Below are 72,089 nucleotides of genomic sequence, written 5' to 3'. Positions count from 1 at the left end.
GGAAGGCTGAGTCAACCTTGAGCCCCTGGTCAGGATCGAACTTGTAACCTTCTGGTTATAGGGCGGCAGTTTTACCACTGCGCCACATGCTCTCAGCATGTCCTTTAAATGTAAGCTGATGTTCATCTGAATTCATACCTCTACACGTGCTCCAAAATGTGGAATTTTTGCATATTTTCCTTGTTTTGTTTCTCTTATCTTGGGGTATATTTTGTTCTCATGTGATAAACATCCCTTACCTGTTTTCTAGACAAATGGGAGAGGACCTTCACAGATACAGTAGCACAACAATAAAGGCAACTATTGCATCAATACAATCCTTGGAGAGGATGAAGGCCTATAATATAGTCCACCTTTGCTTATTCCATAATCCGTTTCCATAATGAGTTGAATGTCAAGGAGGCTGTACTTGTGTTTAGTGACTAGAACACTTTCTTTTCTTTTTTTATACCTCACAAATATTTCAAATGGGACAGAAAAGAAAAATGTTTTGGTTATTCGGTGTGCTTTCAATCAAGCTTTCTTCTGCTGCTGCTACTCTCTTGGGGCTTGCAGGTTAGAGGAAAGCCGAGGACCTATCAAAAAGGCAGGGAGGTTTGTGGGGTCAGCCAGTCTGAGTCGTTCAATCTGTCCATAAGCAATAAGTTGTTCAAATTGAGAAGCCAAGTCAGCAACTTAACGTTGGTCTCAATTGGCCCCTTATGTCATATGACCCTTGCTGACCTGATAGCAGCAGTGGCATTCTCTGGCCATTTGCAGTGTTGGCCAGGCTAGAGTATGACATGCTGAGGCTCTAAGCTATTCCAAGCTTAAAAGGCCCAATAGCATTACACATAATATTACTACTCTAACAAGAAGAACAATGGAAATAAAAATATCTATTTTGCCAGTCACAGAAACATCTGCCATCACAGTAACAGTGTGTTTGCCTTGGCTGATGAATGTTGCTGTAACTGTAAGTGATATGCTGGGGGCAGGAATTCCGACTGCTTTTGGGGTGTAGATAATTATGGGATGTGTGTGTGTTATAACGTCGAGATAGAGCTATGGTGTTGTATTATTCAGTGCACTCAGTTTCCTTTTCCCTTTATTTTTGACCAAACATGCATAACTTGAAATTTAGCCCTTTTTGGAGGGGTATATATACAGAGGCTCCTCATAATGTGAGGCCCTAAGCTGTAGCTTACTTAATTGGCACCTAAATCCAGCACTGAGTGATGGTGATGACATACAGAAGTGATGGTGGCCGGTGAGGCCAGTGCAGAGGGGGTGGCAAGAGGTACCTTTAAAAGTCTTTACTGGTGATACCATCGGCACCTGGAAGCCACAGAGAACAGAGGCACCACAGATTTTGTTTGTTTGTTTGTTTATCAAATTTGTACACCACCTCAAACTTTCGTCAGAAACACCATGCTGACCACAGAAATTGCCGTCGTACATGCAGAGAGGGCAGGTGAGTGCTGTAGGCAGGGCAGACACCACGCGGGATTCTGGACAGGTATTTTAAAGGTATCTCTCACCGCCCCCCATCCTGCCACCCTCACTGGCCACCACTGTACAGAAGAGTTCAGGCCGCGATAGTTGCCCACTTCAGAGTCCTATTGCTTCACATATATAGAAATTAGGGATGTGTGGACCAGCTCAAGCTCGTCAGTTCGACATCAAACTTGGCTGGCAAGAGGACTCACCCCTGGCTTGCCCTCGAGCCAAAACCTCCCTGGCCGGTCCAGGGGTTGTAACTAACACACACACACACACACACACACACACACATACACACACACACCCCTCACCGCCTCCACCCCCCCGCCATCTCAATCTGGCCCTGTCCAGGCTGTTTGGGTCCATTTGGGAGGCCCCCGCGCATGCACACTGGCCATCTGCATGAATGATCATGGAGATGGCCAGTGCACATGTGCGGCACCCTCTAAATGGTCACTGCTAGTGTGAAGGGGCCAGAACGGGCCAAAATGGCCAAAAACTACCTTTAAACTGCCAGAACTGGGCCAGCTTGAGACTGTGAGGAGGCCAACAAGGGGAGGGGCAACCACTGGAGGGAAACCTGCCCCACCCCACATGGCCATGGCATCACCCTCTGGAGGCAGTGAGTTCTTCTAAAAAAATTTAGAACCCCCGGACCGGAGGATTCGAGCTGAACCGAGGGATATGTTCAGGAGGGCTCAAAACCAAACATGCCTGGTTCCGTTTGAGTCTGATTCTTACTGAAACTGATCTGGACTTACCAGTTTCATGTAGATCCCTGATAGAAACAGACATAAGAAGCTGTCTGGTGTATTGATTTTTTTGAAATTGTGTTTTGGAAGCAATGTTAGCACAGGTGTAATTGAATGAATGGGCATAAACCTGTTGGCATTCTTGGTACTGTTAAGTATTATGGGCATCTGCTTAAGGGAGCACTTATCAACTCCTAAAGATTTGTAAATGGGTTGAACTTCCAGCTGTGGTCTCTTGCTACATAAGTGATGGGGCGGGGAGTGAATAAAGACATGCATTCATTACAGGTACAGAAAACTGATAGAGGTGTCCCTTCATTTCAGATCAAATGCTAAAAGCCAGTGAGGATGACCTGTTTAATTCTGTTCCGCATTCATCTCAAGTTGAGTGCAATGGCCACAAACCAGACCCAAGGGAGGAATAATCCATCACCCAGATACATTCAAGCCAGTGTCCAAGAATCTGATAAAGCTCTCTGAGACAAAACAGCTCCAATCACACAATGATAGAGTTGAAAGTGGGAGAGATGTTTAAACAGAAACAACATGTGCTCTACCCATTCACTCATTCTTTCTCTGTGGCCATGGAGGGGAGGGATGCACAGCCTGTTTGGCATTTGCAGATTTTCAAGATTGGTCTTATGGGGGAAAGCACATCTTTTCATTTCCATTTAGGATCATTTTAATTCCTTCCAGCATTGTTTCTCTGAGTCTGAGCATTTCATTTTTAGTTGATTATCTCTCAACCAACCACACCATTCGATTTTCCTTCTGTCCTAATATAATTCTGAGATTATGAGACTGTGTTTGGTGATGGGGCCATAGCTCAGTGCCTGCTTTGCATTCCTAAGGTCCCAGGTTCAAGCTCTGGCATCGCCAGGTAGGGCTAGGAAAGATTCCTGCCTGAAATCTTAATGAGCTGCTGCCAGTCAGTGTAGACAGTACTGAGCTGGATGGACCAATGGTCAGACCTGGTACAAGGCAGCTTCCTGTATTCCCATGTAAGAGGTTTTGGGGGATGGACTGTAGCTCATTGGCAGAGTACCTGCTTTGCATGCAGAAGGTCTCAGGTTCAGTCCCTGGCTTCTCCAGGTAGGGCTGTGTAAGACTCCTACTGGAAACCTTGGAGAAACGGCTGCTAGTCAGTGTTCACAATAGTAAATCAGATGAACCAATGGTCTAACTCGTTATAAGGCAGCTTCCTATAAGACTGGATTTTTAGGTTGACTTGTCTTGGCTTTAGCTACAGAATTACATTACAAGTTGAGCTCATGCTCCATTATACACCATCCCATCCCGAATTGTTTCATTTTGCCAGTATGACGGGATGGATGGTTTGCTTTTATATGAAGCAGGTCATTTAGGAACATAGGAACATGGGAAGCTGCAATATACTGAGTCAGACCATTGGTCTATCTAGCTCAGTATTGTCTTCACAGACTGGCAGCGGCTTCTCCAAAGTTGCAGGCAGGAATCTCTCTCAGCCCTATCATGGAGAAGCCAGGGAGGGAACTTGAAACCTTCTGCTCTTCCCAGAGCAGCTCCATCCCCTGAGGGGAATATCTTACAGTGTTCACACTTCTAGTCTCCCATTCATATACAACCAGGGCAGACTCTGCTTAGCTAAGGGGACAAATCATGCTTGCTACCACAAAATCAGCTTTCCTCTCCTAATTTGAATTTGAAATCTGCATTCAATTTTTAATTTGAAATCAAACTTTCCACCAATCTGCCAACCCTTCCCATCCCCCCGCCCAGTGTATTGAGGACATGCATGCTTTCCTGTTTGTGCTTGCTTTGCAATTATTTCCTAAAAACAAAAACAAAAAACAATTCCCCCCCCGCAAAACAACCCTAGTATCGCAATATATTACAAGTTTCCCATATATCTGAGGGCTGCCTGAGTGTCCCTTGGACATTAGTGTTTTTGTATGTCCATTTACCTTTTTTTTTTTAGAAAGAAGATAGATTTCTAATGTCCTCTAGAATGGCACTCAGACCCAATGAAGACATGAGACAACAGAAATGTAGTAAAATGGGCCATGACTTTATTGACTGACATTATTTACTGACTTCATTCTGAATGAAGGAGGATTGGCACTCCACCCTCTACAGTGCAGAAACTAAAGGCTCACTGCTACAGTGTGAGTAAATTCTAAACATATATGAAGCACACCTTGGCTCCAGGCAGCATCAACCCTATGGCTGGTGCTTCCTATCTTAGTTAACCTAATGTTGAGGCACTTGCCTTGGGGATCACCACCCCCAAACCACAAAGCCTTTAAGGCTGGTGATTCTAGACAGAGGTGCACCTAGGTAATTTTGGAGCCTGGACCTAAAGGCCTTTGGAGGCCCCCACTCCCCTGCAAATTAAGCATCATCATGCTCTGCCAGGTGACCACACTTCCCGGGACAGGACAGACAAAAGAGTATTGGGGGGGGGCAGGGGCTGTTGAGGCCCTGGACTTCAGCCCCAAAGTCCAGGGGTAAGAGTGCCTGTGATTCCAGAGCAGATTGGGGTAAATTCTAAGTCCCGAGCCTCAAACCTCTAGGAACTGGCAAAGAGTTCTCCATAAGCCAAATGTGTGCCTAAAGATGCTCCCAATCCTACACTACCCCATATAAACCACACTGTACCTGTTGTTGTCACCAGGAAACCTGACTAACTAAGGCCCATAGTGTGAAGTAGGCAAAAAGGAAAAACCTCCCGGCCAAGGCCAATCTGCCAGGAGCCTAAAGAAATTCCGACCTGGGCCCTTGAAGGACAACCAGCTGAAGCCCACACTGGGATGGGTGGGAGGGGTCACTTCCCAAACACAGACTGAGGGGCTGAGTCATGGCCAAAGCAACAGTTGTGCAAGCCCCAACCCCGCAGGCCTGCCAGCCAACCAGAGGCCTGAATTTGCTGTGTGCCTCATTCAAAAGGCTTGTTCAAAATGCCAGACCCCAGATAAGCTGAGGGGTGCAGCCGCAATCTCTATGAAATTTAGCAGCAGGCGTTGTTCCTGTTAGGAATTCTCTCTGGGAGGAGAAACCCTTTTTCATTATAGCAGAGTGCACAGAGGCGCAACACAGAGGAATTTAGTTAAGGCATGCATGTATGCTGAGAGTAAAGTAACTTGGAGCCAGTTCATAGTTTCAAATCAATATATATGGCATTTATTAGAGAACTCCATTCTAGATAGGAAAGTGAGGAGTTAGGATCTCTAATCTAGCTAGCTAGCTGGATGCAGGTGGATTCTGTATCTCTGCACACATGGTGCAGGGGAGAGGAGCTTGCATGTTGCAAGGTAGAAGGAACAGGAAGAGAAGGAAAGGGAGGAAGGATGTTAGTCCCTAAGCGGAGCAATCTACATCCCAAGGGATAGTGTCAGAGCAGTACAGAAGGGATGGCCAGGGTCTTGACCCTCTAGCCCTTTGACTCACTAGTCTGCCCTCCTATGTCATTGACACAAGAGACAGCGCAAAGTCCTTCACTTCCAACAGTTCCTTGGAAGAGACCCCAAATGCCTGCAAATTTCACATGGAGTGGCTGGATAATGGTGAAGATAAAAGCAGGAGAGTTGGAGGTGAAACTGATAGGAACAACAATGAATAATAGCATTGTTTCAATCAGTGAAGGAAAACAGGTGGTTTTCATGACAACACAAATAACGTTCCCATGAGTGGACAGACACAAGCACAAACACAGACACAAACAAGATCTTAAGCAATTAAAACAAATATCAACAGGAAACTATTTTTTTATTGTATGTCTCTGACAGTTATTTTAATTAGCTCAATAGTTAAAATTTTAATTAGCCCTGATTAAAGGACTGAACAGTGTTCCAAAGATCTTTCATAAATACTTGAAGTCTGTCCTTGTGGACTTCAGAAAGAAGGAAAGGAGGCAAACCTTGCTCTGTCAGATGATATTTGCAAAGATTTTCTCCTTGTTATCCTACCTAATTAAGGCTCATTTTTCACAAATTGCCATGTGCTAGCAATTTTAATTTTGAATTCTCAGTCTATAATATTTTCTTCTTCTTTACCACTGTTCTCACCTATAATAGATGCAAATTACTTAACATTTTCACAGCCTCATAATTCTGTTTTGCAAAACAGAAAGTGCAATGCCTCCTGGATTCACCAGGGTTTTTTTTTAAGTACATGCTAGCATATGCCTTGATAGACCTACTTTAGAGAGAGTGAAAATCTTGTTATCATAAACTTTCTAAATGAGGCTTCCTTCTTTTTCTAGTGTTAGAAGGCTTTGCACATCCCTATGTGTTAATTATTTGGTGCTAGTGTGATTCCCCCTGATTCACTATTAAATTATTCACCACCTTTATATATCACTGTTTCTTAATGAATGTCTTGACGTCAGTTGAATTGCAGGTGACATTAGAATCAATGTAAAGCCATGTGAAGAACAACTTGAGAAAGAAAAACTTTACACTAAGGACTGGGGACACAAGTAGGCAGAAGAGGCTAGGTAGTATATATGCTTTGAATCGGAGCCCCATTCAGGTTAGGAACATAGGAATATAGGAACCTGCCATATACTGGGTCAGACCATTGGTCCATCTTTCTTAATATTGTCTACACCAGGGCTGCTCAACTTTGGCCTTCCTGCAGATGTTGGCCTACAATTCCCATAATCCCTGGTTATTGGCCACTGTGGCTAGGGATTATGGGAGTTGTAGTCCAAAACCAGCTGGGGGCCCTAGGTTGAGCAGGCCTGGTCTGCACAGACTGGCAGTGGTTTCTCCAAAGTTACAGGCAGGCAGGCATCTCTCTCAGCCCTATCTTTGAGATGCTGCCAAGGAGGGAACTTGGGAACTGTCGCTCTTGCCAGAGCAGCTCCATCCCCTAAATTTATTATCTTACAGTGCTCACATGTAGTCTCCCATTCAAATACAAACCAGGGTGGACCCTGCTTAGCAAGGGGGCAATTCATGCTTGCCCCCACAAGGCCAGCTCTCCTCTGGTTCTGGTTGCCATTGGTGCTGCTAGCTGCTAGTCCACCTTTACTAGTAGCACTGGACAAATGTGCCCAAACCACAATGGGCATTCATAACCTCTGAAATAAATCATTGTCTTGTAGTTTAAAGTCTGTACTGTGTTCTAGGGTGAGCAGTTAGCCTTGGAAATCCAGTAAGGAACATAGTGATGTCCAAAACCTTCCCAGTTATTTCAATGATATTGCCATCTTCCTATTTACACCATGTGAACTTCTTCAGGAGAACTTTGAATTTCAAATAAATTAATTGACCCTGCCATTTGGGCACGATCACATGGGCTGCTCTATTGCCTGTTTTATAAGGACATCTGTTCCTTTTTTATATTTCCAATTTTGAAAGATTATCCAGGCAGGTCTGATGATTTTCATACACTCCTCCTTCTTACTGACTCTAGTGCAGAAACTACCATCCAGTTCTGTGCTGTGGTATGTAGTCTTAGGAAGCAGCTGGTCAAGACTCATGAGTAATTGTATATACAGTAAGATATACAGACTGCTATTTTGTGGCACTGGGGTATTGCATTGCTTTTTGTAGTGCTGTATTGGTATTTTCTCTGTATCTGAAACCACTTTGGGATGTCTTATAAAGGCAGTATAGAAATTGAACAATACTATAAGTACATCTCTAATTTCTGTATCTTCTTTTGTTGGCTGGTTTTGGAGGGTAAAAACAAAGAATGATAAATAATTTTAACACATCTACCCTATGAATGTTTTTCCCAGCCATTTCGCTGGGGAAATAGTCACTGGCTACCGTCCCACCCATGGCCCCGCCCACAGTTATATAGACTAGAAGGGGAGTTACACTAAAACCCTCTCTAACTGCATTCATTGAATGTGGGTTGTGGGGGAGTGGAAGTGCACCAGTTAGCCACCACCCCATACTAGTGCAGTCTAGGGGTGTGCACAGAACCATTCAGTCTGGGGGGGAGTTCACAAGTTTGTTTGTTTAGGGTTTTTTAAACTCACCACCTCCAGGGGAATTATCCGAGGCACCGGGGGGGGGGGGTCCTGCAGAAGTTTCCCCTCCCCCTGCCAACCTATATGATTTGAGTCGCTCTTCGGCTGGTATTTTGACTTCCCCCTTGGCACGGTGGCCATTTTGGAGGCCACCATGATGTGCAATGTGCATGACCGCGGCTGAAGGGGAAAGGCTGAAAAACAGCCAATTTCTGAAATATGGGAGGCTGGCAAGGAGAGGGGGAACCTCTGCCCCCCCTCCACCTTGGACAGCTTCCCCAGAAAGGGTAAGTGTTCTTATATACACTTATATACAGAACCAGGATCAAACTGGTTCTGCCCCATTCAACTGGTTTGATTGCCTTGCTTGTAAAGGGGAATCAGGTGGCTTTTCAAGGTTTCAGGCAGGAGTCTCTGGCTGCATTCACATGTAATGCAGAACCGCTCTTCCTCTCCCCCCCCCAACTCTCCTGTACAAATTTTGATGTAACGGACACCCTCTCTGCAGTCAGTGAGACTTGCATAAGATGCTGCCATATAATGAATCAGACCAGTGGTCCATCTAGCTCAATATTGCCTATACAGACTGGCAGTGGTTTCTCTAAGGTTGCAGGCAGGAATCTCTCTCAGCCCTATCTTGGAGATGCCAAGGAGGGAACTTGGAACCTAGATCCTCTTCCCTGAGCAGCTCCATCCCCTAAGGGGAATATCTTACAGTGCCCACACATCATGTCTCCCATTCATATGCAACCAGGGTAGACCCTGCTTAGCTAAGGGGACAGGTCATGCTTGCTACCGTAAGACCAATTCTCTCTCCTTGAGAGAGCAGGGAGAACTGGCTGTGTGGGCTTCTTGACTGAATGATAGCCCTGGCAGCCAATCAACTCTGGTTGCCAAAGAGTGAGACTGCGGTGTCACATCTGGACGTAATGCTGGCACTGCAAAACCAGAGGTACAGGTGGCGAAACATACTTCAAACTGAAAGTTCAGATTGGAGTCTGGGGAGGAAAACCGTACATCCATTTTCTGTCTGAACTGTGGTTGCAAACATTTGAAAGAGCAAAAATTTCAACTGGAGGCCCCTTCAACTCCGGTTTCATGTGACGTGTTAATGTGGCCTCTCCCAATCCTACCTGGAGATGCCAGGGAGTGAACCTGGGACTTTCTGCATATAAGCAGATCCTCTGCTACTAAGTACAGCCCCATACCTTGGGGAAATCTTCCAGTTTACAGTGCTCACATGTAGTCACCCATCCAAATGCAAACCAAGGCAAACCCTGCTTATCAAAGGGGACAATTCATGCTCACTACTGCAAGATTGGTTCTCTACCACAATAAGATGGATAAGATGCACTGGATAACATGGCAAAAATTCCATGAGATCAAATACACACTTGCCAATCACCCAATTCCATTTTGCTAAGCTTTGAATGAAGTGTGGAAGTCTTTATAGTAGTCTTGGGTTTCCCTATTTTGAAGTAAACAAAGTCCAGATTTGCGACATGCAAGGGTTATCTACAAATAACAGAGGAGTCCACAATCCTTGATAATCTCAAAACTGACTCTGATGTGCTGCCTGGAGGGGGTGGACAAATAAACATCTCCCTTTCTTTTCTGTTCTTGCTTTTCCTCAAAAGAAAGAGCATGATCAAATCAATCATAAGGAAAAAAAGTTTTATCATGCTTCCAAGTGTGATAGTTCTTGAGTAATCTATTGTTCTTGAGATTAATTGTTAATTACATTGAGCAAACAAATGATTTGGATTACTTTCACATGCTTTGGTTTGGACTTTTAAGAAATTTGCCTGGAAAGCAGACACATTTGCTTCAACATCACACATGGAAGTGATTGCTGAATGTCTTGCCATTGATTTTAAATGTCACCAAACTCTCCATCCAAATTATAAAAACCTATCTCCATTTCACAGTATAGACCTGAAATAAATGTCATATATTTCTCATCACATCTCAATACTACCATTTTGGAAACTACTCTGTACATCATCGGATCCAGATGTTTTCAGATGCCATCGTTCATAATGTGAAATGATTACAAATGGGGAAAGATTTTGTGCACCATTCTACAAGGATTGCCAGTTTCCACTTGTTTTGAGTAGAGTGTTATTACTATTAGGGCAAGAATGACCCTAACGTCAGAGCAACACAATGTCACAATTAGGTTTGTTCTACGAGCGAAGTTTGATTTCAATATTTGTTCATTTTCTGAACTGGGAAATATTTCATGAGATACTCTCAAAGCAAGTTTGTCTTCAATAAATGGCAGTTTGTCTTATCTGTAGATCACTGAAGCTAAACATGCAGTTTAATTATTCCTTTATTCTTTTTATTGGAAATATTGCTTGCTCTATTCATGTTTCCCTGGGAAATTTATGTTATTGTATATTTTATTATATTTATTTTATAATATGTTACTATAGACCAGGGGTGTCAAACTATGGCTCTCCAGCTGTTGTTGGCCTACAACTTCCATCATCCCCAGTCACCATGGCCAGTAGCCAGGGATGATGGGAGTTGTAGGTCAGCAACATCTGGAGGGCCTCAGTTTGACAACCCTGCTATAGACCTTTGTTTTAGGGCTCCTAATATCTGTTCATAATATGCATAAACTGCAGTTTCAAGAGATGTACATAAACTGTGTTTGCTTCACTACACAGAGCCTGTGTTCAGACGTACAGGACAGTTATAGCTGTCCAAGGTTGTAACTGCAGTACACTTGAACGTGCAAAACCACGGTCAAGGTCAACTGAGGTTTTGCCACTGAAGCATTACACCCAAATGCTGACTGAGCTATAACTGCAGTTTTGTGCCTATTTCAAACTCCAGTCATAGAGGTGGTGGGGTTGTGCTTTGGTGGGCCACGGTTTGGTGAACGTCTGTGGTGTGATTTGGAGTTCAGAAATGAAACCTTGACCATGCTTAACTCCAGTTAACTTGTACATCTGAACTGGGCCAGATTTTCTTATTCCAAGTTCCTTAACACAGAATTACAGCATATTACAGTTTTCAGATAGCTTTGAATTAACTGTAACACTAAAAATAGGATGGAGCCTGCAGCAGATTTCTCAGAGAAAGCCCATGTGAAGTGAAGAAAAATGCTGAATCATCCCCTCTTTACTCTCCAAGTAAGGCTTTTCCTTACTCTCCTGTATTTCTGGTAGTTTCAAAAATGGCTGCCGCCACCACCCCTCTTTATCACAGAGTTTGACCCTCCCTGGGCTTGGGGTGGAAATCCCAGGGAAAACCCCCCCCCCCTTTTTTTTTTTTTTTTTGCTTTAAGCTCAATGCAAAAACCTTCCACATGCAAGCCTACATGTGGTGAGAAAACTGATAGCTGTGGACCAAGATTGAGGTGTGTTTGCACCAGAGTAAAACCATCTTTTAGTCCCCCTTTCTTCTGAGCCAAAAATCCACTCAGAGAGGCTTGTAAAATACAAAGAACAAAAAGAAAGAAAAAGTGTTATTCAAATGCTACAAACTGCTTCCGTCTGAGGCTCTCTCAGCTTTTAGTTACCAGTACAAATACTCAGTAGGTCACAATAATACTTCAAAAAGCACACCAGATGCTGTTGGGGTAGCATACTTTAAAAATCGTGGTTACCATAAGCAAGGAACAGGTATTTAGGAAAATACTAAAGCACCTTTAAAAGCTTACAGAGTCTTTTGCAATGCCCTGGCTGGATGGGTGAAGGCTAGTGTTTCTTAGTTTAGTTATATTACAGGTAAATAAGAATAGACCAGTATCAGGAATATACAAAGCACACACAAAAGAAATAGAAAGTCCAATACAAAATCTGACTAAACAAACTTTCCCTAGACTAAACTCCCCCAAATCAAAGTCCTGGCTTCATTTGTCTTGAACGTACCAAATCTTGGCTGAGAATTCAAGTTCCCTGCCCTACTGACTTTCAAGGAGCTGCTGAGACGTTCTCCTGCAGCCAGTACTCATGGCCACATGTGTCCCTCTGCACCTCCAGCCCAGCTTCTACTAACAAAGAACTCTTCTCTTCCTCCCAACGGCTCTCTAGGTCCCACCCACCTGGTGTGCTGATTGCCTGATCCCTGGAGTTCACTAGCCTTCAGTCAGGCGAGGGTTTACTTCTGGTTAACTAATTAGGGGAGGGGTGGCTGGTCACTACAGGGCTGTAGCTCTGCAGAACAGCACATGATTTGCATGCAGAAGGTCTCAGGTTCAATCCCTGGCATCTCTTTGTAGGGCAGGGAAAGACTCCTGCATGAAACTTTGGAAAGCCATTGCTGGTCAGAGTAGACAGTGTTGAGCTAGATGGATCGATGGTCTTATTTTTTATAAGGCAGCTTCCTATGTTCCTCAGAGGATCAAACTACATATTAGGCAAAGCAAATGCTTAAAACTGATGTGCTAGAGCCAGTGTGGTGTAGTTGTTAGACTGGAACAGAGGAGACCTGAGTTAAAATTCCCACTCAGCCATGCAACTCACTAGGTGACTCTGGGCCAGTCACTTATCTCTCATCCTAATTTACCTCACAGGATTGTTGTGAGAATAAGCATAACCATGTATACCACTCTGGGCTCCGAGAAAGAAGTGTGGGACATACATGTAGTAAATAAATAAAAAAACATTATTTGTGTTCAGACAGATGCAACTTTGAAGTCCAAGTAACCTGGATGCTGACCTGGACAAATCGCAGATCTAGAAATGGCAAGTAACTTTCCTAAAAATGTCTGTTTTTGTCTTTATATTTCAAAAGATCACTGTAAGAAGAACTTCTGGGATCTAAATAAGAACAGTCATACAATATGCTTGCGTAATTGCAGGCCTGCTCAACTTAACCCCCACCCAGCTGTTTTTGGGCTACAACTCCCATAATCCCCAGCCACAGTAGCCGATAGCCAGGGATTATGGGAGCTGTAGGCCAACATCTGCTGAATGAAATAGACTGGCCTGTGAGCTTTTATCCCTGAGGCCCCTAGGTCCCTGTCCATCAGAATAGGAGATGCAATTAAGATTAAAATATCATGAACATGAAAACAACCCAATAAACATTGTTCACTATGGGGAAGGTCAAAACTCCGGATCCCACCAGTCAATGAGGAACATAGGTATAATTCCTTCTACCCCGTAAACAAATGACTGACATCCAGTCCATATCAAAGAGAATATTCAACTAACGCAGAAAGAATTGGGAGGGAAGGCAAACAAGAAAAGCACTGGCCAGCATCTAGGCCAGGTTTCCAATTTATGACCTAGGAGTAAACTCTGGAGGCGGGGAGATTCACCCTTTGGCCCACTCTCAGGCTGAACATACCTGACCTAATCTAATTGGCCCATAGGGGACCCATCCTACTATAGTGCCACCAAGCAGCAGAACCCATTGCCTGTTAGGGGTATGCACAAAACCAATTTTGCCAGTTTGGCTCAAATCTGGACTGGATTCGAATTGACCTGGCCCATTTCAGTTTTGCCCCTGGTAGAACTGGACCTGGTTTGACTGGCTCTGAGCTCTACTGGTAAAGGGGAATCTGATGAGGATTCTACTGGTAAAGGGGGATTCAGTGAATACCTCACCGGATTCCCCTTTACCAGAGAGTTCCAAACCTGCTTGGTTCAAACCTGGCCTGGTTCAGTTCAGACTCAGACTGGCCAAGGCTGGTCTGGTTTGACTCTGAACCGGATGAGCCAAGGTGGCTTGACGTTGAGCTTGGCATGAACCGAGCTGGCTCACACACCCCTATTGCCTGCCCTTTGTCCTCCTGCTTACTGCCCCACCACCAGATCAAATGTGTCCATATCAAGGCAAGGCCCTGGACTTCTGGTTGCCGATGTTGAGATCTGCTCACCTTTACATTATCAAGCTTTGTATGTTTTTTTAAAAGGTGCATTTATTACGAGAGGTTATTGAATACGTTTTATATAGAACTGGCTCAGAAATGATGTATAATGCAATACAGATCCTATAGTGGGGAGGAAATCCTTTCTTTGGCACTGAGAACCTTCAACTAAGATTTCAGGACTTCGGAACAATGTGTTCCTTGAAGTGTCTGACACGTGCCCAATAGGAAGAATTGCAAGAGTCTTAAAGCTGTACAACAGTCATATGATCCAAATTGCAAAAATAAATGCCCCAATACTGTCTTGAGCAAAGTTTCAATATCTCCTCATTTAGTCATTTTTGGCACTACTTGTAGCTCAGAATTCTTGTAAGGGTTTTACTGGAGCTCAAAACCATACGGTAATGCACTCTTGGCTTCTTCAAAGAAATAAATGGATATAATAAATATACTTCCACTGCATACTTATGAGTTCTTTATGAGTGGGCATTGCTAATTTTTCCAAAACTCTTCAAAAAGACATTGAAAAAGAAGTGAGAAGGAAAATTAGCCAAAAATATCCCAGTAGAAGAGTGTTTTCGATACATACTTAAAGGTCTGCCAATACCTCATGGAAAAAAAATTGAAAATAATTCTAGTGCTCCAAGTGACATTTTTCCCCTCCTATGCTATATTTTAATATTCCAAGCCTCCTTTGTTTACTATCTGAAACATTTGAAAGCAGCTGCTGAAAAACTGAAAAATGAGTTGCTTGCACATGCACAAGAATAAAAGTCAGTTAAGATATTGAGTTGTTTTGAATCAAATATTCATGATGAGGTCAAGTATTTGTACAGGAAGCTGGCCATTCACCTTTCCTGCATTACTACCGCCTGGTTATATGCAGCAGACATTCATTTGGCAAATTTCTCTTTTTCAGAAGTTTTAAGTGGACTTACTTTGGCACAAAAAGGCTGTATTGCTTCATTTTGCATGGTTGAGTTATACAATTCCTGGCAGTAAGAACTGTGCATTTGGGGTTTTGCATTCACCCCACTTAAGACCCAGAAATCATACACTGGTATGTCTCTCTTGGCAAATTATAAACCATTTCAAGAGCCTGATTCTTCTTGCACCCACACACTGAAACGATGTGAAGTAGCTCCTTTGAAATAAATCCAATTACTATGATATAAAGCAGGCAAGCCAAGAAATAATAAAATAACATATTTATACATTAGGCTTAATTTCATCAGACGTGGCTAATAAACTGGTAATTTCATACACATTTAGCAACATTTAATGTACAAGTTAATGTGCTCATGGTTAGATGTGATGCTATGTTATTCACAGCTGTTTTATACAGCAAGCTTAAGTGTGTTCTTGGTGCTTATATCTAATTTGGAAAATTATCAGTACAAAGAAATAGGAAAGCTTTCATAGGATACCAAGCTTCATTTGGTCATTGGGGTGAAAATCCTGTTCCACTGTGAATTTTCTTCTCTCCTGGCTGATGTTTTTAATTAAGATGGCATTCTTCAGTGTAATGTGATTATATATTTTCTTGCTGGATACATAACACAGAAATTACAGCTGAGTTTCTTGCTTATATTATGGTTTGCAAAATCATTCTTAGTACCACAGGGTAAATACTTTAGTACTGAATTTATTAAGGGGGGGATCTGTAAATCTTGTCCAAATATTTTGGTTTATGCAGCATAGTAGCCTACATACTTTTACTTGTCTGCAGAATGTTAATAACGGTTTGAAGGGGGTGGGGAAGTGTATGGAATCATAGTAATGGGATGCTATAAGTGACATTATCCCCAATCCAGAGCTCTAGTTGCATACTGGTGATACAGGCATGGAACTCCTGAGTACAGAAGCCTCCCTTTCATTTAAGTGGAATGGGAAACTTCTTGTAGCTTCAGTTGGAAAGAAATCAATGGCAGCTTTGGAGAGGAAGGATGCTCTTGTGATACCAAGCATGAATTGTCCCCTTTGCTAAGCAGAGCCTGCTTTGGTATGAAACTGAATGTGAGCAGGGGAAGATGCAGGGGTTGGCAATAGGGATGAGCACGAACTGGTAGATGGCCGGTTTGGCCGGGGGGGGTAGCTTTAAGGAGCAGGGAGGGTGCTCTCATGTTTGCAGTGTGGCAGCAGACAGGGTAAGAGCACCCTCCATTCTCCTTAAAGGTAACCCCATCACCAAACCAGCCACCTACCAGTTTGTACACATTCCTATTGCCTACCCCTGCATCTTCCCCCGCTCCTTAGAGATAACCCCACTACCACCAAACCGTCCGGACTGCCAGAATGTCGGACCGGTTTGGAGGTCCGGAAAAGGACCTCCAAACAGATTCGTGCACATCCCTAGTAGGCAATCTTGACTCTCCAGCTGTTGTTGAACTAGAACTCCCATCACCCCCAGCCACACTTTATTTATTAGGAGATGGGACCATACCTCCTTGAAAGAACATCTGTATGCCTGAATGCAGAAGGACCCTTGTTCATTCCCTCCTATCTCCAGGTAGGGTTGAAAGAGACTCCTACCTAGAGGAGGAGAGCTGGCCTTGTGGTAGCAAGCATGGCTTGTACCCTTTGCTAAGCAGGGTCCACCCTGGTTGCATATTAATGTCAGACTGCATGCATGAGCACTGTAAAATATTCCCCTTAGGGGATGGAACCATTCCGGGAAGAGCACCTGCATGCATGCATGCCTGAAGGTTCCAAATTCCCTTTCTGGTATCTCCAAGATAGGACTGAAAGAGACTCCTGCCTGCATCCTTGCAGAAGCTGCTGCCAGTCTGTGTAGACAGTGCTGAGCTAGATGGACCAATGGTTTGACTCAGTATATGAGTCTATATACTTTCTATATAGCAGCTTTCTTTATTCCTGTGTTCCTATGACTCTTTGGAGAGCCACTGCCAGTCAGTGTGGAAAATACTGAGCTAGATAGAACCAGCTTCCTATGTTCTATGTTCCTAATTTGCTTCACATGGATTAAACTAGTATTTGAAATATTTCATCAAATAATTCATCAAATATTTAGATCATATGTTTTTACCTAAGTTTAGAGGAGCATTGGCCCTTGCTCATTTGAATGCCCTTCCCTCTGCGTTCCTAGATGAGAAATATAAACGAGTTCCATACGCATTGTGTCGTTGCCCTTGTGGCTCAGAGGATATAGAGTCAGTTTCTCATGTTATTCTGTATTGTCAATTTTATAGGGACGCTCATATTAAGTTTATTGCTCCTCTCTTAAAGAACCATCCTGGCCTTACAGATCAACTTTACTTGGATTTTTTGCAGTCAAATTTTAAATCTGTTACATCTATAAATACGGCCAAATTTTGCTGTGTTCCATCCAAACTTCATGGAGCTTGTGTTGGAAATTTGAATGTTTTGTAGATTATAATTGTATTATTTTAAATGTTAAGCTGGTCTAAGGACCATAATAAATTTACTTACTTACTTACTCAAATTTGCCTTTTCACAATAACCAAACATGAAGGTTCATCATGTCATACAAATTTTATAGCAGAGGGATTGTGCATGCCTTGTTTTTATCTCCTGTTGGCTACTTGATAGTCTCTTGAAACTGTGTTCAAGTGGACAGAGGATAAATATAGTAAAACATTAGTTATTCTTTCATTTATTTTTCCTAAACCCATCATAATTTTCAATTCAACCTGCATTAGGTTGCTGAGTCATAACAGATGAAGACACATGATGCTATTGCAAAACTCACATTTCTTTATTTTTAATTGTTCACTAATATGATATATGAAGAAAGGCAAAGTGAAGAGTCCAGTGCAAATGAAGATGAATGTGCAAGGTGGATAGATATGCCAATCTCAACACCTTTTTGCAAAGATTGCAGAAATATACAGAGAGAGATGTATTTATTTGTAGTGCAGCTTTCAGCTTGGCAACCAGCTCCCAGAGCAGGAAACAAGAAGATATGGATATACCAACAAAAGAAAAAGTCTGACATCCAGAGCAATGGAGCAAGAACACAATGAGAGCTGCATCCTCACAGTCAGAGGCTGCGTGCTCTCAGCCAGAGGCTTCCCCACAGCTGCTGCACCCATGAAGTGAGATTATTTGGGGCCACATTCCCTGCCTTTGGAAGTGGCTTGTACCTTCTGAAAGGATGCCGTGGCAGGTCTCACAGCCCTCAAGAAAGTTGTTTTGGAAGGCACATAGCACTGCCTTCCCCGTGTGGAGGCATAGCAGCTATCTATGTGAGTGGATGTAGGGAATGACGGCAAAGACACAGCTCCAGTCCTCCCTCTAAGACATGTGCATGAGCACACACTCACAAGTTTTTAAATGTCCACTCAGATCATTTTAGATCTCACTCAGGTTGCATCAGGAAGGCCCCACTCTGAATGCGCATGTGCACACTCTGCCTTGATACTGCCACCCAGAACAGAATTCATTCCGCACAGAGAGGGGGGAAATTAGAGGGACTACTGCACAGCTCCCATTGCATCCTCTCTCCATTTATCTTCTTGACAGCCAAAACACATAAAATCAATAGAATTAAACAGCAATGAAGTACAAAGTATAAGAAGAATCTAATCAGTGAAACCAGTATGAGAAATTCACTCAGAGAACCACTGGGACATGACATGATAAGACCAGCTTTGTACATTCAAGAAAAGTCTTGACCTGGTGCCTGAATATTAAAGGTGAGGATGCCTAGTGAATCTACCTGGAAAAGGTGCTCCATACAGGGGTGGCACTATGATTAAGTGCATGGGTTCCAAGAACCCATGGGCCTCTGCCTCTGGGGCCTTCTTGCTCATCTCCTCCACCCTGTTGGCTAGTCAATCCTGGGGCTGGAGAGGCTGGGAGAGGGAGCAGCCCACCACATGCCCTGAAGGAAGCAGCAGGAGTGCCAAAGGCTCCAGGAGCACTGAAGGCTCCAGCAGTGCCACGTGGAGCATGCCGCTGCCGGGGTGGGGGTGAGTCACTACCGGGGTGGGGGAGAGTCCATGGCCTGTGTGAACATGGGCCACCTATGCCCTCCCTATGCCACTGGCTTCATAAGCAAGGCACCACTCCAAAGGCCCTTTCCCCGGTCACCTTTGAAGGCAGGCACACATGAAGGAAGACCTCTGATGCAGATCTCAATTCTGAAGTAGGTTGATAAGGTGATCCTTATTAATAAGATATGTCAGATTAATAAGGTATGTTAGGTCAGCTCCAATTATGAGGAGACCCTTTCAGAGGATGAGGAGGAGATCTGAGCTAACCCTAGCCCGTGCAAAAGCCCCCCAGATCCAATGAGCCCTGGACAATCCCTGGAGCTCTGGGGACTCTGTGTCCCACCAGCAGGGCCCCTGGCTCCAATATAACCCCTCCATTTGGGGTCTGCCTTCACTGGTTCGACAATTCAATTCCTCAATTTAATTCTTGATTCCAGTTGACTAATGGAATAATTATTCAGGCAAACCGCAAACGTTATCATCGTTCCCCAAGTATTTTATCATATAGGCATTGATAGAGACCATTCTAGTCAGCTTTTGAAATCGGATGATTTTCACATTCCCTGTGCCTTTGATAGAGTACTTCTTTTTTCCATCCCAGTGCGTTTTGCTGACAGTGCAATGAGGGATAGTAGAGGGAGCATCTGATATTTGTCAGCTAGGAACACAGCCCCAAAGGCACCTGGGATTACTATCTTATTTGAATAATGTGTTGACTAATGGAACATGCATATAGAAAAAAGTAGGACTGCATCTATTCAAGCAATTGAAAATGCAACTGATGTTAGATTTAGTTCTCAGCATGGAAATGGGAATAGTACCTAATACTTTCTGAACAAAATACATCATTCTAACAAGCTTTGGGTTTATTGTAAGTTTTAACATGCATTGCAGCTGCCAGACACTTCTTGGTGTTTTTACTAGATTGTCCAATTTGGAAAGAGATTGCAGTTCAAAAGCTTTCTTTGGACTGCAGTCTAACAGTTCACCCAAAAGTCCAGGCCTACAGAATAGAAGTAGTTCTGCTTTGACATAAGCAAAGAAAACACTTTGGTCATAGCTTTCGATGCAATATTTTCCAAGGCCTTTTAATGTATTATTGACTTTAAAAATGCATTATTGACTTAATTTTGTTTTTTTTAAATGATCCTCAAGATCTTCTACATATGCTTTCTTAACAGCAATAATTATTTTTTGTTTTAGGAAGAATTCAAGAACAGTGGTCATAATGGTAGCTTGTTCCTATTAAGATAAGTGACAGAAGCTATGCCACTCTGCAAAATCAATTAGGTGGGCCTCTAAGAAAGAGATGTAAACAAAAAATGCACCAAGAAATACATGAGAAACAACATGCAAAAATATTATTCACAGACTCTTCGGGATTTTCTAACCTGGAGGCAACTAGCACAAATTCACATTCAAAGAGCACCATGTGCAGAAACAAATTCCCCATTCAACCATGAAACTCATGGGTGACTCTGGGCCAGTCATGTATCTCTCAGCCTAACCTACCTTACAGGGCTGTTGTGAGGATAAAAATAACCATGTACACCGCTCTGAGCTCCTTGGAGGAAGAGCAGGATATAAGTAAAATAAATAAAATAAAAGGTTGCAAGGGTGTTTTTTTTTTAAGTCAGAAAGAAGTAACTAGCCGCATCAGTTGAGAAAAGACATACAAAATATGTAAAGGGAGTATTTCATTCAGTTGGCGTAGCTCCCAACCAAAGCCCATTGTGGCCAGGGATGATAGGAGCTGTAATTCATCAACATATAGGGACCTAGATGGGAAGCCCTGAGCTAGCTTTTGAACTGCACGGCTGCTTTGCATCCAAAGTTGAGGAGCTTTCCAGAGATGTGTTCCATAGGCTAGCTCATGGGCTGTTTTCAGACATGACATAAAACTGGAGGCGACCATACCAGCCAGTATCAGCCAGTTCCATATATTGACATAATCAATATATTGATTGTCTGAATGCATGAACTAGGGAACTGGCTGGCCTGACTGGACCCATTCAGTCTGGCACCCCCTCGACCCCCCCCACCCGGTCCGGTCCGGGGGAGTTTGCGAATTTTTTAAAAAAGGTGTTTTTTTAAAAATTACCTTTTCCCCCGAAGGGGAAGGTCCTCGAGGTGGCGGCGGGGTGTGTGTGTCTGCAGAGGTTCCCCCTCCCCCTGACTGGCCTCCATTCTCACCCCCTCCGGCCCGTTTGGCCAGCTTTTTGGCCCATTCGGGTTTGGTGCAGTGGCCATTTGGGACAATGCTGTGCATGCGCAAATGGCCTCTGTGAGGCCCTGGGTCATGCCAGGCCTCGCAGAGGCCATTTGCGCATGTGCGGTGGCATCCAAAATGGCCATCGTGCCAAAATACGGAGGCCTGAACGGGCCAAAAAAATGGCCGGACGGGCCGGAGGGGGTGAGAATGGAGGCCAGTGGTGGGGAGGGGGAACCTCTGCAGACACACACACCCTGCCGCCACCTCGAGGACCTTCCCCTTCGGGGGAAAAGGTAATTAAAAAAAAAACCTTTTAAAAAAAATTCACGAACTCCCCCGGGGTTCAGTCCGGGGCCAGACTGAACAGGGGGTGGTTCAGTTTGACACTGAGACATCGGACCGAACCAGCTCGACGTCAAACCTGTTCGAAGTGAAGCTGGTTCGCACATCCCTAGCGTGAACCGGTGGTTTCGTCACCAAACTTTAGGAAAGTTTTAGCCCCAAACTTGAATCTGAACCTTTGGTTACCTCTCAGTGTCACAAACTGAGACACAAACCTCTCCCTGGTATCCCAGGTTGAGGCAGTGGCCAGAACTGCCTTCTATCAGATTCAGTTGATATGCCAGCTGCATCAGTTTCTTGAGATAAATGACCTCAGAACAGTAGTACATTTGTTTGTCACCTCCAGACTTGACTACTGCAATGTGCTCTATGTGAGGCTACCTTTGTATGTAGTCTGGAAACTGCATTTGGTTCAGAATGCGGCAGCCAGATTGGACTCCAGGTCATCTTGGAGAGACCATATCACTCCTATCTTAAAAGATCTACACCGGCTGCTGATAAGTTTCCGGGCAAAATACAAGGTCTTGGTTATAACCTATAAAGCCCTAAATGGCTTGGGCCCTGGGTATTTAAGAGAAAGTCTTCTTTGCTATGAGCCCCACCATCCATTAAGATCATCGGGAGAGATTCATCTGCAGTTGCCACTGGCTCATCTGGTAGCTACTTGGGTACAGGCCTTCTCCATTGCTGCCCCAATGCTTTGGAACATGCTCCCTGCCAAAATAAGATCCTCCCCATCTCTTACAACTTTAAAAAAGGAAGTGAAAACACATTTGTTCACCCTGGCTTTTAATTAGATAATGTTTTAATAGTGTGATGGTTTTTAATAGTTTTAATGTTGTTTTAAATTTTTAATTATTGTAATGTTTTAACCTTTTTATTTGTTGTTTATATTGTTTCATTGTAAACCACCCAGAGACTTGTGTTTTGGGTGGTATACAAATCTGTTAAATAAATAAATAAATACCAAGAAGTTTATGAAATATTAATAAATAAATGATTCTTCAACTTTTGCTTCCACTCAAAATTTTAGTTTTTCTTACATTATTTTACCTCATGCTTTTGCTATTTCCCTGTTCTCTCTCAATGACTTTTCATGGATATAAGAATTAAATCAATCAGCAATCGCTTTACATTGAAATAATGTCTTTCTAGAGAAGGACCAGGGGTCCAGCATTCAAATGGTTGCCAGCTAAATGACAAGTAGGTGATATCCTATTGGTCCAAGCATCCTCCTTCTGTTTGTATACAGCAACTGAACACCGTAGGCAGCCTTTCCCATATATTTAATATGACCCCTAATTATATGAACAATATAAATACACATATTTCTCCAATTTATTTCAGTCAGGAGGTGGGTTTTCCTTCTGCTTTGAGATAAAAATCTAAAGGGCTTGAAGCTAGGCTCCAAGCCTTCATGACAATAAAGATGAGATGCGACTTCAACTAGTTGATTGTTTTCATGCCATCTGTCAAAGAACAATGAAAAAGAAGCAGAAGAAGCTTTGCAGAATCCCACAGGCATCATCCACACTGGAAGATTTTGTTCTGGTCTGAGAAATGAAACAAAATGCCCATAAATGAACTAAAGTGGCTGTAAATAGCCTATAAAAAAGGAAGTGAAATTATTTTGCGTTCTTTTTTTATTATCCCATTTTACATTTGAGAGTTGTACAAACAAAAAGAAGATGCTGGTTATTTTCTTTCATGAAAACCCACAAGCATTAGAGCCAATGAGCATGTTTTCCAGTTCAAATATTTTTAATATTTTAAATGTTTATACAGGCTCAAAATCTTTGGGCACATGGATTAATGTAACCCCCCCTCCCCAAAAGCCAACCATTTATTATTTTGCAGAAGCTTGCCTCATGCTATGCAATTGAAAACACTTTGCTTTAACAGGAGCCATGGGGTGTTTAATAGCTTGCAGAGTAGCATAGGCTATACCTCCAGCAAAAAGATGTGGCTTTTAACACTGACTGGGATGCATACAGATAAAATATGTCCAGATTTCCCAAAGCAAATTATATTACTCAATGGCCATCTGTCTGAAAGATAAGAGCTCTTGCAGTTTAGACACACAAACCTTAATCTGGATTTATTCGTAAATTCATGAGCAGGTACATTACAGGGTTTGGACTGTGAAAGACTTGGTTTTTAAAAAAGAAAAAGAAAGGCAGAAGTTCCCCCCCTTCATATAATGTGCCTGCTCTATTCAGAGTTTTCTACCTGATTCTTTGGTGTTTGTGACCACCAACGAAGTTCTTTCCCCCCGACCCATACAGTGTGCTTTAAATGCATCTGTTGTATGTTTAACTATCCAGAGGGTTTCTGGTAAAGAGATCTATCTGTTGAATGGAATGCAGAGTGCCAGATACAACATACAACTGCTTTAACCAGACCAGTCACCAGTGACCACAATTTGTGTGGTTTCTATTATTTTGGCATGTTCTTTGTACTAAACATTGCTTTGGCTGTGAATTTCTTATTTTTGATTGCTGCTTCTCAGTCAGAGTTTGTATACCTTTTCTATACATGTATACTACTATACTTTACTAGAGGATAGTAATTTTCAGAGGTTAAAAGAATAGGTGGATTTCATCTTCCAAAGCTTTTACTGTAGTTCATGGCTGCAGGTCCTGTTTGGCTGAAAGGTTCCTGAGAGAACCAGCCAAGCCTGCCAAAACAGAAAAAATAATTCTTTACAATGTCAAATAAACATCTATAGCATTGCAGAAAATAACTATGGCTACCACCAGGATGATGCGGCCATGAGAAGTTCTGATACTCTTTTTTTGCAGTTTAGAAACAATTTAAAGAAGAGGAAAAAACCCACTGCTTTGCCTACAAACTTTCCCTACAAAGTAAGCCCTCATCATCACCATCATGAAAACAAACAGACTCTGAAAGGACCAAATAGACTGTACTGTTGAGCAAATTTAGGCCTCAAAGGCATTTGTTTTGTGACAAATGAATATCAGACTGAACGGGCCTGATTCAGTTCCATTTTCCATTCCTCATAAAATGAATGCACTCTCCTAGAAGGAGTGACCCATGTGTGCTTTGTGGGGTTTTGGAAGAGAGTGGTATGAAATCATTCCATTTTGCCAAAACTGTGAATTATGGAACCTGGAATACCTTCCACAATTCATTCCACATCTACCAGACAGTGTCCAGCATCCATCCTAATGATGAAGTGCTAGTGCAGCAATTATATGTAGCACATACTTTGTGAGAGGGGCAATTTTCATTCATCTTTCCTTAAAGCCCATATTGCCCCTCTACAATATGTCCCTGAGGGTCACGCAACCCTCAGGAACATATTTTTGGGAGCTACAGTGGACTTTGGAAGCAAGGGAAGTTTGACAGAAATCACTCCTCTCCCAATCCATGTACTGCACATTCACTGCCCCAGAGCTTTCTTAGTCTAAATGTCAGCCAGTGTGGTGTAGTGGTTAGAGTGCTAGACTAGGACCGGGGAGACCCGAGTTCAAATCCCCATTCAGTCATGATACTAGCTGAGTGACTCTGGGCCAGTCACTTCTCTCTCAGCCTAACCTACTTCACAGGGTTGTTGTAAGGAGAAACTTAAGTATGTAGTACACAGCTCTGGGCTCCTTGGAGGAAGAGCGGGATATAAATGCAAAATAACAACAACAACAACAACAACCTACATTTAGATACAAATATATTACATTTAAATACAAAGTGCTGGTTATTACCTTAACGACTTGGGCCCATGGTATTTAAGAGAATGCTATATTCATTATAAACCCCATCACCTATTAAGGTCTTGGGGGGGGGGGCTGCTCATCTGAGGATGCCTCCAGCTCATCTGATGGGGACTCAAAGGCATGCCTTCTCCAGGACTGTGGAACGTTCTTCCTGCTGAGATTAGAGCTGCTCCATCCCTGTTGACTTTTAGGAAATAACTGAAGACACATCTCTTCAGCCAAGCTTTTTAGTTAGTTGATGTTTTTATGGATATTTTAATCTGGTTTTATGTCTCAACTGTTAAATTATTGGTTTGCTTTATTCTTGGTTTGTTTTATGCTGAAAACCGCCTAGAGAGACTTCGGTAGTGGGTGGTATACGAATTCATTACAAGACAAACCAACAAACCAAACCTGTGTTTTTATGGCCCCCAGGCTTGATCAAAGTACCCAATGAAATTACAACTTGAGAATTAATAAATAAATACATAAATTGAGTGTTAAATCCCTGGCTCACATCCTGATCACTTTCCTGACCACTTTCCCTGGAAGTGGGCAGGATATTTTTCAGACCCTCACTGGACTGGAGGCCTTCCCTCCTGGGATACAGAATGTACTCCCAGGAGAGAAGGTGTTTAATCCAATGAGATTCCATCTCTCTCACCATGCCTGAGGGCTCCCTGTAGTTCTGGAACATGCTGGAAATGAGAGGGTCCAAGACCTCTTAAGGAAATTCTTACACCCTTCTTTGGAAGCCATGGATCCAGCCCAGCTTCTGATGTGACAGAACTCTACCCCATCTCTAGAGCTGATGGGGACATTTGTTGTTTAGGATTTTTTAGGGATTAGTGGTTGGGCTACCTACTTGTCAGAGTTGTTGTTCGTTGTTGTTGGGTGTTTTTTTGTTCCATTATGCTGCATATTTGGAAAAAAAGCATATATTGCTAAGACATGTTACGTCTCCATTGATCTGTCATCCAAAGGAAACTCTGGAACACATAACAATGCTCTGTAAAAATTCTGGCTCAGAGTAATCTGTATGGAAATACATAAAATGGAAATAAGTTATAAAGTGAGCACTGCCTGTGTATCTTATGGAAAGACACTGCTGTATTGCATGGAACAGTAACAGCACAATGTTCTCTGCACATCAGAATCACACCAGAAGTATTAATCTCACTGATTAGTAGCTCTTCCCTGATGACCAACCACAACACCACAATCAAGAAGCAATAGTTCTTCTATTCTGCAGTAGTCCAACCTCACTTACTGTGTGAGGTGTGTCCAGTTCTGGGCATTGTATTTTAAGCACATTGATGTACCGGAACAAATTCATAGAAGCACAACAAAGATGGTGGGAGTTTGAAAACAGAGTTCTATGAAGAATATTTGAAGTAGTTGGTTATGTTTAACCCGAGACTAAGGGTGTATATGATAACCATCTTCAGATATCCGAAAGGTTATGACATTAAAAAAAGGAGTGGACTTATTCTCTGTTGCTCCTGAAACAGGACTAGAAACAATGAATTGAAATTACAGGGAAGCAGATTTAGGCTAAACTTTAGGAAGAATTTTCTAACTGTGAGAACTGTTAGACTATGGAACAATCTGCCTCAAGCACTAGTGGGTTCTTCTTCCTGATAGTTTAAACAGAAGCTGGATGGTCATCTGTCAGGGATAAGAACATAAGAACAGCCCTGCTGGATCAGGCCCAAGGCTCATCAAGTCCAGCATCCTGTTTCACACAGTGGCCCACCAGATGCCTCTGAGAAGCCCACAGGCAAGAGGTCTCCTGCTGTTGCTCCCCTGCAACTGGTACAGCAACCGATGCTGTAGCAGTTTCCTTCACTGCAGTTTCCTTTACAATTTCCTCCAAGGTCCCTTCCAACTCTAACATTGATTATTCTAACCAATAAGAAAATGCAAAACAATTAAATCTTCAGAAGTCTGAAGTCAAAAATCTCCCTAATCAACAAGACATGTCAAAGATATACCTAGGTAATTTTGGAGCCTGGACCTAAAAGCCTTTGGAGGCCCGTTTCCCCCTGGAGCCCCACCCCCACCCCACCCCTGCTGAAAGTTAAGCATCATCCCCCTAAACACACACACACACACAGTGTCACACGCAGTATTTTTAACACATGGGTTCTTGAGGGAACAAATAGCAACTGAACTCACAAGAATGTAAGAATATAAAATAGGTATATTTATGCAAATATGCATTAGGAGAAACATTTCAACATGCGACTTAACATATTCCCATCCCACATGTTTCTTTTCCCACTCCCCCTCTGTCTCTAAAGAGGATTTGGGGGGCCCCAGGGGGTATGGAAGCCCTGGACTTTGGCCCAGAGGTCCAGGGATAAGAATGCATCTGAAATATGTTAATTAAAGTCATACCTCTGAACAATTAGGAACATAGGAAGCTGCCATATATTGAGTCAGACCATTGATCTATCTAGCTCAGTATTGTCTACACAGACTGGCAGCGGCTTCTCCAAGGCTGCAGGCAGGAATCTCTCTCAGCCATATATTGGAGATAATGCCAGGGAGGGAACTTGGAACCTTCTGCTCCATTCCCTGAGGGGAATATCTTACATTGCTCACATGTGGTCTCCCATTCAAATGCAACCATGGTGGACCCTGCTTAGTTAGGGGGACAAGTAGTGCTTGCTACCACAAGACCCGAAATAATTTGGCTTGCTACAAAACTTAAGGGGAGGTCTGAAAAATTTATATTTTTATCCCCAATCTTCATCTACTGTGTCTATTGACAAAAGAATTGCTTTTAAAAGAGAGTGACATATTGCCAGGATCAAAATGTAATGACAACAATACCAGTGTAAACTCTCGGAGCCAGAGTCTGTTCCAAGACAGTAGAGGAGCTCTGTTGGCTTGGCCCCAATGTTTTATTCTCATTCCTCAAGGCAATGTTAATATCAGATAGAGTTCAGACTCTCCTCATAAATCAAAGTTGTCAGAAGGCTGAGAAAAACAACACTAGGCAATAACTTTCAGTAGGGAAAAATCCCTTGCAACTAGTCATTGAAACTGAACAGGGCTTCTTTTTCTCCCCCCCCCCTTTTTTTAAAGAAGCACTCCTAAGAAGCGGCAAACAGATGCTTTCTACCATTAGATTTTCCTGATTATTATGAGGTTTGGGGTTTTTTGGATTGTTGTATTAGTATACCCTTTTTTAAAAAAGTTATTTTATTTTCACTCATTTTGAATTGCACTTAGCAGGCAACATTCAGTCTAACTTAGTCATGACTGTCCCATTGAAATCAATAAGATGTAAATTCATCATGATTGACTTGTCTCGTTGATTTCAGTGGTGCTTAGTCATGAGTCTGGATTGCTCAGTAATGCCATCACAGCTACTAGATAGTGTTGGTCTTTAACCATCAGTCTTCCCAGATATTCATGTTTGTGTCATGTCTGGAGATTGGGGATGGAACAGTGGATGTGATCTCCACTCCACTTATTAATCTGCATACAATCTGGAGGCCTGAAAAGGGATGATGGGATATGAAACTGACAGTGTTGAGTCACCTTATTTTATTTCTCAAAGACCAGCATCATCACCACATTATTCATTCATTCATTCATTCATTCATTCATTTATATACCGCCCTTCCAAAACTGGCTCAGGGTGGTTTACATCAAAATAAAAACAATAAAAATCAATTAACTATTAAAATCAAAGCTATAAAAAAGCATAAAACCAATTAACAGTTGGCCTAACATTTACAGCAGTTTAAAAACCCTAGAAGTCTAGGCCAAACAGACATCTTAAGGGCTCTCCTGAAAGCCAATAAATGAACTCAGATTATGGATTTCTCCCAGGAGAAGGTGCAAGTGGGCTAATTTATGAACTGCTTAACTGATGTGAACCAAATTTGCTACAGTTGTAGTGAGTGACACACAGGAACACCTCAATGGTGTAACCATTGGTGTAACCATTGAGGAACACCTTAATGGTGTAACACCTCAATGGTGTAATGTCATCCACCCCAATCCAAGATGGTGGGCACATGAACATCTGAGGTGCAAGAGAACTAGCTTGTGGACCTCAGTTTGAACCAAATTTAGTCCAGTTGATAGAGAAAGGAAAGTAGGCTGATTAATTCTTACTAGAACAACTTGTTTGATTTTATAAATGACCTCTATGAATGGCCCCTGCTGTAAGGGTGAAAACTTCACCCCAGTCAGTTCTTCTCAGTCGTCCAACTGAACTCCCCCAGCTTCATCCCTGCAAACATGTGTGAGGGAGGATTTCAGATCAGCTTTATTTCTGTGTCCACCATGTTGCACATATGGATCTACCCACTCTTAAGAAACAGAGGAAAATCATGAAAATATCCTACTTCTTTAACAGGCAAATTCAAGGGGGCATGAAAGGGCTCCCCCCCCCCTTCTTAACCCTTAGCTACAATACAGGCTTGCATTAGTCATGCAAGTCTGTATTCTTTCCCCATAGTCTTTTTTTTTAAAATTTAAAAAAGTGAACTTGTGATTCCACAAATGGTCCACAAATACATGTTGAGACCTACACTTCCTCTTTTAAAAGAGAGAAAATTGCATACTATGTAATCCAACCCTTACAGGACATGGACAGCAAAATATGGCTTTAATAAATAGCATATTTATCCCCATTTTACAAAGTGCTTTATAAGAGGCCTGTTGTGGCAAATGAAACAGCTTTTGTAACTTCACATTGCAGAAGGTGTTCTCAAAGGTTAATATACTTTTGAGAACAAAAAAGAAGCTGAGGGTTCCCCGGGGGCCGAAGCAGGCATTCAAAACGTGTTCAAAGCTAAATGGAAGAAGGCTAAGGTTTGATGGTGGTCTCCCAAGCAACAACATTGGTTCCCAGGAATAAGATAACTTAAACAACAATTCATGTTCACTTTTATTGGTTTCAACTTTTCTGCCAGCAAAAAAAGTGCATTGTAGGGCCAATGTGATATAGCAGGTTAGATTGTTGGACTTGGACCAGGAAGTAGAGGTGTGTGAGCCAGCCGTCCGCACTGTTTCATTTGTCACAGCAGCCTTGCGGGCCAGCTCGAGGGATATACTTGTAAATGGGGATCCAGCTACAGCTACAGCTGGTACACCAGCTGCGACCCTACTTGGAGAAGTCGGAGTTGACCTCTGTCACTCATGCTTTGGTAACATCCAGATTGGACTACTGCTATGCACTCTACATGCGGCTGCCCTTGAAGAAGGTTTGGAAGCTTCAGCTGGTCTCGAATGCTGCCTCAAATATTCTCGTGAACACATGTTGCTTTATGAATATCACATCCATCCTGCGGCATTGGTTACCGGTCCGCTTCCAGGCTAGATTCAAGGTGCTGGTCTTGACTTTTAAAGCTCTACATGTCTTGGGGCTGGGGTACCTGTCAAACTGCATTCACCCATATGAACCTGCCAGTGCCCTCTGCCCATCATCTCAGGCCCTGCTCATGGCCCTGCCACTAAGAGAGACCTTGTTGGCGGGGACTAGAGAGGCAGGACCTTTTTGGTTGTGGCCCCTCAGCTTTGGAATGCCCTACCTGAAGAGCTTCACCATGCTTCCTCCCTCAGCATTTAAGAAACAACTAAAGACACATCTTTCTAAAGAGGCTTTTTAAGCAATTCCATTCCTAAAGAGGAATATCTTACAGTGCTCACACGTGTCATCTCCCATTCAAATAAGTTCTTTAGTTTTTTAATTCTTAGTTTATAGCTTTTAAAATAACTTTTAATTTGAAACTGCGTGGGAACCCCGGGAAATGGACCAGAGCAGGGAGGGTGGCAGGCCACCATCCAGGATGAGGAGCATACTGCGATGCCACTTATCTGCTCGAGTGGCATCTTTGTTCCTTCCTCCCGGTACTGGCCCCTGCAGGGAAGTAGAGAGACACTCCCCATGGTAAGGAAGGATGCCCAAGCATCTGGGACCATCTTGTGAGAGCGGTGGGAGTTACCATGAGATTTTGAAACAAGATCTTGGCCAAGGTCTCACAAGAATTGCTCTGAATGTCAGGGGCTATATAGAGTCTGGCCAGCCAATGATGAGGGGCCAGTCAGCGAGGAGAGCTCATCCTGGCAAGAGCCCAATGATCTCTCTAAGGCCTAGGGCAGTAGTCTCTTAGGGGCTTTGTGAAAGTAACAAGCTCAGTTCTGAGAAGGAGCACCAGACCCTTGGAAGGGCTCTGAGGCCTAGCCACACCACTTACATCCCCCGCCAAGAGCAAAAGCCAACCCGCTGTGGAGCCTGACAGAAACTTTAAAAACTGTAATTCTAATAGTGGTTTTAACTTGAGTTTTTAACTTGTTTAACTTAATTTGGTTAGTTTTATTAGTCTGATTTGACATTGTAACTGCAGTATTTTAGAAATGTTGTGACCTGCCCTGAACAGTGGTGTACTGGAGATGCAGGGTATGAATATTTTAAATAAATAAGTATATAAATAAGTAAATAATCCCTCTTTACTTGTAAAGGGGAATACTAGCTCAATTCCCCTTAACAATTATACCACCCAAGCCAGCCCGCGAGCTGGCTCTTTGAACCGTGGGTCAGTCCGGTTCAAACTCAGACGAAAACTCTGCTTTGGGAGGCTGGTCTGGTTTGAACACAGACTGCCCAAACTGGACCAGCTCGATGTGAGCCGGCTCACACATCTTCCTACCAGGAAGAATCATGTTCAAATTGCCACAAAGCTTAATGGCTTAATGGATTATCTTCAACCATCACCATAACATGCTTCACAGGGTTATTATGAGGATGAAAAGAAAGGAATTACCATGTACACCACCCTGAGCTATTTGGGGAATGTTGAGTATTTTCAAAAAAGGGATTAAAATAGTGGCTGACATCTTCTGTAGTGCTACAATGGCAGAAAAAGCCTTTGCTTCTCTCCCCTCTCTCCAAAAGCTCTTTTTGTATCCTGGAGTATGTCCACAAGGGCTGTGCGACCCACAGGAACACATTTTTCACAAAGAATTGTGGGAATAATGGAGCCATTTGGACTTCTGGGGACATTGCTGGACTGCTGGAGTTCCACACAGCACATTAGGGCACTTTTATTGGCATTCCCCCATTTTTGCCCATTTTTACTGCAGTTTCCCAGCCTCCAGGAAACTAACCCCCCATCCCCATTGACTTCATGCCTCAGAAACTGTGGTATTATTATCTGAGGTAGAAGCAGGGAACAGAACCTACACAGATACCGAGGTTCACCTGTATACTAGTTTAACTGTCATGGCTCCCCATCACCACACCTACAATTCCTGAAAACTGTAATTTAGTGCAGGGCTAAAGAATACTGTTAGTGACATTCTGCCCCACACTAAGCACACTTAACTACAATTCCAGGGTTTCCCAGGGAGAAGGAATGATTGTTAAGCTACTTTGTAGGGAAACTATCTGCAAGAGAAAGAGAGTGAAAAACAGAAAAAAGAAGCAGCACATTTCATATCACAAATGCACATACCATGAACACATGGAGCAAGAAGCAGGGTCATGGCTACTGATCCCACTCCAAACTTCCATGCTTTAATCAAAGATTGAATCAAAGCCTGTACATATACCCTTTGTAAATGTGTAGGCTCTGTAGTTGAGAACTCAAAACAAAGCAGGGCCTCCTAGTCTCAGTAATATGGTAAGCATGTGTACAAGTTGAATACATGGAAGCTGGATAATATTTTCCTCTGTCCTCCTTGCAGTCCTTCTGCACATGCTGTTGCATGATAGATGCTAATGAAAGAAGAGAAAGAAGAACATGTACATTAAAAATGAAAAAGGGATCTCATGTAGTAGTGCAAGCACTGTAAGAAATTCCCCTCAGGGGATGGAGCCGCTCTGGGAAGAGCAGAAAATTCCAAGTTCCCTCCCTGGCATCTCCAAGATAGGGCTGAGAGAGATTCCTGCCTGCAACCTTGGAGAACCTGCTACCAGTCTGGGTAGACAATACTGAGCTAGATAGACCAATGGTCTCACTCAGTATATGGCAGCTTCCTATGTTCCTATGAAGTAACTTGCCTAGTGAGCAAGAGGTTCCCGGTTTGAATCCCTGCTAGTATGTTTCCCAGACTATGGGAAACACCTATATCAGGCAGCAGCGATACAGCAAGATGCTGAAAGGCATCATCTCATACTGTGTGGGAGATGGCAACGGTAAACCCCTCCTGTATTCTACCAAAGAAAACCACAGGGCTCTGTGGTTGCCAGGAGTCGACACCGACTCAATGGCACAACTTTACATTTACTTTATCATAAAATATAAAGTATTTCTACATATCAACAATATATTCGAAAGCATCAATTGTATCTTACAAATGGATGTAGTTTGAATGTTATGAAGAGTGTATTGAAATTAACCTACATTCATGGAAAACCTAAATCTGCAAAAGTGCTAATACAATGCTATAATCCAGCTTTATAGCTTCTAGAAAACTGGCACAAAAATGACATTGCCATCAGTACTTTCCAAACACATGTAAGGCATTTATTAAGTTTTTAAAAGAAATCAATGGTACCACTGTGGCTGGGGGCAAATGGAACATGAGGATCCAAAACTAATAAACAATGTGAAGAAAATCAAGAAAAACAAGATTGAAAACATATAAAGATATAGGAAAAGTAAATACTATCAAGGGTGTTGAAGGCCTCCACAAATGTATGCGTCCATAGCACAGCAGGGTACAACAAAAGTTATTAGTTTAGATTTGAAAAAAAGAGAAGTTCACCAGAGAGCACAAGTGGTTGTCACACAGTAAAAGAGTAAAGGGTAAATTATGCTGTTTTTCTTTGATAAAATAGCCTCTCTCAATATGTTCTGAACATGCTGGTTAACTGGAATCTTTCCCTGAGAAAAAACAATGCATACATTTTTGAGCTGTAACGTACACATGTATATATTGCCATAAACCTGTGTGGTAATTTATCTAGCGTAGATACTTTCCCACAGGCAAGGCAGAACGCGATGCACCAATGTAGCAATGAAGACGTACAGCAGCTGTCTTATAAGTCAGTCACAGAAACCACAAAAAGCCCATAAGTGCCACTGATGCCAAAAGGTCTCTGAGTTAGGCTTGTAGAGTTCTAGAATTAACTTGCCTGACAGCCAGTGCAAACATTACTGCATCCAGATTAACCATGCAATTTAAGAGCTCACAGATGTGGTATACTACTAGTGTGAGCAGTATTACATAGGAGAAGGGTGTTCAAGGAAGATAGCATCTCCTTTCCCCTGCTTTTATAGAATTGATTCAGCTGAAATTATCTGCTCCAAGAGCACCTTGTTGTTGTTCACCTGAGCTTGACTTACCCATAAAGCAGAATGGGATGGGAATAGGAATACAATGAATATTTCTATAGCACCTTTCAACCAAAGTTCCCAAAGCAGTTCACATAGATATAAATGAATGAAGGAAGGAATAAATAAAATAGCTCCCTGTCCCATTAGGACTCACAATCCAAAAAAAGAGAAAGAAATATAAGAAAGACACCAGCAACAGCCACTGGAGGGATGCTGTGCTGGGGTTGGATAGGGCCAGTTGCTCTCCCCCTGCTAAATAATGCCACCACATTTAATCACCACTTTTATAAGGTGCCTCTTTGCTCAGTTAGCAAGGAATAAGATGTTCTGTGGCAATAGAATATGCTAGAAAGGTTCACGTTATGAATGCTGGTCTGCAAAAAAAAGTCTCTGCAAGTAGAAAAATATCAAGTAGGCTAGGGGGGAAAGAACCTTTATTCCTAATGTGCTTGCTAGCTGTTGTTGGTTTCGGGGGTGGGGTTGCTTATGGGGCTCTTTTTTTTTTTAACCTGAGTGAGCATTCAGAAATAGTGCCCCATCCATAGTCTGAAGTGATATGATCCACTTTACTACCTCAGGATTCCACCTTCTCATTTTGTTGCATTGTAGACCAAAGCTTGCTCTTTGCTTGCGGGACAAAGTCCAGATTTTGTGAGTTTCATATGGAAGGGGAAGGAGACTGTTGTCTGTATGATCCTGACTTGCTCTGCTGAGTGGGAATTACGAAACGACAAACTCCTGCAAAATAAATAATAATTATGATTGAAAACTGTTTTCCTCTCTTGTTGCTAAAGCAAAATCTTGAACCACAGCCTATTAGTAGGGGTGTGTGTGTGTATATATATATCTTCAGATAATTAAATCCAGATATCACACTATTAATTAACAAATGCATAGCCAAAATCAATTGGGGGGGGAGTTTAAGTGAGGTAATTCATTTGTACTCAGACAAAGGTTCTCTGCCCCACTTGGGAAGAAAAAAGGCATTCAATTAGATATGCCTCATAGAGTTAACCTGCCCAATGCTTTTAACACCTTATAAAAAATAATAATGAGATATAGGGAGGGAAAGGACTGCTTGGGCATTTATATAGGAAAGCTTCCTGCTCTGCCAGTCTCAAAACATTTCTATTATGCACGCATATATGGACATAGCTACATAAGCAAAATGTATTCACACAGACGTATGAAAATCGATTATTTGACTTTATTTTAGAGCTTCCATGAATGCAATAAAACTGACATATAAATAAAACACATAATATATAAACTTTATATAAACAAACACTTCTGTGTTTATCATCCAGGCAAAACTGAAAGTGTTATATTTTCATCAGATTTATTATTGGGAGTTCGTTGGAGCAGTGTCTTTATCTTAGTGCAAGGGCTTCATCTTAGCATAGCTCAGACAATAAGGTGGCCAAGGGTGGCCGAAGGGTTTTCACTAAGCTGCTAAACTTGCACCTGGCCTGGAAGTGTACCACTTGATGTGCATTGAACAGAATAAGGCCATTAACACGATCTAATGGTGTGGGGCTGGGGAGGGCAGGGGGATGGTAGGGTTCCACCTACCTCCACCCCCACCCCCTGTCAATCCTCTTCTTCCTTGTGTCCAAGCCATGCTGCTGGGAGCAGTGCAGACATCTGGAGGCTGGGGAAATAAAGCCCGGCCTCCAGAAATCCCACCATGCACCACACAAGTGTCAGTATCTGGCCACCTGGCAGGGAAGTTCACAGTACCAAACGGAGCTGCAGAAACAAGATACGGCTCAGAACAGTTCTTCTTTATTGGGCTTGGCTGCAAGCTGTCGACACGAAAGTTGACAAACGTTGCTTTCCACCAGTGAATAGAAAGCTGGTGATGTAATTTATAGTTCAAGCCGAGAGCTCCCAGCTGTCAGGAATTCAAAGCTTATCAGCCCTCTGCAAGAGGCGTTTACTCCTCCTGATAGTTTCTAGCTGAGTTCTTCATCTTGTAATACACCTCTGTTGTGGAGTCAGTGGAGGTTGCTTGCATAGCTCCTCTTCTGATTGGTCCGTCACAGTTTCTGCTGTCTCAGGATGTTGTGCCGGCTCTGAATCATCAGCCGGATCTGCCTCAGCCGTTTCTTGGAAACTGACAGCCGGGCTCTGCCCCTCAGACACCCCTGCATCGGCTGAAAAGTTGACAGCTTCCCCTTCCTCCTTGCTGTCTGAGATCGAGGGCATGACAACAAGGAGCATGGTGCCTTGGAGGATTTCCCTACTGCCAGGTGCTCTAAGATCTGACGTAGAAGGGTGCACTAAAACCGGGATCTGAAGTAGAAGGGTGCACTAAAAAACTTGGGCTGCCTGATAGAGCATCACCGGGACTGGGCCTAATCCCAGAGCTCCACACAAACAGCCCTACCCCAGTAGGTTTGTGTAAACCCGGGTAGGGTTGCTCGTGTGAACTGCCTCAGTGTATGAAAACCATGCATGCAGACTTCTGTGTACACTGTACACAGACTGTTATATGCACAGAACATAACATGTGAATGGGCCATGGCATTCATAGTTCCATTTCCTGCAGGAAAATAGGCCCTGGCAGTTCCCTCCCATCTTTACTGGATATCTCCATCAGCCGCTACCCCATCCCCCTTCCCCCAGAGGAGGGTTTTTTCCACTTAAGGGAAGGGATGGGACAGCAACCAGCAGCATTGTATGAGCAGAACTGAAGCATGCTTGAGGTGGGCGTCTCCTTGCTGGTCAATGGACTGAATAAAGATGATTGATTGATTGATTGATTGATGGGCATCTTACAACAGTTTGAGCAGGGGTGTTTGAATAATTGCAAACTTCTAAACTGAACATTCACTCTGTCCCTAGTGTAGAATCCAGAGAAGAGAGTTGTGGTATGCAAGGACAAGACAGTGAAGTTGAATCAGGAATGTTAACGGTTTAATAAAATAGATATTATTTATAGAGAGGCAAGTGCAGTCTGCCTTCAGTGGTCCTGCTACTGGCTGTTTTTTAGCCCTGCCTGTACTCCAGGATGGGAATAAAAGTAACGAAAACACCATTCCAAAACTGGCCTGGATCAATGAACGGATTAACCAAAAACATCACACCTAGGGTGTGGTACGTACCAAAAATCAAAGCATATGTGTGTGGGGGGGGGCGGGGGTGACGCACACTGAAAACTGAATGTGAGGGGACACGACTGAACGGATTAAAAAAAAAGTTACCCACCCATCCAGATATTCATTTTCTAGAGGAAGCATCTTTTTTAAAAAAATATGGAGAAGCCCCAATTGTATTCTAAAGTAGTAAAGCCCATACACAGTTTTGCCAACTTAGTGAAAACTCTACTCACTCATACAGTCTAGAATTCTGCATGTGCTCTGATGCACTCTGTATATTTTGGACACACAGTGCACAATTCCAAGTCCAGCCCTAATATTGTACACTGATTCCACAGCCTAGTTCTCATCAGCACAGCCTCAGATGAATTTATTTCTAAATTTGCTGCTCAGTTAATGAGAAGCAACAATCTATTGTTTAGCTGTTGCATAACTTTTTTTTGGCATAACTTTTTTTGTGCATAACTGTTGCATAACATTTTGGTGTTTTTTTGCTTTGGTAGAGTTTGTGTTTCTCCTTGTTAGTGTGTTGCTTTGTTTGCTTGGTTCTTTGGAACAAGTTGTACTATTCTTCACATTTATTTTTTAAATATCATCTAGCACTACAACCCCAGCTAAGCAGAACACAAGAGAGTAGTACCAGGTGGAGTGATCCAATTAATTTAGGATTTGGTCCTAAGTTTAACACACAGTGACATCATTTCACCTATGAATAATCCATGAACCATTTAACAGCAACATCTTAATGAACAGACCTGGCTTTCAAAATACAATAAAATGTTTTAAAGACATGCCAACATTTACAGGCCTGTCAGCAGAGTGGCTGGAGGGGGTGATGGATGACTAGTTCAAAAATGCCTTACAATAAGAGAACCAGGATAAGTTAAGTTCATTGTATTGCTATTTTTAAAGAGTTGTTAAAATTCTGCTGAGAGAGGCAACTTTTAAAAGTGTTAATTCTCGTATTTTTAGCAAGGGGAGAGCAACTGGCCCTATCCAGCACATCGCCCCTCCATTGACTGTTGCTGGTGTCTACCTTGTGTTTTTGTTTTTAATTGGGAGCCCTTTGCGCTGCAGCGACACACGAGCAACAAATGAGGTTAATGGAACGCTTGCTCTGTTAACCTCATTTAAGGGGAGCAAATAATTTAAGGGGCAAATAATTTAATGGAAGGAGAAATAGGCCGGCTAGCTGCCTTTGAACCACCGGGCTCGCCTGCGATCGATCAGTAGAAAGCTGGCTAGGCTCCCTTAGCCTACTTTCTACTGATCGTGGGAATAGCTTCATTGAGCAGGAATACATACATACATACATACATACATACATACATACCCCAAGTTCACATATACACTGATGGGGTCTGAGCTATTGGGAACTAACCCAAGACAGAGATCTTGCATTCATAGTGGATAGCTCAACCCATAGTGTGGCCACTGTGAAAAAGGCAAAGAAAAGGGATAAAAAAATGAAACTACTAACATTATAATACCTTTATATAAATCCATGGTACAGCATTTGGAATGCTGTACACAGTCAGCACACTCAGGAAAAATATTATAGAGCTGGGAAAGGGGCCAAAGAGTACCTCAGGGGGCTGGAGTATCATCCTTACAGAAAAAGGCTGCAACATTTGACATTTTCGTTCAGACAAAAGGCAATGAAACCAGCTAGAAATTTAGAAGAAATGAAAATAAGTCCTCCTTTACACAGCTGCCCTGAGCAGCAGTGCTCTGGAGGAGCAGGATATAAAAGTTTGAGAGAGAGAGAGAGAGAGAGAGAGAGAGAGAATGATGGCCACTAGCTTAGCTGACTTTAAAAGGGAATTCAACAAATTCATGAGGGACAAATATATCAAGAGCTAGTATACATGATTTGTTTGTTTGTTTAAAATATTTATACCCTGCCCCTCCAGTACACAATTGCTCAGGGTGGCTCACAACATTAATAAAATAGATACCATGTGGCTCACAACGTTAATAAAATAGATACCATGTAAAATAAAAGACTAATAAAGTTAAAGGACCAGGCTAAAATCACATTTAAAATAACATTTTTTTTTTTAAAAAAAGTTTCAAATTAAAAGTTAATAATAAAAAAGCTAAAAACAGAGAACTATAAAAACTAAAGAGCCTACCAGATATAAGCAGCAGATAAAATATTTAAAAGCCTAATTAAAAAGATGTGATTTAAATTGTTTTTAAGCAATTAAAATGATTAAATTGTTTAATTGTTTTTTCAACAATTGTTTTTTAAAACAATTAAAATGATGGCTGTATGCTACCTCCAGGTTTGGAGGCATTATGCCTCCAAATACCAATTGTTGTAGTCAAGCAGTGGCAGTGGGGGGAATGCCTCTCCTGCTGTTGCCTTCCATCTCGTTCTGGTGGGCTTCCCAGAAACATCTACTTGACCACTAAAAGAAACAGAATATTCAACTAGAAGGGTCTTGGCTTGATTCAGTAGTGCTTCTTCTATATTTGGATAAAAGGACAGTTCATGCTAACATATTTCCACATGATTCTGTACCCAGGTAAATAATCACATTGAGAACATGCTACCCACCAGGGTGGGGAGTGCAGCGGGGGGAGGGGGGCAGGGTTTTACCAACCTTACCCCCAAATGATCCTTTGTCAAGTCTTCGGTGTGCTATCGCATGCCTAGACGATCTGCGCTGCTCCATGCAGTGTGGATCGTTCGAGGCTGGGACTCGTTTTCCCAGCCTCTGGATATCCCTCAATGCACTGCACGTTAAGTGTGGTACATTGGGGGAATCCCCCAGGAGTTGGGCGCTCTCAGTTAGGCTTCTCGTGAGAACAGCCTTAGTGTCTTCTACAGTGCAACAGCCTTTGAGAAACCTAATTCCAATAACCTTTGTTCATTTTAATTATGGATCCTGCTTTCCTGTTCCATGAATGTGTCTTGCTGAACAGTATAGAGCTTTCTGAAACTTATTCAGCTATGGTTTCAAAGAGGGCAATAAAGCCATTAGTCAAGCCATTAGATCAAAACTTTCCCTTTAATTCGTGACCTCCAAAACCAGGATTATGGCTCCTTAATACTTTGACAAAACACATAAGGTGGTGACAGTTCTTTTAGCTATGACGTTATAACTCAAACAAAATGCTGTTTAGCAGCAATTTCCCCCTCAAAACCTATTTGCCTTGAAACATGGTGCAGTTTTGAAGTGTGTGTGTGTACGTGTGTATCTGTGTGTTTGTGTTTGTGTGTGTGTGTGTGTGTGTAGTCATTAATAAGAAGACTTATAACAAGTATAACAAGCCTTGTATTCAGGCTGGAGTTCTGTAGTACATTCCAGCTTCATTTTAAATCATTAGGACATTATAATTGCTCTAATTATACATTTAATAGTGCTCTTAAAAATCTCTAATTGAAGTCTTTATAATTGAATTTTAGCACCACACATTTTATTGTTTTTATGTGACAAAAGCAGGATTAATAATTAAGGCACAGTCCCTAGCATTCATTGAACCCATTTCAGTTTTACGAAGTGTAAGGTTCAACTTGTTTTCTGTGGTATGAAGCAGAGATCATATGAGAGGGATGGGAAAGTCTTTGTGCATTTTCTAGGCCAATGCTTATACTAATGCCAAAATATTCTTTTGGTATGCAGTTGCCCATTTCTGAACAGCATTCTTGTTTGCCCTGCTGGGAGATATTTGAGTTCAAGTATAGAGTGCTTAAAACCTGCCCTGATCCACCTAGGGTGATGCAGATGTGGAAGCTGGATTGGGAACTTTGTTTGAAAATGAATTATTATTAATTTTAGCCATATTCACATGTTCTAGGAAAGCTGTGTGTTGGTTTCGAGATGCTTTCAAAATTCTGATCCAAGTTTTCCCCCTGATTCTGCTCTTCTGCATTACTTTGTCTTGTGTCTGAAATAGAATCAAAGCCTTAGAAATTCTTCATTGTTCTCTCCATTTCCAGATTTTGCACTGAATGCTGCAGTTTTTCGTTTTTCATTTTGTTCATGTCTTCCTTGCCTCACATTCCTAATCTGTCTGTGCCTATCGATAACACAAAAATCAGCCAAAGATGACACATGCCAGGGGCTCTGCTCTATTTTTTATTTTTACAAATGAATAGGAGAAGGGGGGCAGCCCCTTTTCCTTGGGTGCAACCACACACTGTGGCATTACCTATGGCTATTGAGACATGCATGTTGGCCGGAGGCCATGCATGTTCACCTCCCAGCCCCATTGCTAGATCCACATAACCTCTGGGGAAGAGACCACACCAACAGCTTTCATGGTAGTGGTGACTGGCATTTAACGCAAGTGGAAGTGCTAACTCTGCCAGTTTAGTCATCCTTGGCACATGTGCATGTCAATTTTTGCCCATCTTGTGAAGGATCGCTGAAAATAGGGGCTCCTCTCACCTGCAACTCCTCATGGTGGCTGACCTGCACACACCGCAACACCCATCCCAACCTGGGAATTTTAAACGTGTACTAGCAGCCATTGCCGAACATGCAAGACTGAAACCGCAGGGGAATGGCCTGACACATGGAGTGGCCTGGACTCCTTGGGAATCTGTAGGAGCTGAGTGAGGAGCAGAAGGCAAGGAGTGTGAGTTCTATTATTTAAACAGATCTACCAGGGGCCCCACATCAGTGGGAGGCCCTATAGTAGGGTGTCCTAGCTCCGGAGGACACAATCCTATGGACACCTGAAGCTTGTGAAGCCTCTGGTCCTCCCAAGTGGACTGGCCCTCTCATGAGATGGCTAATCCTTGGCCAGCAAGCCAACATGGGGGAAGGAATGTGTTGAGGGTTCCTGGACTTCTTTGCCCAGGTCTGCCATCACAAGAGCATCCTTTTTCACAGTGGACCAGACCCCACAATCCTTTGCCCACCCTCATATACATATTCCCTCCTAGGAAGTCATCATGATCCCTTCCTGGAATAACACAAAAATAGTGCCCCTCCCCACCCACCCATTTCCGGTAATCAAGTATTTGTGTGAGACTGGCCGTGGGGCTCTTGCAAGGATGGTGGTACAAGTGTTGTGAGAAAATGGCTTTAAATGCTATTTCCCTGCCGAAGGCAGCTGGTCCATGCCAAAAATTCATGATCGTGCTGTGCACCATGGCTGATGGCTACCTCCCCCTGATATACTGATGCCTTGCCAGCAGTCTGGTGATGCGAGTGCTATGGGGCATGCTGGAATGTGGTCTAGGCAGACCACAGAGAGGGAAAGGATCCTCTGCCCTGAAACTGGAGGTTGACCAGCCTGGGTTAGAAGATTGTCTGCATGGCAATTCCCATTTTCAGGATTTAAACTCAGTTTCATCAACCTGCCATTTGGTATTATGTGCGAAGGTGACCACAGTATTCCATGGCCTATCATGTAATCTAGCTGACTCATTTCTGTTGTAAGAGCTTCCAAGCTCTCTGTTGAGAAACCAACATAGTGCTGGCAGACTGAGGTATGAATGATGTATTTATTCCACTATTTACCTGATCAACATCTATCCTGTCTTCTATGGAAAAAATGTATTTTGATTGTGGCTTAGCAAAAATCTAACACTACAGCAATATTAAAACAATAAGGGAAACTGGAAGTCTACACTATGTAGCCCAGCGCTACTCAGCTTCAGCCCTCCTGCAGATATTGGGCTATAACTCCCATCATCCCTATTGGCCACTGTGGCTGGGGATGCTGGGAGCTGTAGTCCAAATACAGCCAGAGGGCCGGAGCTGAGTAGCTCTGATACAGACTGCCAAGATTCCTTAATGACTTACTGAACACGACTGTTCATGGATAACAGCCTGCTTCATCAATGCAAAGCAACCAATCTTTCTACTATGTTTGAAGTACAGTAGTCAGTTAAAAGCATTCTAAAACCCTTAAAGGGGCAGTAACAACAATAGACTAACATGGCTATCTATGCTCATAAAAGAATAAGACATAACCAAGAGGAGAAAAGCAGCAGCAGTTAAATACAATTTCCATCACAGATTAAAACCCCTGGAAATATAAATGGATCTTTTCCTAGTATCAAAAAGACATGAGAGTAGGTGCCAGGCATAACAGCCAGAGAACAGCATCCGATAGACAGAATGCCACATGTAGAGTCTAATATAAAATTTGGAAGTGCCTTTGGTAGACTTCCCACATCTTTCAAAGCCCAATTTGAATCTGCATTTCTTTTGCATTTGTATACCTATGGCCTTTTATGATGTTTCATGTGAGTTGGGGGTGTTTGTTTATGATGCTAATGGTGACATGCCTGCTTGATGATTAATGTGTTACCCAAACAATCAAAAAAAGTACTGAAATTGATAATGAAAGGAACTGATTTTACTGATTTGGTCCAATCTGCTTTGGACTTTGTTCCAAACGAACGATGAAGATGCTTGTCAAGAAAGGTAAGAGGGTCATAACTGGTGGGTGCTGCCCACAAGCTAGTTTCTTTAGAGTCAAGGGTGGAACCATCCAGTATGAAAGAGTTTATGTGCTGAAGTCAGTACAGCTGTGGGCTGCCTTCAGTGGGACTGCGGGTTGTGGGGTTACTCTGAAAGAAGTGGTTTGTGGCTAACTTCAGAGACTGTGGTTTGTTTTTTCCTAGGATGACTGTAACGTCTCTGGATAGTCTGTGGGTTGCAGGTTGTATAAAAACATTGCTTTCAAATTACCACTTAAGTGGCTGTACAGGGGAATGGGTTCAAAAGAGAAATGTACTAAAAGTCTAATTACAGCCCCTAATTAAGGCCTGATTTTTGAAAGGAAAATTCATTTCTTTCTATTAAAAAAACAACACACAGATACAGACACAATTTATAATCCTGATTATAAAGCATTGGCACAGATCGACATTAGCTAAATCTGCCATTTACTGCTGACAGAAAATAGTACTTGCTGATATACTGAATTATCTCTGCATAGCCTGGCACCTCTAGTAATATAGAAAGCAGAATCTCTTCTGAAAGGTAATTTTCCAAAGCACTGCTCACGCTGGCAGATGCAAATAAAAGAGCAAAAGAGCCAAAGCACAAAAAGCCTGTAATAGAACAACATGTTCTGGATAGTGTACTATTTCCTTTATAAACATTTCCTAATTTTTTTTATTTTTTTATTTTTTGCAAGGCCCTTTCATCTTGACTTATCTGCTCCTGCTGGGACAGACAGACTGGGGGTTTTTTTTCTTCTTCTCTCCCCTGCTGGTGTCAAGATACTTTTCAAAATTCAATGTCATATGGCATTAGCTGGCTTGTCAAAGATTAATTCTTCCTCTTTTCCAATCAGCTGTGCCATATACCGAATAACATGTGTTGGAGAGCAGCTTTGTTCTAGCATTCAGCTGCAAACTCTGATCAGAAGTAAAGGGGAAAATTTCCATCTAGTCTGCCACGTACAAAAACTAGCAAGTCTCCTTAGCAATATTTAAGAGTGACAGTGATGGGCAGCTTGTTTTCCGTAGGCTGGTGTGCAATACAGCTGAGATAGGGTGCAGCTTCTTCTGGATATCTTGGTGGATAACTGACAGTTGGGCAAGCCCATCAGAAATAGCATCAAAACTGGGAGTGTAGGTTGTATGGATCAGAAAGGAACAGGGATACATTTTACAACTAAAGTCACTCCACCATAGCCTTGAATGCAGAGCTATTCATTGTGATGTATGGCACAAGCCCATTGTGAAATGTGGTTCTGTATTCTGCATTGCCACTCCTATAACTTATGCCCAAAGTGGCTGACAGGGGATGGGTTTGCAACTGGCTTTGTCACCACCAATTTTTTGAACTTGGGGGGGATGTGGGCCCCATATGTAAACTGTCTAGGAACCGACTTCCTTTGAGGTATAGCTTGGCTCACCCACTCAGAACTTTTGAACTTGGGTGGGCGGCAGTGACTTGGGCAACTCCCCCTTGATATAGGAACCTGTGTGGCAAGGAGGATGTTATGGCAGTCTGATGACCGCTGGCAGCCTCCCAAATCACCTGCTTTACCCAACAACTGGAAATAGACCTCATTGCGAGACCACCTCCAGGGAAGGAGAAGCTGCCCACACTATGTTATGTTAAGAACTGTACTGCTGCAGATCTGTGTTAGTTACTCAATAAAATGTGGTCCTAGTTCAACCAATCATGTGTGTTCTGCCTTCACCGGGGTCTGGGGGCAATACTAATTAAAGTGGCCTTTTGATTACAGTTGGTGGACTAACCACATCTGACTCTGGATGTTAGATGGACCATGACACATAATAGCACCTGATAAAGCTACTCTCCTTTTCTTCTTCAAATTCCACCTCATTGCATAGTATGGCATTTTGAGAGGCACTATAGTACAGGCTGTTGAAGAGTAGTGAACTTCAATTTTTATCAGCTTCCAACCATTAATTCCTTCCCCCCAAAGAGGGATTTGTTTCATGGCATGGTAGGAGAAAATATCTCAACTTCTGAATCACTTCTTACACCAACAGGTTGGCTTCTAGCATGTATCACAATGGTGCATTAGAGAACTGAACAAGGCAAATGTATTCATTTGGAATGTATGGAAAGAGGGCTCTCGGTCAGAGAATAGGACCAAATCCTGTTAGCTATGTCCATTTGTTCCTGTTCATATTGCATGTGATAAAACACAGCACTTGATTTTGCACTTTGGTTTAAATAGGAATCTTTCTCAGAAAATGTAAAACACGTTTGCCCCACAGTTTCTTCACAAGACACAGAAGCCTTTGTTTAAGACATGATTTTCTCTCGATTTTGGTGTGTCTACCAAGATACTATATTTAACAACAGGGCTGTTATTAAATGTATTAAGTAGCTTTAGGTACAATTCAAAACCTTGAGTTTTTTGTTTAAATGTGGTTCATAAGCATTATTCGTCTTGTAAATATCTCCTGGGAAAACCATTGCAGGCAAGAATATAAATTGAATTTATGTTCAATTCTACTCTGTTTTCAATATAAAATCTGTTATGGTGGTCCAGTCTTTAACTTATATGACATGGATGTGCTAAACCATTTCCATTTATTTGCTTTATTAAGTTCAAGCTTCAGATAACATCGTATTGCTAGTCTTCACTCGTTCTGGTTAGGCTGCAATCCACAATGGTCTGCCAATCCATACCTTTTCTGCCAATAGATACAAGAACCTCTGGTGTTTTCATTTTCTCCATTCTAGAAGTAACAGGCATTCAAGTTATTTTTTGGAATATGCACTCCTGCTCCCAGGTATACATGTAAGTCTCATGCATTGTAACTAAAGTATGGGTAGGTCAGTGAAGGATTGCAGTCAATGGGTATTTATGGTATGATGAACCAGGGATGGTTAGCATGCCCAAATGGTGTACAGCTGTTCTGAGACTCTAACTTTACTCCATTCCTTTGCTCTGTTCATAGTGGTTTAGTGCCACAACCCTCAACAGTGCACATCATGGAATATTCATGTAAGCATTGTCGGGACTGTCCCACAACGCCCAGCAGGGCAGGGCACTCACCCAACCAAGTGGCAAGAAGATCAAAAGCCAGGGGTTGCCTGGCTGTGCATGAAGCCAATGGCAACCATGCTGGGGAAGGGCAAGGAAGCAGAGAGGATGGCCACCCTTGACTGGTCTGTGTGCATGAGCAGCAGCCTCCAAAATGGCCACTGCAATCTGAGAGAGAGCCAGAATGGCCCCAAAATGGCATGAAATGGCCCAGAGGAGACCAGGGAGGCTGGTGGGGGAGGGGGGACAACCGGAGACCCCACCACCACTGGAGACCCCCCCCCACATGGCTGCCAGCAGCACCCCCTGAGGTCTCAGAGGTGGTAAGTTTTTAAAAAACTCCCTAGCACCCCCAAACTGGGCCCGAACTGGCTTGAATTCAAGCCAAGTCAGGCCCTTCATTCAGTATGCCCAAACCAAAAATGCCCAGTTTGGTTTGAGCCCAGTTTGTACCTGAACTGAACTGGGAAAACTGGTTTTGTGCACATCCCTGCATAAGAACAGCCATGCTGGATCAAGCCTAAGGCCTATCTAGTCCAGCATCCTATTTCACACAGTGGCCCACCGGATGTGTCTGAGAAGCCCATAGGCAAAAGGTGGATGCGAGTATGCTCTCTCTCCTGCTGTTGCTCCCCTGCAACTGGTATTTAGAGGTATCTTGCCTCTGAGGCTAGAGCTAGCCTACAGCCAGCGGACTAATTGCCATTGATAGACCTGTCCTCCATGAATTTGTCTAAACCCCTCTTAAACCCATCCAAGCTAATGGCCATTACCGCATCCTGTGGAAAAGAATTTCATAGGTTAACTATCTGCTTTGTGAAAAAGTACTTTCTTTTTTCGGTCCTAAATTTCCCAATCTTCAGTTTCATGGGATGACCTCTGGTTCTAGCGTTGTGAGAGAGGGTGAAAATTTTATCTCTGTCCACCTTCTCCATGCCATGCTAAATTTTATACACCGCGATCATGTTTCCCCATAGTCACCTCTTTTCCAAACTAAAAAGCTCCAGATGCTGTAGCCTTGTCTCATAAGGAAGGTGCTCCAGGCCCCTGGTCATCTTGAGGAGAGGAGACCTGGTCTTGTGGTAGCAAGCATGACTTGTTCCCTTAGCTAAGCAGGGTCCACCCTGGTTGCATATGAATGGGTGACTTGATGTGTGAGCAGTGTAAGATATTCCCCTTAGGGGATGGAGCCTCTCTGGGAAGACCATGTAGGTTCCAAGTTCCTTCCCTGGCATCTCCAAGATAGGGCTGAGAGAGATCCCCTGTCATTCTTAAAAAATCCATTCTGGATTTTTAAAGAATGTTTGCAGAAATTATGTTTTCTGCAAGTGCTGCTGTTTACTTTTGTCTGTTGGAAAGAAGGGATGGCAGGGATGAAGATAAAGAGACAAGGGAGCAGAACTTTATCTCATGTTATGTTCTACAAACCACATTGCCTGGATCCTCCTATACCTATCCCTCATGTGGGATAGATAGATAGATAGATAGATAGATAGATAGATAGATAGATAGATAGATAGATAGATAGATAGATCATATACTGTGTGTGTGTGTGTGTGTGTGTGTGTGTGTGTGTGTGTGTGTGTGTGTGTGTGTGTGTAGAGAGAGGGGGGGAGGGAGAGAGAAGAACAAGAGTGAGACAGTTTTATACAGGGTTGTAACATTTTGATATGCACAACCTAAATATGTGTGTAACATCCAAATACACATGTGCTCAGACTGTGCAGTTGATTGCTGGATTTTATCTGGGAAATTAATCTACAATCAGCGTACACATATTGGATTTTATCTAGACCATATTTGAATGTTAAGGGCACCCACTGATGTCCGGAGACATCAACTTGTTAGGGCAATAACTAGGTAGGTAGAGAAGGGAGGCTCACTCTCCTCCAGGAGCATGAGGTGAATTTGGAAAGGTATCATCTAATCTGTTGCATAATCTTCCAGTATTGTTGTTCCTGAACTATGACAAAATGGAGAAATTTACCTTGGCTCATCATGGGTCCACTTTGTCCAACAGGAGGAGAAGTTGAGAATGTATGGCTTGTTAAATATTTCAGTAATATTTTATGTAATTGACACATTCAGGGCTCATAATATTTGTTACTATCTAGACAAGTATTGCTCTGACAAGGAATCATGAACACCCAAGACAGTTATACAATGGACTACTTCCAGATAGGAGATAATTTGTTTCATAGTTGTTTTCTTGAGATAATAGTGCAGAATATTATATTTTATTACTTGACGAGCTTCACCTTTTAAATGGAGAATACATTTGCTTTCTGCAGAAATCACCAGATTATTTTGTAGATCTTGATTCCTACATTGTCCCAGTGGGCAATAGTTTAACTCCCACTATTATGAAAATGCTAGGTTTGGTTTTTCATTCAATCCTTTATTTGGTTTTTTTCCTGCAGCAATTTTCAGACTAATGATACTAAAACAGTCACATAAATAGTAACAACTTTAATGCACTAAGTTCAGGCATCCAACCACAAGAAATTTTCTGACATCTTTATTGCTGGCTCTTAAGTTAGGTTTTGTTTCTCCTACATATAACTGTATGTAACATGAGGGGTTTGCATGTAGTAGAAGAATAAGTTTATTCTAATCCACTTGTAAGTCCCATTCATCTCAGTGCAAGAGGTTTAAGCGTGGGTTCTAACAACCCGCTGCAAGTCTGGTTAGTGCAAACCACTGGTTCTGGCAAGCGCATGCTTCCAGCATGAGCTGCAAATTTGACTGTCTCTCTCTTTTTTATATTTCTATCCCACTTTTCCTTCGAGGAGCTCAGAGTACATGGTTATGTTTATCCTCACAACAACCCTGTGAGGTAAGTTAGGCTGAGAGATGCATGACTGGCCCAGAGTCACCCAGTGAGTTTCATGGTTGAATGGGGATTCGAACTCGGGTCTTCCTGGACCTAGTCCAAAACTCTAACCACTATGTTATGCTGGCATGTGAACCCAGAAATATTGGATTCCTGAGCAACATTTCCCTCCACCTCCACCTGACTTCAAATCCAGGTTATAAATGTTGGATGATGGGAGGGAGGTACTGCTCTGGCAGTAGTGGCTGGTGTGGGCTCTGTCGGGTGGGGGGCAAGAGGCACTTGTAAGCATAAATTAGTACGTTCTTACCTCCACTGCTTGGAGCGGAGGCAAGCACCTACTAATTTATGTTTAAAACTGCCTCTCGCAGCCCCACCCTTTGGCGGCACCTGTACCAGCAGCTACTGTGCTCTGTAACCAGACATTTCTGAGTTTGCATTTGTTGCCAAGAGCCATGTTTTGGGGGCACACAGAGAGCACCACCAGTATGAGACTATGGGCTCATAGCCTCCATGAACTTTTCACCTCTCGCCACTCAAACAGCTTGGCATGAGTTTGCCATTAAGCCCAGGCTGCGTTTGGCAGCATGCTTTCAGGCTAGAAAGTCAACAGGGATGTAGCTAGGGGAGATGGGGTCCGTGTTCACCCGTCTCCCCGGTGGCCCCTTGGAGTGAGGGAGATAATGAAGGAAATAGGGAGGGGTGGAGCTTGGGGGCCCTCAGGACCTGGGGGGCCTGGGTTCTTTGAGCCCATCCACTCAATTATAGTTATGCCCCTGGTCAACAAACTGGAAAAGGATGCCACCAGGCCCTCCCTCATGCCAGCTTAATAGGCCCATACAAAGCAAATTGTCATAGGAGAGATTCTCCTGCCCAGAGATAGTTGGAATGTTCAGCAAGATGAGCACAGACATGACTATTTCCTATCTCATTAAGTTTAATGAATTAGTTAGCAAAGATAAGGAAGGTGGTGGTCATAATTAAACAATGCATCTGCAGTTTTTAGATAGTAAGCAGTTTTTAGATAGTAAGCAAACAGTTTTTAGATAGTAAGCAAACAGCTATTCTCCCTAAACACATGAACAATTTACACAGCTTGTACTTGCTTTTATCCAAAGGGGCACACTTGTGATGACTAAATCCACCCCATCATTGATAGCTTTTGTTTTGCAAGAAGTTCCCTACCCTCCAGGGAGGGCCAACCACCTGATTAAATCAATAACTGTCTCTGGGTACATTTTCAAGTATAACTGTTCCAAGAGAGCCACATGGCCTCAGATTCTGTTTGCGTCCTACCATCCTATGGACTCTCACACATGCGAGCTGTGGCTGATGCCCCTCACCTCTCTTCCCCACTGTACCCTCCTCTCTACTCTTAAGGAGTCACTCTGCCTGACCATCATGCAACCAACATGCTAGGAAGAATAGGTAAACACACACAACTTAAATTATCTCTCTTGCCTCCCTCTTTGCCTCCCTCCCTGCTCTCTGGGCACACTTTGTAGTAAGTAGCCTCTAATTAGATTCTCTTTTAGAAACACTAGCCAAAATATTGAATCTTCTAACCAAACTCTTTTACCGTCTGTAACTCCCCATTTTTACCCTAAATAAAACCTTGAAACTGTAAGCTTGTCTCCTTGTCCTTTCCAATACACCAGACTTGCTTAAACTGATGCTGTGTCAGAACTGTACTCTAATTCGTGCTAATTTCTGCACTTTAGTCCAAAATCATACAGTAATTGGAATGCCTAGGGAATTGCTCCTGTGCAGTTCTGGTAACACACGTCACAAAATGAGCCAAACATGAGTCTTCCACTGGGAGCATGCACTTGATGGTACAAGTGGTTTGTGCCAGCCATACTTGCAGTGGGTCATCTAATCCCACTTTTTGGGACTATCCTATCTTTCCCTGTCCTGTCCTAATACAATTTTCTTTTCAGCACAATGGATGAGTTGATCATTAAAGGCATACATGTTGCTGTCCATTGATACTTTTTGACTTAAGTAGATGGCTCACATTCTGTGAAGTGGTAGGAGGGCAGGGCACAGCAGCGTGCCTGCAGATATTTATTTATTTATTTATTTATTTTATCAAATTTGTACACCACCCCAAACCTTCATCTCTGGGCAATTAACAATAGCATAAAACCAGTTAAAAACATATACAAAAAACTTAAAAACAATTTAACAATTTACAAATAAACCAGAGGTTAAAACTCCAAAATTTTACGAAGCTGAGAAAGCTTGAGCAAAAAGATGGGTTTTCAGGTGTGTGTGTTTTTTAATTGCCAGACATGGGGAGGATCATATCTCAGCAGGGAGCGCATTCCACGCTCCCTCAGAGAGAGATATGCTCTCTCAGAGCTCAGCCAGTGTATTGCTGAGCAGCAGCCAAATGTGCGCAGAGGAGCGGGGACATTTTTGCTGCTCTCTCCTGCCTCCAAAAGTACTTTTTGGCTTCAGAAATATGTCCTGAAGGATTTGCAGTTCCCACAGACATATTTATTTTGGAGAGGGAAGAAAGCAGCAAGATCCTTCATGTGCATTTAGTTGCTAAGCAACATGCTCCCTGATCTTCGAGACAATTGCCACCTTCATGTAATGCAGAACTGTGGGAATGCTCTCCCTGCCCCCCCCCCCCGCTCTCCTGTCTGAATTTAGAAGTCAGAGAGCAATCTCTCTGCAGAAAGAGAGACTGCAGGGAGGAGGCGGAACTGGCTGTGCGGGCTTCCTTCTAGCATGAAGGACAGCTCTCACAGCCAGTCTCAGCTGGAGGGAGGGAGGAGCTTCCTCCCTCAACTCCAGCTACAGCTAACACAGCCTGCAGTTCAAAATTCAGACAATACACAGGCTGCATGGCACCTTGGGAGATGAAACCCACTACAACCCCAGGGTTCATATTGCAGTTGCAAAATTGAAACCAAGGGTGGGTCACCTCATGGAACCAGATTTGCAAGCATTCGGATGACACAGTGCAAAAACCTCTACCCCTCAAAACTTCAGTTCCACATTACGTGCAAATGTGGCCAATGTTTCTGTAGGCACACTGCTCAGTTCTGCCCTACTATCATTACACAGAATGTGAACCAATCTTAAAATATCTCCTGTTTCATGAGATGAGTTCATCAGTCAGGGGCTTTGGCTTCCATCCTGGAAAATCCCTATTAGCAAATCCTTTTTCCTTATGGTAATGTTAGGCAATCAGGATAGATTGGCAGGGTGGGTAGAGGGAAATTTTAACAAATGAAGTTCTTTGCTTAGATAAATCCAAATGTAAACAAAGAATAACCGAGGTGTATTTGCTGGTGTGGTTTAAAAATATATGGCCTTGTTTTGACCCGTGGCAGCTTCTACTGTGTCTTTTACTGATGTGTCCAGAACCATATACTTATGCTAATCCTGTTTACAAGATGCAGAAATACTGGGAGGATGCACACTCTTCAACCCTTTCATCCTTTTTGCACCAAAGAATGTTTCCTTTATTTGATTTGCTAGACATTTGGAGTTTTGCCACATTTATTGTTTCATTTGCCAACACAAAAAGTGCATGTTGCAGACACCCAGTCATGTTAACTCTCTGTGTCAGGCTGGGAGAAGGGTAAGAGGAGTGCATTAAAATAACACATTTTGTATTATTTTAAATAGTCAGCACTGGAGACAAGGGAGGGAAAGTAATCATTCTCAGTCATTGTATTAGTGGCCTCTGAAAGTAAAAATACCTATTAATCATAAGAATCTGAATTGGTTAAGTAATGTGAAAATATTATGGGAGATCATTTTATTTCGTGATTACACTTGTATCTGCTCTGTCTCAGAAGAGGTCACAGTGGCTTATTTCATTCACAGGTGGTCTCCCAACAAGCCAGCTCTCAGGCCTCAGCTTCAGAAGTAAAGCCTGTAGACTATTCTCTGGGCTGTTGAAATACTTGGGCTGGAATCCAAAGAACTACACAGCTAGTTAACTTTGGCCCAATGGAGCTTTGGCTTAAATTTCTCAAACTCTCAAACAGACCGCTTTTGAAACTGAGGGGACTTTCAAAAGCAGTTTGAGATAATGTATGCATTGTGATGACGATGTATTTATTTATTTCCTTTGTATACTAGCCATCCTAAAATAGCTCAGGGCAGTTCACAAGAAAAAAAACACCATTTAAAATATCACTATAAAAGATAAAATAAAAGCAGTTAAAATATAAAATATAAATATAAATATAAATATAAAATAAATGCCATATATTGCAAAAACTGGCCTTGAAGGAGGAGGAGGAATCAAAAATCCTATTGGACATGTTCAAACCCTTGGGCATGCCAAAAGCAGATTTTTGGATACTAGAATTGGTATCACCAAAAGCCCATGGCTTAATGGTGCATTTATTTATTTGAAGTTGGGAAATGCAACAGCAATGGTGCTCATAAGCCATAATCCAGTGTTTTAACAGCACTGGATAATTTCTTTTAATGTAAGCATATGCATGGACCTCTGAGTACATCTCAAATCCATACAGAACTCGGAATCCCTGCTAACTGGGCAAAGAGGCACTTTCCCAGTGGACGTTTTCTTATGTTTAGCAGAGGGAAAGCAACAGTCCCTATTCAGCCCAGCAAAGCATGTCTTCCAGTGACTTCTGCTGGTATCTCTCTTGCCTTTGGGACAGGAAATTCTTTATTTGTTCATTTGTTCATTTATCTGCTAAGTCAACCACTTCATGAACTTTTTGTTGAAAAGCAGCATATAAATATTCTAAACAAATATATGCTCCCCTTCTAGAAACCAGAAACTGAAGTAACAGTCCACCGAAACACTTAAATACCCTACATTTCTGGGAACTGTCCTTCAGACTTCTTAAATTTTCTCGGTTAATGATATCTCAATTAACCATATTGAAAACTTTAATCAAAGAAATTTGTTAGAGACCAAAGAAAATGACAAAAAATGTTTGTTGCAAGCATTCTTATACATAAAATGTTGTTCTAATGCATTCAAGGAGGCTGGAGTAGTTTCAGATGTTCCTTTTGTGTACATTAGGCATAAAAACAAATTCTATCCTAGAGACATTTTCACTTGTTCAAGTTGTATCATAGAGAATTCTTTATTCCTCAAACTACCAAGTGCAATGGTTGATCAAACAACTAAAGTTTATGTAATGTTCCGAATAATTACTTACAATTAACATATTTCACAAAAAGAATAAGCTGCCTGGGAACTGTACACATTTGTAGTGGAGAACAATAATCTTGTGTTTTAATATGGCCATTGTTTCTCTGGCTAATTACTGCTGACTACACCAGTAGAAAACCCTGCTATAAATCAGCGGGAGCCTACACCTCCCATATGTATGCTCCTTTTTAGAATGGCTAAGTCAAAAGCAGGGGGGAAAGACACATCAAAATGAAAACAAAGATCTAATCGTTTATTTTTCTGGGAATGGACTCAACAGAGTCCATAATATACTCTCTATATTTGTTGGACTATATGCACCAACATGAGTTAGTAATCATGGCTCAAGGGTGTCAATGTGATAACCATTCTTGTTTTCCTGGTGCCATTCAAAATAGCCCTGCTAGACCTTGAATCAGTTCAAGCAAATATGTTTTAACTTATGACTGTTTTATTTCATATTTTTAAGGCATTGTTCCATTCCAAAGTGGACTACGCAACTTAGCCAAAAGCTTACAGATAGCCTCTGTGTATTTTGGAAAGTGGAGCAGCAAATGAGCAATACTTGATTGTACAGCTCTGAAAAAGTATAACTATGATCACATTGTGGATATTTTGAATGTGCCTTTTCAAGAGTTTAAGCAGCATAACAGCAACCTGATCCAAATATTCTGAGATGGGATTTATACCTGCACTGCTGCCATAATCCCCTTGCAATTCCAGCATCATGCCCTGGTTTGTGATATTTCACTGATGAAATTACAGCAGATCTTCAACTTATTTCAGTCCACCAGAGCAATTCTGTGCATACTTAGTAAAAAACCTCACTGTATTCAATGCTCCTTATCCCCTAGTAAGTGTATTTAGGATTGTAGCCTAAATCTTATTTTCAAGAGTTCGTGGGGAGATCAAACATTTTAAAATACAATATATGTCTAGGGTTCTATTCCATATAATAAAATATTTGCAGAGAGGAAATTGGAAGTAATACTCAAGTACAGCCATATTGATTTGGGGCAGCCAATACAACCATTTATTACAGCATAGGTTGTTCCAGAAGCAAGGCAAATCAGAACCAGGATCTCAGCTTCTCTGAATGATTTCCATATTTCCATGACTTCCTTTGATCCACATTAGGCTGGTTTGCAATGACATACAAAATGATGGTGTGTATTCATTACGGATAGTTCATTTGCTATGTCACTTCATCACAAATCTGTGGCCACATGGTAGGGGATGTACATGAACTGTTTGATGTCAGACTGTTTTGCAGCGAGCCAGGCTGGTTTGGCAACTTTATCATGAACCCAACTGGGGCCGGTTTGGTCCATGATCAAACTTTACCAAGCCTGGTTCAGTGTGAACCAGTTCAACTTCAAAGGGTGGCAGTGGCGGGGGAGTGACAAGAAAGATTGTCTAAGGTTCTTAAGGGCTTGCCCCCACTCACCCCCACTCACCGCCCCCAAATACACTACAGTAATCTCCGGATGGCTCTTTAAACAGGCTGCCCATGTGGTAGCAGCGCAGTTCTGGCCTCTGCGCATCCGGAGTACTGGGGGGCGGTGAGCGGCAGCAAGAGGTGAGCTGGTAAGAACCTTAGACAACCTTTCTCTCTGTTCCCCCTCCGCTCTTTGGTGATTCCCCCATCCCTTTAATTGTAAACAGGAATACTCGTCGGATTTCCCTTTACAAGTATTGCCACATAAAGCACCGAGCTGGTTAAATTGAGTGGACTGGACCAGCCAGTTATTTCAACTGAACTGGTTCTGTGGAACACAGTTCAGTTCAACTCTGATTCCAATTCGAACTAAACTGTGATTTTGGGTTCAGGCACATCCCTACCACATGGGTCACAATTAAAATCTTATAAAACTTATCAAATTGTTGGTACTATACTAGCCCCCACTAATAAAATATTACTCTGCCGGATGGGATATGTGAAGGTTACATGCTGTATTAAGCGACATACAAGAGAAAGATGATTCAACTGGTTTAAAAAACTGACTTTGTTGTGTCCAGCTGACTTGTTCAGGCCCTGAAGCTGAAAACATCATCCCAGAAAGCTAGATAAATTCCTGTTTTTACCCCTATTTAGACACTGGGTTCAATCCATAGAGCCACAAATATTGGAAAGGATTGCATGGTCACTGCTATGCTTTTGTATCCAAGTAGTGACCAGAACTGGAAAGCAGCCTGCTGATCATGGAAACAGATGTGATCTTGCTTAGAGCATTTGCCTCTTCAGATGAACATTGTAAGTGTGAACAGAGCAGACAGAAGGGTGTGCCAGAGGTGGGACTTCTTACTTGCTTTGCCTGGTATAAGCATGTACAGTGAATAGAATAGCTGTTATATGGCTTTCCTATATGTATCCTACATTTCAGGTGCCCAGCACTTTTAACATGAATGAAGGTACAGTTATTCACAGTGGCCCACTTTTTGGGGGGGGGGCACCTGGACCGCATCCACTGCAAGGCCCCCCACCACAGCATCCCAACTGCAGGCACCCTCAATACTCTGACACCGATAGGCTTTGCTTGCCCCTGCAGCAGGAAAACTGCCTCACTCTCACTAGACCTATTTACATTGCTTAGGAGCCATAGCAACCACTCATGGTGCGCCTTTTCCTCCACATCCATTTCTTTTAGGTTGCCTCCCAACCCCTACACTTAAGTTCCACCTTTGCATAAACGCTATCTCTATCTATCTATCTATCTATCTATCTATCTATCTATCTATCTAAATGCTTCCTTGGTAGGGCAAGCTGCAACATAGACAGGCATTGTTTCTAGTGGGGAGTTGCTGTGACTGGCCTCAAATCTGAAGAAGTGAAGGAGGGAGAAATCCATGGGCTTTGAGGCTTTGCCCTGCGAATTGTATGTCAGCAGGAGGGGAAAGGGTGCAGGCCTCCAAAGCCCCCACCCCCGCCAAAGTATAGGCATGCTCTTCTGGTTCCTTTTGCTTCTCATGACTTGATCCGGTGCACAGTTTACTTCAAGGTAAATGCCGCCAAGTCCAATGGGAGTTTTCCTCCTAAAGAAACATGCCTAAGACTGCAACCTGTCGTGATGCTCTATTCCAACTGCACAGGTGCACTGGAGCACCACGCAATTCTCAAGGGCCACTGGGCCAGATGGTCAGACCCAGGGGGCATTCCCACTCCACCTGCTGCCTCTGTCACCGTGGGGGGAGGCCGGGGAGGCCTACTCAGCTCACCCCCACCCCCTGGCGGCTAGAATTATTGGGGGGAAATTGGCAGTTCAGACTTGCGGCAGGACAGTGGAAATGGGTGCGGGGAGGTGGCAGCAGCCCCCCGGGACTTTGGAGGCCCCATGAGCCAGGGCCCCAAGGTCCGGGGGTAAGAGCGCCTCTGGTCATTCACACAAAAACATGCACCTGTGTAGACATTTGAGCACTTGTACAACTTAGTGTCTGAATAGGACTAAAATCTCGGAGGAATCCATGGCACTGAGCACTCAGAAAGGAGGTCTGGATTCCGTTGTATCAATGACAAATGTACTGCCATTACACTTCAAGAGTTCATAACAGAGTTCATAATATTGTCGCTGCTGATGAGGGAGCTCTCTTATACTCTGTTGGCCCTATGACTCTTCTTCAGGAAGATAAAATGTAACTTCCTTTCATGTCAGAAGAAGTGTAGAGAGGCTAGGATGCGAATTAAGGACATGCCCAAGGTCATTTTGTCTCCCCAACATGACCAATCATTGCAATATTTAATATTTGTAATATATTTATTTGAAAGCATACCATCCAGAATCTGCTGCTTCAAGGGTTGCATAAATTACAATCTAAGTTTTACTAAATAAACTATATTGTATAAATCAGAACAAGGCATACAATTTTAATTTAGCCATGCAGAGCAGGAAGCATCAGTGGAATTCTGCTAATTAGGAACTGGGGCATTAAAAATGTGAACTTTGCATCTGCTTTATCGTGGTAGTCAACTCTGGATTAGTACTGATGTTGATGATAGTCAAGGTATGTTGTGAAGTCATATTGTACATGAATTGGAATTGATTTAATTGTGTAACCTGTCCTCTCCCCCACCCCCTCTCTCTCCTGCCATGGCATTGCAGATACAGTATGTTTCTCTTCTCCTCCTGCCTTTGATGTTCCAGTTCAGTTATAATGAAGTCAGTTCCCACTGTGTCTAATTTTTTTAAACAAGAACAAAAGAAAGACTGCTGATTTTCTTCATGTTAACTATGCCTTTGGGGAAATGGTATAACAGTTTCTGAAAGTTGGAGGCAAATAATCAGTCCCCTGCCAAGGGGCTAAGCGATGCGAAGAACAATGTCCAACTTGGAAAGGCTGATTGAAACAGCTGCTGCCAAGCTCAGGCTTTTGTCTCACCTGGCGGAGCTAACACTTGCATATATGCAACCATATAGATATGCACATTACATCTCTGGTTGTGTCTGTTGAGTGCTATCACTGGCCCTGAATGGGGCTGGACATCCAAGCCAATAGACGCACCCATCAAGTTCAGTGGGCCTTTGATCATTGCAATGTAGATCCACATCTGCACCAGTGTCTGCTGCAGATGTGGATCTCCATTTTGGACTGAGCCAATTGAGAATTGTGCACGTACTATAACTATATCTGTCAGTAAAAGGGTTGGCCTACAAAGGTGAGAGGGTATTTGCAATGGCATCAGAAGTGATGAACAGGCTTCCATTGGTCTCCCATGCAGCTGCAGGACTAGAGTGCATTTTAAATGATTTGGGAGCCTGGCCTGAGATATCTCATCAGATCTTGAACAAGAATCAGGACCTGACCCTAAACCAGGGACACAGGCACAATTGGACAAGATGGGGGAGGTTCCTGAGCCCTTCAGGGAGGGAGCTCCTTCTAACTGGGAGACTGCTTGCTCTTTGCTCTCCCACTCATGCCTCTCTGGAAAAGAAGGCAGGAGCCTTCACTATTGCCATAGGAAGCATCCCTCTAATAGGAATCATCTGAATAACCAAAGAAGGCTCAAGGCTCAAGGGTGGAGTAGCTTAATCTTTGTGTGCCAATGACAGAGTGGATTTATACGACTGAAGAAGACAGGACAAAAAATAGTGAATTTTCTTGCAGGGCTATTTCATTTTGAATACAACCCATGTCATCAGATGGCTACTTAACCACATTCTGATACATGTTTTCATAGTTAAATGTAAATCTGATCACAAGTATTAATCTGTGAGAATGGCAGAGAAAAGTCATCACTCAAAAACATTTTCCTGTCATAGACATTTACCCCTAGAAGACATTATAGGCTTACTCTTCTCCCTCTCCTGCATTGTAACATGCAGATCATCCCAGAATCTATCATCCCTCTTATAAACACATAAGTTATGCTCCTTGGTGATCTTGGCACCGTTTTCTATACACATCCTTAGTGTATATTGCAAAAAGGATTACATCAATGCAGGGCTGCCCTCAGTACTCTACATTTGATTGCTCCAGTGCTATGGATACAGTCTCCAGCTGTTTTACAGATGCAGACAATCTGAGAAATGGCTTTTGGGTTTCATCAAAAGGTTGTGTAACAGGGGAAATACAGGCTGCCACATGGAAAGGAACCCCTGCTTGTGCCACCTTACAGAATTACCTCAAATGGTTGTAATTTAAACCAAATAAACGGGCAAACCACAGAAGATTTGGAGACTTGATATATTTCAAATAAATAACCTAAGGCTCAGGGGGTTCTGCATTTATTCCGACATTCATGTAGGAAGCCAGACTAGATCAGGTTGTCTCTTAAAATCTCTTGTCAAGACAGGCTGGCCCACAACTGAAAAATGAAACTTCTTTTTTTTCCCCAGTTATGATGTTTTCTGCATTCCTATTCTTCAAATCCTTCTTCATTATTGGCCTCAGACTATGGATATAGATAGAGATAGATTCATGGTCTGTTTTGCTTGTTTCTCAGAACAAAGTTAAATATGAATCTGACCATGTGACAGTACATGCTCAAAAGTACTTCATCTTAGGAGAATAATTGGGAAATAATTGGGTCCTTGCCGGTTCTTCTCTAAGGTCCTTTCAGGAAGTGCGGGATGTAGACTGCAATTAAGCTATAATTTAAAATAAATTTCAGTAGCCGACACATACCACGCAGCAAACTGCCTGTCTAACTGACAAGTATGCTTGCTGCTTCTGTGGCACTTTAAACCCTACTGACATGGCTTGAGAAAGCCAGGAGGCTCTATGGCTGTGAAAGAGAGTATCCTTGCACTCCCACTGCTACTCACGCTATTCTCAAATCACCCCTGATTTGTTTTGGGTCCAAATATGGCCAGCTACCACAGGGGTGATTTGTTTTATCCACAAATCACCCGAAACAGTTAGATTTGGGTAGAAATAGTTTTTTACCCGAATTGATTCGCACAGACAGCAAACACAGGAAGTTGTTCTCTCAGCAGCAGGAAAGAGGTGAAAAAAATTCTCTTCTCTTCTTCTCAGTCAGGAAAGCAGGAACAAAAAGCAGAGAATCCACTCCAGGAAGCAGGCAGGAAAAGCAAAGCTCCTCTCTCTCTCTCTCTCTCTCTCTCTCCTCCTAGGCAGAAAGGCAGAATGATGGATGGCTGGCTGCCTCCTTAAGTACATTTGAAAATCCCTCCTTCAAACTCCCCCCACCCTTGTCCCTTAGAACTCCCCCCACCCTTGTGTCCTAACCAATGCGGGGTTACTCCTGGGAACACAAAATTTGAATGGAAACAAGCCGATCTGGAACCAGGGGAGAATCGTCAGCCAGTCGTTACACACTGTAAGTCACCAATCTGAAGCTTGGGAGGGCAGGAGTTTTTTGTTTTTTGTTTTAAATCCTGACACAAAATGGAGACAGCAAGAGAGATCACCACAAAATGGACATCTGAATCTACGAATTTTTCAGGTCCAAAATCTGGGCAATTTGTTTTGGATCCAAATCTGGCCTGCTAGCACAGGGGTGATTTGTTTTGTCCACAAATTGCCCAAAACAGGTAGATTTGGGTACAAATAGTTTTGTACCCTAATTGATTTGCACATCCCTAGAATGTAGTATAGCATGAAGGAGATTTAAGGGAAGTTCAAGCAAGTGATCCAAGTCAAGTGTTACTAAGCGATTTCTTCCCAAGGGAAAACACTCTTCTCTTATATCCAATTCATCCAACATCCTACATATACTGTGGCCATTCATTGCATATTAAACTGAAATCAGTATTATAAAACCATAATATTTTAATTGTGTCATTTTTATAGTCTTGTTTTTAATTTTTGTGTAAACCACCTTGGGATTGTTTTAATGAAAGGCAGTATACAAATTATAACAATAAATAAATATATAAAATTAGTAACTTTCTAAAAATTATGGAAAACAATCCAGATCTTTTATATAATCTCTGTAAAGATTTATCCATACATTTCAAGTGAAGCAACACCTTTTCCATGTCTCTTGAAAATGTATGTATATTACAGCAAGTGTCAAGAAACTGATGAAACTCCCTGTTATATAGTGATTAGATATGTTATAGAAGTCCTTCTCTGAGTGAATTGGGGAACTAGCCATGTGTTTTTATCATATTACTAGGGTGTGAATCGTTCATACATAGAATTTCCCTGGGCTCTGATTGAGGCACCAATTCTGATTTCTGTTCATCAGTATATCTGGATGAGAATAAGTTCATTGCAACATGAACAAATGTTTCCAAGCAGAAGGTGGTACCATCAGGTATAACTTGCATGCCAGTATTTGTCTTGTCTCTGGTCCAATACAGATGACAAGTTACCAAGTGGTAAAATTTCTACCATACAGTTTTGTTTGAACATCTTTATTAATGAAAATCCAATCCAACATCCAGCATACTGAGTGGTGTTGGAGTGGCTGGAGTTGTGTCCGGCTTCGTGTGGAGCAGGATGCATCAAGAATCATCTATAGGACACAGAGTGTGTGCCCAATTGGCTGAAGGCAGGACAGCTGCTTTCTAAGGTGATCCTACCCGCAGTTCTAGCAGTTCAGTGTCAATCCATTCACGCAGTTCTCAGTGTGGGAATAGCTGGTTACCTTTTAAGGGGCTGGGCAGGAATTTTTTTGTTCCTACCTGATTGGTCATTCCTGAGAATTTTTTCACCTACTTCTCACTGAGTGTATTATGGCCTCTAAGTTAGGAGTGGAGGTCATTAAATTATGTAGACCACTCACACTGGTACATGACTGTGGACACTGAGAGATATTTATATCAATGGTGTTCAACTGAAGGAACAATTAGGTTGAGGGGGGATTTCAATAAGCCCCTAGGGATTTTGTGATCCCAGAGGTGTCTCGAAATGGAACCCCTGGTGCTTAGCATCAGCTCCCGAAGGTCCTTCAGTGAAACTGAATACTCCCACATTTTATTTTTATTCATAGGAGGGATCAGGGTCAGAACTGGCATTCCATTGTTGTATAGCATCTAATTTGGTCCACCTAATGGCACAGCGGGGAAGCAACCTGCCTAGGGAGCAGGAGGCTGTTGGTTCGAATCCCCGCTGGTGTGTTTCCCAGAAAATGGGAAACTCCTATATTGGGCAGCAGCGATATAGGAAGGTGATGAAAGGCATCATCTCATACTGTGTGGGAGAAGGCAATGGTAAACCCCTCCTGTATTCTACCAAAAAATCCACATGGCTCTGTGGTCGCCAGGAGTTGACACCAACTTGACAGCACAACCCTTCCTTTTTTCCAACTTCTGGAAACTTGATCTAGAACTGCATATCTTGATTTGTGTCCCCAGGGACTTTAGACTTGAAAACTGTTTTTGAAGGTAAGGGGACTTTCAACAAATATGTGAGCGGGTGCATAGCTAGGGGAGAGGGAGGCCCATGTTCGCCCTTCTCCCCGATGGGCCCTCGGAGTGAGGGAGATGATGAAGAAAATAGGGAGGGGTGGGAGGCCCTCAGGAGCTTGGGGGCCCGGGTTCTTTGAACCCATCCACTCAATTATAGCTACACCCCTGTATGTGATAGTGCTTGAAGGGGATGGGGGGGGGGCTCTATTCAAAGGGGAGAAAAATCAAAGTCTAGTGGACATATGTAAGCCGATGGCACACCTAAAATAGTTCTTTAGATCTCAGTCAGTGTTATACTTATTTTATGATGTTGCTATGACCTAATATGTATAGGAAATGTAATCATTCTCAAACAGAGAATCATTCTGAAACAGGTATAAACTGAGGGCCAGATGTATAGTGGTTAGAATGTTGATTTAGACTGAGGAAACATGGGATCATATCCTCATTTGGGCCACGAAATTCACTGAATGACCTTTAGTCATCCACTCTCTCTCATCCTAACTTATATCACAGAGTCGATATGTTGGGGCATGAGTTATATCCTGCCTATATAAACCATCCTGGTCTTCTTGAAAGAAGTGTGAGAGTTAAATAATATAGCAAATAGGTTGTTGGCAGGTTTGGGGATCTTTCAAACTGGTTTGCCCTTTGTCTAAATATTCATTTCAAAAAGTGGTGAGAACAATCGTTTGCAGCTCATCTGTACTGTGCTGAAGTATTCCTAATTTTGTCAAAAATACCATGTGTGAAATAGTTGGTTTCATTTGAATTTCTTCTCACTTGGTTTAAAATGTGTGGTGGTCAAAGAGAAAAAGAAAAGAGGAACACAAATCTCGTTGTCCCAACTAAAATGAAAAGTCTCAAATTGTGAGATGTTTTGTATCACTTCCACCTTCTGAACTATATCTCATCAGGTTTAAATTCTTTGTATTTAATCTCTGAGGCCCAGCTTTTCCCGTTAAATCTCTGCTTGCTTTCATTCTAAAACAAGAGAAAAGAATAGGGAAAAAGAAACAAAAAAATCAAAGAACTCCAACCATTCATCAAATGTGACTATGTTAGCAAAAGGCTTTTGTGCGTTGTGAACTTCCACAAGATATGGTTAATGATGTGCAGCCATCAATTCATGGTCCAAAAACATTGGTGGGGGGGAGGAAGAAAGCAAACAAAATAGCCTATAGAGAGAAGAGAGTTCACATATATGTTCAGACTGAGAAGCTACATAAAGACCCTTTATTAGGCATCAACTTGCTTTTGGCAAAATACGATAAATCAGTAAAACATATAAAACACTCCTGTTAGACATCAGAACTAACCTATATTATAATTATCAGCATCAAAGGGTAAATCAGGGATTTGTATCCTATGGAGAGGGAAAGTACTGTTTTTAATGTCTCCATTTTTCATCCAGAATCAAAGCCACATTAAACAAACAACAAAGATCTTCATGCTCAAACCTCATCTGTGAGCGCCAATATGACCAGAGAGCAGCTAACCTTACACAGGGCCTGTTCAGTGAGAAAGAACAGATTAGCTGGGTAAAATGGAAATGGATTTCACCCATACTCCCCAGGATCTTCAAACCTTTAAGCTGAACCCAGTCACTTCAAATGGTGAACAACGATTGAATACTAAAACCCTTTGATTTATTTTGAAGCAAACTTGGAACATACCGCTCATAGGCAGCTTACCACTTCCTTTTATCCATAGGATAGATTACCCTTTATCCAGTGAGGAGTAGACTGCAGATACTTAAGATACAATAATTCAACACAGCTTGCAATGAAATGCAGTTTCCAGAGCTTTTGTCTCTGGAAGAGACTCTTTTGAGATTGTCTGAGAACTTAGTGCACATGGTTTGACTTTCATGATGAGTTAAAAGTCATTCCTTATAGGGATGTGCAGAATGTTTCGACAGTGAAATGTTTTGACTTGAAACAGGCTGCTTCAAGCTAAAAAAAGAACACCTTTTTAAAAGGCCAGTTCTGAGCCCTTTTAAACAGAACAAAACAACCCCATTTCAATCGAAACGTTTTGATGCTTCGAGCGCCATTTTAGAGGCATGTTTTTCCTTTGCTGATTGGCTTTCTGGCATTGGCTTCTGATTGGCTTGCAATCTCCTTGCTTCTTGATTGGCTTGGTATCATAGAAATCAAGTGCTATCATGGGCAGTTGTGCTCCCATTGGCTGGGGGGAGGGAGGGAGGGGAACACAAAAGGAAGGAATTTCAAAATGTATTCAAAGGGACTGGAAGGCAGAGAGAGCCCTTGTATTGTATCTCTCTTGAAAAAGATACATCAGGACAGGAGGAAGGAAGGTTTGATTTTGTGGTTTTCTTTTCTCAGTACTGAGTATAATATGCTGTGCTATTGCTGGTATAACTATTTGGTTTTGCTGGATCTCAGATCGACAAAGGCAGAATTTGGATGCCCTCCTTTCTTGAGTTGTGGTTAGGTCTGTTTGTGAGATAGCATTGTGGTGAGAAATGAACAGTGGCATCTCTCTTTCTCTCTCTCTGTAATATTTCTTTGTGACTCCTGTGATTAACTCCATGTCTGGCCTTGAGATTAACTTTTGCTTCACTCTCTTCTCTGGTCTGCTCTGCAATCTGCATTGAAAGGTATACTCAGCCAAAATATGGCTGAAGTTGCTCCAGTTGAGCTTATGGCTATGCTTGCTGCTAAGGGTGCTGCTGTGGCAGCTGTTGCAGTGCTTGGAACATAAGAAGTCATAATTGTGTGAGAGAGCAATTTGTGCCTGTGATGCTACTGCAGCACAGGCACTGTGACTATCAGTGTATTCTCGGTCAGTGATTCTTTTTTGGCCATTTTTGGACTGTTTGAAATGTGTGTTCTGTGTTGAGAGGGACAGATTCCCTTTTACTGTGTGCTTCTGCAATGTTTTTCAAGGCAGGATTGCAAAATGCATTGTGAATTGCATTGCCATGAAAAACTTGTGTGCATGTAATCTGTGAGTGCAGGTTGTTCTGTCCATAAGGAACAATGGGGAAATATGAAACATCCCATTGTTCCCCATGGGTAGCTCCTAGGGACACCAAAGTGGGTTGGGTGATAGGGCATGATGGGTGCTACCCACCACCCAACCCACAAAAGAAATGGGCAAGTAGGAGATTTTTTTAAAAAAATTTAAACTGTTCCCCATACCCCCATAGGATCCTATATAAGTTGGATCACATATATTATCTAATTATCCTTGAAACAGTTATGTAAGGCAAGCCAATATAGTTATCCTCATATTATAGATAGGGTGCTACGGCTGAGAGAGAGTAGCTTGCTGGGCATCATCTAATGAGTTCACATCTGAGGTGACATTTGAACTGGAGACTTCCTAGCACTCTAGGCAGTGCACTATACCAGCTTTCACTAGAATATAAGCCCTGAACAAATTAGTTGATAAATTTTTCTGTGCAGGATGAGGCAAGCCCCTGGGAGACCCGTAATGAGTGGCCCAAAATGCGCCACAGCCAGGCCAGGCTGTCTTTCAGGAGGCTGGTGGGGGGCTTGGAGGAGCTACTGCCACTGTACCGCCCCCCCCCCCACACACATCTGATGTCTCCACCACCTCCGATAAGGATAAGGATAAGGAAAGTACCCTTTCTCTTGCCCACACCCTGGCCTTACTATAAGGAAGGGAATGCCCCTCTTTACTTGCAAAGAAGAATCCTCAATAGATTACCCTTTACAAGTATATCCCTGTACTGGCCCATAAACTGGTTTCTTTAGAACTGTGGCTGGTCCGGTTCAAACTCGAACCAGCCAAATTGGGCCGGTTCAATTCAAACCGCAGTTTGAATCATGCTGGCTTATACATCCCTACTGACAGCTCCCTCCTGATTGCTTGCCCCCTTTTAAGTTTTTGGGACCAGGGGGAGTCCCAACCACCAGACTGAGAACCTATGCCCTAGGCATTTCCATATCTAAGACTGGTGTTAGCAACTTTTTAATCTTGTAAGAATATGTGAATATAATAGTTTTCAAATTATATTGAAAGTGCAGATTAACAAGCACAGAGCAGAACATATAAATAATGGGTTGGATCCAAAGATACATGGGCAGAAGAAAAGAACACTGTTCTTCTGGTTCACATGCCATGGTGGCAAGTAAATATGGAGGAACCGCTGGTCCCCACTGAGCATGCACTCCTGCTACTGCTGCTGCATCCATGTTGTCAGAAGCTGCCAATGCCAGATGGAGAATGTTGCCTAAGCCTGACATTCACCCATACTAAGCAACATTTGAAATTGGGTGGACAATGTCAATCTGAGGTGGGCTCAACATTCTCCACCTGACATTGGCAGTTTCAGACAACACAGAAGTGGTGGTAGTAGTGGATCACTTGCTCGACAGGGACCAGCAGTTCTTCCATAGTTTCCATTGTGACATGGGATCATATCCACTATATGAGATCTTGCAAACTGTGCAGTGCTATAAGTTAGGTTCTATGGTACAGGAAACAGCCTTATATTGAATTAGGCCATAGGTCCATCTAAGTCTACAGTAACTTGCAGTAGCTCTCCAAAATTTAGACAGGAATCTTTTCCTGCCCTAACTGGAAATGCCAAAGATTAAACTTGAAACCTTCTGCATGCAAAGCATGTGTTTTGCCACTGAGCCATTCTCACATTCCTCCTTAAGTAAGCGCCATAACATCCCTGGATTTAGTTTTGGTTTTCTCATGCACTGCTCTAGCATGAGGTGTAAACCAGCCTATGAGTAGAAGATAGCTTTCCCAGTGTAAGAGCACTTTGTATCCAACAAAGAGAATTTTTGTTCCATTATTACATTATGGAAGTAATGATAGGCACAGAAAAGACAAACATCTTCTACACATTTATTTAAATCCAGCATCTACAACGTCTTGGATATGTGATCTATGGCCTTGGGTGATGTGGTGGCCTGCGGAATCCCTTCTTGTATATGATACATTGAGGCTTTTTCATCACAAATACAGTGGCATCTGTTAGTATAACCAGAAAGGATTATACCTCCCCATAGAACCAATGAGAATAGATGAGCAGTTTTCTGCAGAACAAAGTGCTAACAAGTGTCTCATTAAAGCAAGATTAAATGTCCAAAGAGAATTTAAACTTTGATTTAAATGAAAATGCAGGCTTGCATACTGCTGACCTTTAAAAAAAACAAAATACCAGAGAAGAAACAGAGTGTGTTGTTCCAGAAGATGCATCATCAACTAAAATGTGTGTGCCTTGGCCTGAAAATTCAGTGGATTGCTGATATAGGAAAGAAATGAATGGGAAGTTTCTTCTCTTGACAATTATAGGATCAATTCAAATAATATTCCAATTGGCTCTCTTGGGGGAAAGTGTGGGCACACATGGCGTCCCACCATCACCTAGCATGCCAACACTTTATCACTGAATCACATCTTATCACTACTTTAAAGTAGTATTTGAACCACTCATAGAGGAATAGTTTGGACAAACAGCTCCCTGATACCATTAGATTATGGGTGAGTGGGGGACACGGGCATCCACATTCCTTCTCCATGCATTTAGTCAGCCAGTCTCGAGTATTGCCCAAACTGGCCCATGGTATCTTCCTTTGTAGTTATACATCATTTGACTATGCCATAAGGATAGTTCCACCAGCAGAGGGTCACCCATTTTAAGGTGTCATTCATTTTAGAGGACACTCACCCTTTAAAAAACTTGGGTTTAAAGATTTACGTTCTCACCTTCTATAAGCCTCTATAGAGTGGTTAAGCATTGTTTACAAGGTTAACCTTTGTACAAGGCCACAAAGAAACAAGAGAGGATTTTATCATAATCCTTTGAGAGCTATAAAATATTGGATGTAACTGGGATGGCTGATAGTAGTCAGCAGCCCGCATTCACATAAGGGTTGTAAAGAAACCCACAAAGAAATCTAACATGTCTTATAGACATTCATTTTATGTCTTGTGAGAAACCTTTGATTTTTTCATGGAGAAACTCTGGAACGTGCCTTAAATTTCACTTTGCGTGAACTTTCAATGGCCACCCTAGGAGTGTGCAGAAACTCCCTGAGAATTTTCACTTATAGGAACTCATTTGGCTTCTCTTGAACATCTTCAAATGTTCATCTTGGAAGGAACTCACCCAACACTGGGTGAATGAGTCTTGCTCCCAAGAACTGCCTAGAGCCATCTCAGTGAGGTGGCATTAAAAACAAAATAAAATAAAACCATAGCCCTCTGAACGGCATAGGTCTGGGTTACCTTAGAGAGTGCCTAGTTTAGTATGATCCCCATCACTCGTTGAGGTCATCTGGAGAGGTCCGTCTCCAGTTACCACCGGTACGTCTGGTGGCGACTCAGAACCGGGCCTTTTCTGTAGCTGCTCCTGGTCTATGGAATGCACTCCCGGCAGATATCCGCAGTTTAGGCTCACTGTCAGCCTTTAAGAGAGCCCTAAAAACTTATTTGTTTGGCCTGGCCTTCCAAGGCTTGTAAAGTGTTGTTGTTTTCTAAAAGTATTTAAAATGGTTTTAACTGGTTTTAATTGTTTTTGGATTGTTTTTATGTTGTTTTTAGCACTATGTTTTCAATTGTGTGTTTTTATGTCTTTTAAAAGCTGTTGTACACCACCTAGATCCTCTGGCTGGGGCGGTTTATAAATATCATACATACATACATACATACATACATACATACATACATAATAGAAGTATGTCTATGCATATAGCAATCAATCAATCAATCCCTCTATTATGGTCCTTGACCATTATTAACACAGTATGCATTATACATGATACGTACTACAAACCATGCACCATAAAAGCAAATAAACCTCAATATTTAACCAGTCACCATACATTAATCTTTAATCACATCTCCAATTAATTATCTAATTAGTTGTTAATCACAATTTGCTAATGGATTCACATGGCAACAGAGCAAAACTTAGCTACTTTATATGTGATGTTAAATGACTGGTCAGACAACAACAATAAAATACAGGTTTCATCCCCACCATCACCAGGCAGCTTGCTTAAAAGCAAAAATATCCAAGAAGCAAATCCTGATAAAATCTATAATATAACAAAACAGGTCCTATATTTTCAATATAATTAGTTCCACAATGACAAAATCTTTCACAAGTGTATGTAATAATGATAATAATAAACTTGTTGATCTATTCTAAACCCACCCTGTGCACAGCAATGTGCATGCACAACTCTCAGAGAGCAGAAGGGAGGCTGCTAGTAGATGAATTCTTGTGTATACAAGAGGTTGGATCCAGAGAGAAGCCAAATCATCTGACTGTAAACTTTGTAAACATAATGCTTAGTATATGTCTGATCTGCAAGCTATTGTCCAGTACAAAAAAAACTCATGACATCTATGGACTCATAAATGGTCATTAGATAAAAAGATTAATTTCTTTCATTGTTTGAAATGGCTGTGTCATGCATGCACCTTCTTGGCAGCAAGAAAGCTGCTGCTCACGGCACTTTGAGGGAGGCACCATTTGAATCAACTGGATCAGGGGCGTAACTATAATAGGGCAAAGGGAGACAGTTGTCTGGGGGCCCACTGCCTTGGGGGGCCCCCTAGAGGCAAGTCACATGACTGACTCCCACAGCCGCGCACCCTCCCGGGCTTCCTTCAGTTGTATTCATCCTCCGAAATTGATGTGAATGTTAAGACCTGGAGCTATCAGAACAGCATGTCTTTCTCTAGTCCCATTAAATGATTTGCATCATCCACAATTTACAAAACCTTTTAAAAAATAGTTTAGGATGATGTTCTATTGTGGCTGATATATATATATATATATATATATATATATATATATATATATATGCTTTTTGTTACCACTATTCAGCCTCATTTAAGATTTCTTTACTTCATGAGCTGAGCTTCAGTGATGGGGGGGGGATTTAAAATCTTGTCTCGGGGCCCACTCCAACCTTGCTACGCCCCTGAACTGGATCCTTCACACAGAGCCTTCGCTGTGCACACCATAATTTGCATGAATGCCATGACATTTTTTTCTTGGCTGATGCAAATGGCAACAGCCAAGTGTACTTCAGTTCATATAAAGACTCCTGATGCATCCCCATCCTTGACCTTAAACACAACCCTGAACACACTGCACTCAGCCCTACGCACCTGGCAAACAGGAATTTAAAGAGT

General features: G+C 42.4%; 1 long non-coding RNA gene across 4 annotated transcripts; it reads right to left on the bottom strand.

Moving 5' to 3' along the window:
* Positions 1–22,880: 22,880 nt before the first annotated feature.
* On the bottom strand, positions 22,881–43,524 carry LOC128327761 (uncharacterized). 4 transcript variants are annotated; one of them, XR_008308769.1, is made up of 6 exons: positions 43,441–43,524; positions 41,474–41,572; positions 35,148–35,312; positions 26,135–26,304; positions 24,081–24,233; positions 22,881–23,109 (listed from the first exon to the last, which is right to left on the bottom strand). It is a non-coding gene; the product is annotated as an uncharacterized LOC128327761 (long non-coding RNA). The 4 variants fall into 4 exon arrangements; XR_008308771.1 differs by lacking the exon at positions 22,881–23,109 and adding an exon at positions 39,009–39,109 and having other exon boundaries at positions 23,121–24,233; XR_008308770.1 differs by lacking the exon at positions 24,081–24,233.
* Positions 43,525–72,089: the final 28,565 nt, after the last annotated feature.

This window comes from Hemicordylus capensis, chromosome 5, assembly GCF_027244095.1.
Source record: "Hemicordylus capensis ecotype Gifberg chromosome 5, rHemCap1.1.pri, whole genome shotgun sequence".
NCBI lineage: Eukaryota > Metazoa > Chordata > Lepidosauria > Squamata > Cordylidae > Hemicordylus > Hemicordylus capensis.
This window is presented reverse-complemented; position numbering and strand designations above follow the sequence as displayed.